We start from the raw sequence: 72,089 nt of genomic DNA on the forward strand, positions 1-72,089 counted from the left end.
ACTTAGGTAAGCGGGCAGATTACTCTTCACTTCCAGGTTGATTTCAGGAGGCATCCGAAGGTTACACTTTTTATGTGTGCTTTACATTCTTGCATGTGCCTCATTATCGACAGTGCGATTGAGTGCGCTGCCGAGATAAGTGAAGCCCTCCATTGCAAACACCTTGTAAGCATAGACTGAAACATTGCGCCCTGGTACAGACTGATACATTACTTCATTTTTCGTCATGATGATCATGAGGTACAAGTTGTTGCATGATTGGTGGGCAAGTCTGTGCTACCTGCATTCCCAGCTCTGAACAGGTAACACGCCCACAGACATCTGAAAACACAAAGTGATGAAGAATGTTCTTAGACACTTTGTTCATTGCCTGCAGTAGTCGCAGGATGGTGAGCTTTCATGTTGTGCAATATTTAATTCCAATGTCAGCATCGCCATAATGGAGGGCATTGAAGAGAATGGGGAGAAAAAAGAAAACATGCTGAAGAGAGTCGATTCCAGCACACAGCCCTGTTTAACTCCATTAGTGACCGGAAACGGGTGAGAAGACTCACCGTCATCCAGGGAAGGTGTGAGCATGACGTCGTGGAACGGTTGAACCAGTGTGATGAATTTCTCAGGCAGCAGAATGTTTTCCTGACCTTCTAAAGTCTCTCAAGTCTGACTTGTGTCAGCTAATCATAAGTGGCTTAGAAGCTAAAACCTTGTTCTTGAAATTACTAACCCGAAGATTTTAAGCTGCCTTACTGGAAGTGCCATGTCAGTGATTCTAGGACAATTGATTGAACTGCAGTCTCCACTGGCAGCAGATCCTGGTCGACGTGTTGCACTAAGAAGATCAGAACGATTATGGCAAAGGTTTTCCGAGAGAGGAAGTGGCGATTTCACTATGATTGTTTGATGGTTGGCGGGTTACATTCCATTTGTGCAGCTTGGCAATGAGGTACCTTGTATTATTCTGGAGCATTCCCTTTCCCCCTCATAGGGTGAACGATTTTAATTAGGCTATTAACGAGGCACTGGCATCCAGCCATTTAGACATCATCAGCTTCTTTACATTTAACTATAGACAGAAGATTGAGAGTTTTATTCGTCTACTGTTTGCTGCAAGCTTTATCAAGAGAACGGTTAATGGAAAACGTGTCTCATCATTGATGTCTGGAAGCTCAACGAGAATGTTTTTTTATTGGGTTCTGCCCAACTTTGCACATTGTGCTTTTGTTCTTCCTATGGTTTTCGCCCATAGGCGCAGAGGGCTGCTGACAAATCAACCAAGGCTTGTGACTTCAAGCAGTTTTCGAGAATCATAGGCACTCTTCTATCTTGTGCTATCGGCAAATTAGGCAATTTATTCACTCTTCAGATTGAACCATTTGTCTTATATCTTTCTGAGCTTGCATCCTTCAATCCTGCAGAGGTTTGAGTAGGCTACGTGCTTAGATATAGTGGACATGTGATTGAGCAAATCCCAGTAAAGGTAATGATTCTCTTCCATTTGTTATTGGATCCGCTGACAGTTTTCATTCAACAAATGTTGATTCATATGAACGGTAAAAAAAAAAAAGGTCATGTACAGCGCTGGAGTACCCTGCATTCCTGAGTGTCACCCACTTCTCCTCAATTCAGTGTCACAGTTTCACTGTTCATGTGCGACTCAGAAATGCTCTGGGAGGGATTCCTTCTTGCCTGCCTGTTTCAAAATTCAGACTTTGAGACACTTGTGCACTTTAAGACCTGGCATTGCCAACGTGTGAGCCAAAAATGTGTATCTTTGAAAGGATAAGACAGTGGTCAGCACAGCAACCAACGCCTCACATGGCTTCATTATCCGAACACCATACCTGTCCTGTGCCTGGTGATAACATGGTCGATTAAATGCCAGTGCTCAGAGCCCGGGTGCACCCAAGGCCCCATGTTCCAATTGGAGAGACGGAAAACCGTGTTGGTGATTAAAGTGCCATATTGTTCAGCCATCTGCAGCACGGCAACTTCCAATGGCAAGATTCTTGTGAACCCTTCCAATGATACATAGGAGCAGAAAGACCAGAAGACATGGGAGCAAATATTAGGCCTATGGGCCAATCGAGTCTGCTCCACCATTCAATCATGGCCGATAAGTTTCTCAAACCCATTCTCCCGCCTTCTCCCCGTTCCCTTTGATCCCCTTAGCAATCAGGAAGCCATCTATCTCCGCCTTAAAAACACTCAAATACCTGGCCTCGACAGCCTTCTGTGCTAATGAATACCATAGAGCCCTCAAACGTTGTTCATATGTTGAGCCTTTCATTCCTGGCATCATTCTCGTGAACCTCCTCTGGATACTCTCCAGGGCCAGCACATCCTTCCTGAGTTACGGGGCCCAAAATTGCTCTCAATGTTCTAAATGTGGTCTGACAAGAGCCTTATAGAGCCTCAGCAGTATATCCCTGCTTTTATATTCTAGTCAGCTCGAAATAAATGCCAACATTGCATTTGCCTTCCTACCTACCGACTCAACCTAAAAGTTAACATTAAGAGAATCCTGGGCTACTACTCCCAAATCCCTTTGCACTCCAGATTTCGGAATTCTCTCCCCATTTAGAAAATAGTCCATGCCTCTATTCTTCCTAGAAAAGTGCATGACCTCACACTTCCCCACGTTGTAATCCATCTGGCAATTCATTGCCCATTCTCCTAACCTGTCCAAATCCTTCTGCAGCCTCCCCATCTATTCAATACTACTTATCCCTGCACCTATCTTTGTATCATCTGCAAACTTAACCAGGATGCCCTCAGTTCCTTCATCTAAATCATTAATGGATAAAGTGAAAAGTTGTGGTCCCAACACTGACCCCTGCAGAACTCCACTAGTCACCGGCCGCCATCCTGAGAAGGACACCCTTATCCCCACTCTCTGTCTCCTGCCAGACAGCCAATCTTCTATCCATGCTAATATCTTGCCTCTAACGCCATGAGCTCCTATCACGCTGAGCAGCTTCCTGTGCGGCACCTTGTCAAAGGCCTTCTGGAAGTCGAAGTAGATAACATCCATTGGCTCTCCTTTGTCTAACCTACTCGTTACCTCCTCAAAGAATTCTAACAGATTTGTCAGGCATGACCTCCCCTTAATGAAACCATGCTGAATTTGCCGGATTTTACCATTCACTTCCAAGTATTCTGAAATCTCATCCTTAATAATGGACTCTAAAATCTTTCCAACGACCGACGTCAGACTAAACAGCCTGTAATTTCCCGTCCTTTGCCTCACTCTCTTCTTAAACAGAGGGGTCACATTAGTGATTTTGCAATATTCTGGGACGCTCCCTGATTCCAGTGATTCCTGAAAGGTCACCACTAACTCCTCCACTATCTCTTCAGCTATCTCCTTCAGAACTCTGGGGTGTAATCCATCTGGTCCAGGTCATTTAACCACCTTCAGACCTTACCGATTTCCTAGCACCATCTCCTTGCTAGTGGCCACCATACTCACCTCTGACCCCCGACTCTCTTGAACTTTGGGGATCTCACTCGTGTCTTCAACTGTGAAGACTGGTGCAAAGTACCTGTTCAGTTCCTCGGCCATTTCTTTGTTCCCCAATACTACTTCCCCAGAGTCATTTTCCTGCGGCCCAATATCCACTTTGGCCTCTCTCTTACCCTTTATATATCAAAAAAACTCTGGCAATCTTCTTTTATAGTACTAGTTAGTTTAAACTCATATCTAATCATCTCTCTCCTTATTTCTGTTTTAGTTGTCCTCTGTTGATCTTTTTTAGGCTTCCCAATCCCCTGGTTTCCCACTGCTCTTCACCGCATTGTATGCTTTCTCTTTAGCTTCTATGCTGTCCCTGACTTCCCTTGTAAGCCATGGTCGCTTCGTCCCCCCTTTAGGATGCTTCTTCTTCCTAGGGATATAATTTTTGCTGTGTCTCCCAATTAATCCCGGAAACTCTTGCCATTGCTGTTCCACTGTCTTTCATGCTAGGCTCATCTCCTAGTCAATTCTGGCCAGCTCCTATGGCCGGTGATCTGCAGCAACCCATGTGATGAAGTCACCAAAAATGATGAGCTTGACTGCCATTGGGTAGAAGAAACCCAGGTTAAGCCTGTCATTTTAAAGTGCATGCTTTAACTCTTCAGTGCTGTTCATGGACTGGATATACACTCTGACGAGAGTTGTTGCATGTTTTACTGCAGCGGCAGATCAAGCGCCATCAGACCATCAGTAACACGCTTTGGAAGGCAAGACAACTTATTTTCCTCATTGTTCATGACAACAAGCCCTGTACAATCTTCCCACCATTTTACATTTCCATGGCCATTAACATCATGTGTGGCCTTAGGATTCCTTCTTAGGTCCCTCCTCAGGCAAGCGATGTTCCCTGATTCTTTCGATCTGCATGTGCACCTAACTAGCTAACATGTTAGCAATTAAGCTCTTGTTGCAATGTGATGTTGTTTAACCTGAAAGTGTGCCTGTTGAATTCATCAAGAGATCCGTGTCACAATTTATTGATTTAATAATTAATAACCTATTTCCGTATCAGTGGGACCCACAGTTGCGCCCGTGGCTGAAACAGACAACTGTCAGGGAATTTGGCCCAGCCTCATAGCAGCAAGTGAACAGTTTAACCCTGAGAAGTGCTGCTCCGTCGCTAGGTGCCGGCTGATTTCAACTTCAGCTTCCATCCAGGGACTAAATATATATTTGATTGAACAACCTTACTGCAGGTTCGTGGTTATAGCGCCCACCTCAACGTGAACTGCTGCTTCATCCCGATCCCATTGTCACAAGAGCTTGTTACTGAGAGATGTTGTATTACAAATAATAATAATAAAAATGATCAGCATGGTTAATTGATGAATTGGAATGCAATGAGTGAGAATAGCTGATCGTCAGCCTCCAACTCTCCTCCAGGAATTTGTGGATGCAATGAAAAGAGCGGCTTGAGCGTCTGGAGGCTGCTCGAGAGACAAAGGGTGCTCGGGATGTCTCAGGGCCTTTGCGCGCTCTACGCATTCCCCCCCGCGATGATCCGTCTTCAGGACCGTGGCAATTGAGGATGGCCCAATACGCCGCTCTCTTTGGGCTGGCTTGTAATTTATTGTTCTCACCTTCGGCAAACTCTCAGCTGTTGCATGACGTTGCTGGTTGCTCGCGCCAGTGGAAACAACTTCTCAACTGCTTCGACGGGTTGGCCAAGGATTTCGGTGACTTCGGCTGTTGTCTACCCTGTCATCTGAATACTGAATAACAGGGCAGATAAACACAGTAAATGAATAAATTCGATATGTTGCCTTTAGCAATCAATAGAGCTGCTCGTGAAATGTGCACTAAAGAGAGAGTCCAGAGGGAGCCAGAAAAGGAAAGAAACAAATGGCCTCAGGGATTGCACCCAGATAGCTAAAGACAGACAGGGCATAAGTTGGCGATCAACAAAAATCTCGGAGTGCCAGGAAACGTCAGGAAGTAATATGGAAAGAGAAATTTAGGATGCACAGAAGAGACAGGATGAAGAAAACTAAAATATCAATGAAAGTCACAGAGAGTAAAAGATACAGAGAAAATCCAAAATAAACATGAACTGGGGGGACAGCGAAAAGGAAAGGATTTGTACCCAAGTGCAGACAAGAGGGAGGAAGGCAAGGAGAATGAGGACATACTCAGGTTCGAGTTTGTAGATTCATTAAACACAGAGATAGAATATCAATTAGCATTATATTATAAAGAGTTGGGAAAGTTGAGAAGGGAACAAAGATGAATAAATGAACTGATGACAGAGAAAATGTGAGGTAAACACAACATTTGCTTCACAGGTATGCAAAAGGGGTAAATGTGAAAGGGACTGGAAGGAAACAAAAATTGAACACGGGGAAGGTTGGGTAAAGATGATTAAAAAGGTGGAGTAGTCGTGGAGACAGTAAATTAAATAATAGAAAGGGAATGAAAAGAGGAGGGAACTGATGCAGAGGACGTCACTCAAAGAGAGGTGGAAGCAAAGTGTGCGGCAGAGCAGGAATTTGACACATTAACTTTCACAGAGCAAAAGCCTAGACAAAGGAGGAGATAATTCACTACACAGTGCATTGGTTCGTTTTGTTGCTTAGAGTTATATATTTCCATCAGTTTTACATTGAGTTAAGTAGATAACTCTGAACAGGTTGCCCACACAATTCTCCTCCAACGCATTTTTCATTTCCTCCAGCTGAGTCAAACTGTTCCCCATTTGTGCCATTTCAAAAAGATGTAACCAGAGCACCATTGACAATGGGTTTTAAAACCTGGACCGGCACCGGTAGCTCTGTCTGCCCCCAAAAGTCTGGAGTTGCATCGTTTTCGTCAGCGTTATATAAAGAGGCTGAGGAAGCGAAGTATCCACACGGGGACGGATAACATTACAGAGAAGCAAACATATTAAGAAGACAATATTGTGTTAGAGAGTGAGTTCTGCATGAAGATATCATATAATATGTACCCTTTCATAAACATTAAGAAACTGCTGGGCATTGCAATGCCAACCATCAGACGGGCGTTAAAGATCGATCTGAATTCTAACTGCGCTCTCTGGAGGACGTGCAAGAAAGTCAGTCAGTCTGGGATAAATGATTCTGTGCAACAGTACTGCAGGAAATGGACAAGAGGCTCCTTTCAATCTGTATTAATACTCGTAACATTCAATCTGATGTAAAGTAGCAGCATGTCAGCAATTCTTGTGTGTTGATGGCTACATAGGATGTTGCTGAAGTGTCACTTTCTCTGTTATTACCCTGTATTCTCTATGTGGTTCATGTTAATTAAAACACGAATCGTAATACCAGGATAGCAGTGAATCGCACGAACGCTACAACGTAGCCCAGATTAATAATTACCCTTCGATATTGGAATTGTAAGTATATTGTACATGGAAAATGCCCATTTCCATGCCGTAACTAACTTAGGTCCATTTATATTGACTATATGTCCATATGTCAAGAATTATTTTTCGGAATACACAACGCCATCAGCATTAAGATTCTAAGATTTTCCAACTTAACACTGTATTCCCTCTACAACATTCTGTTTTACAGTAATTTATGACAGTCAACTTTCTTCACACACTAGTTTACATTTCTCTTAGCTCAGCCGAATCAGTGCTGCTATAAACAAGTGGGCGGTCCCCCTGAACGCCGACACTGAAAGGGGTGCGGCGGGGGTGGGAGATAGCGATAATTTGAAGTATTATTCATCATATACGAATCGCAGTTACTGGAAACGCTGAGCGGCAGCAGTGGAATGGACGCTAAGCTTCGGCTTGGATCACGGTTATTCCTTACAGGTGCTGTTGGTGAACTGAGAGTTTGATCAGTAGCTGGGTTGTTCAAGGGCTGTGTGGGAGCTATGGACGGCGGGCAGATCACGGGGTGCGGTTGAAGATATTGCACTGCCTTCACTTTCCTGGGTAAATGCCATCGACAGTGTTCGAGATGTTCGACACCATCCAATGCAATGCAACCTCATTGCTGGCGGATTCCTTAAACATTCACTGTCATTACTACTGACGCACAGTGGCAGCCGCGTGTATCCATAAATGAATGAAACATATGATCATACGGATTTCAAGTCCGTACTCAATGGTAGAAGGATCAAGAACCATTTGTCAGCGAGTTATTGTGACTGACAAAATAATTAATGGTGACATCTGGGAAACTGTGGCTTTTACAACCCGACTGCATAGGCTCTAGGAGACACTGTCTGAGAGCGTGGTGAATTCAATTTCAACCATAGAATTCAAAGTTTAACGACGCACTCCTTTCTCTCCGATGCGTTCCTTAAACCTGTGACATTTACTTTATATTGTGTCCATTAATTTACCCGATAAAAAAAAATAACTATTTCAAGTTTTTCTGAATGAATGCCACTTGACACTTGCATTTCACAAGCCTCGCTGTCACATGCTACTCTGCTTCATCCTGTTTATTACGTTTCTAATTAGGTTGCCTCCGGAAACTTTGAAACTCTGTCCTCTGCCCATTAAAAATTCTATGTCTCAAAAACGCGTGCAGCGTCCCCATCAGCGAGACCTAGAGGGGCAGAATTGGAATCCGTCTTCTCGTTTTTGTTGGGAAAAAGAAAATCCGTTGACTCTTCTCGAAGTTTTCTGTCTGTTAGACAATATCGTATCCACACAGCCATTTTCTCTTTAAACCGACGGACGTCAGTATTGAACATTCTTTTATGTCTCATCATATTGGTCAACCCGTGAAGTCCGTTTGCACTTGAGTAAGCATTATACTCATCCATCTTCTCCATTGCTTCCCCGAATGACTCAATGAGGTTACACAAACAAGATTTGCCATGGACCAAACAGCACTTACTTATATTAATCAGCCCGCAATTTTTAATTATAATCTGCTTGTCGCGGGTTATCATTTTTATATTCTCCCAGTACATTCTAATTCAAAGAAACGATTCAGGGAAGGAAATGGTGCCCCATCCTTTCAGCTCAACTTTATTCATCCAAATATCTGTTGTTTGCAAAACAAGAAAAAACTAAATTATTTTCAGTAAAAGTTTCACATCATCTTTTCAATTATGGCATATTATGAATAAAGAATGACGAGTAAGCAATGATGTCATTGTGCTAAATGTCACTCATTCCCACCATGTATTTTCTACAAACATTTGATGGGTTGTTTTAAAAGAAATTACTCCAAAGAATGCACGTTCTCTCCTGAATGTGCCGAGGTAAAACGCTTTGCAACGTTTGCCTCTGATTAGCATATTTAAATCTTCTGGCATTTATTATCAATGCGTATTTTCCCGCGTTCATCAGGTCTTTTCTGAACTTAGCCTCAGTCAGAGCATAAATTAATGGTGCTTGTGGCGGAACTGAACATGAATCCAGCAATCTTCTAGTAATGGACACTATGATACCGAGAGATTGCTTAATGCAGAGTGATGAAAGATAGAACCTGTAACTCTTTTTAGATGACAAAACCACCGGAAATACTTAAGCGCAACGCGTCGGGTTTCTTATGTTTATCCGTCTCTCGGTTATTGATGTTTTATCTTTCCTTCCGCCTCTAGAGTCTATTGTGTATTCTATTAGAGAAGAGAAAGTGCCGACGCCCGCCATTTTTCCAATTTACGCTGTGGGTGTGACTCACACGTTTGCCCATAAGTCCTGTGTGTGTGGTACCCACAATTGCCCATAAACTTGGGAGCTTTGTTTCCCCTTCCGTCTATAGCTCATCCGTCTGATTCACAGATTTTCCAATGAGCTGTTGAGCATGATTCCGCATTCTTCCCTAAGAGTTAGACGGGCGTTTGATTCGCCAGCTTTGCAATAAGACCTGGTTGTCTAATAACCTTTTCCAATTTTCTCACAATATTTTCCTCTATGAGGTAAACAGGCTAAATTCTCGAAAGCAACAACTTAGCCCCTGGTACTTCGTGTTCTCCATAAAATGGGGGTTTCATAACGAAATGCAACGCTCCACTGGAGGGCAAAATTGTTTTGTACGAGATAAATATAACAACTTAATTCTCTATCACATTGTTTGTAACTTTTTAAATCACTAATTCATCGTTACGTTTGTTAATTCAACTACTTTTACATGTGCAATCCATGGCCCTCCAGTTCATTTACGGGTGTTTCTTTATTTTTATTCATTTTGCCTTCTCCTCTACAAAATCACCTTTTCTTTTCCTACGAACGTTAATCATTACTCACAGATCTGCATTAAATTCCAGTTGCCACTTGTCCAAATGTTACACGAGGCCGTCCGTGTCCCCCTCAAATATTGAAGATGTTCCTCACATTGGACAATACTACCGATATTGCGTCCTCTGCAAAATTCGAAATTTGCATCCCCTACATCCACGTTTAGGCATTAAAATATATTTAGGGAACCGACGCCCTCACACACAAATTAAGGGAACCACACTCTGCATTATCCTGTAATTCCAATAACAGATGTTCACCATTACTCTGTGTATCCCGCAACCAGCAGTCTTCGTATCCATGTGGATACTGTCACTGTTCTTCCAATCAGCTTCACCTTTGCTGGTAAGTCATTGTTATGAGAAGCTTCCTGTGAATTTGATTGTGCAACATCGCGAACCAACATCCAAATTGCAGAACGACAGGTAAAATCTCCGATATGAGGAAAAGGCATTTCGGGATAAAGTCTCACCCAGGCCCATATTTTCAATTGTATTAGCAACAGGTAATTGTTTCAGCAGCAGCACATGAGCATTTCTCATGAAATTTTGCCAGATTGTTAAGGAGCTCATACACATTTCTCTAAAGTTGAAACAATAGTGAATTTAAAGTTAGGTTATGGACATCCCAATGGGGATATCAATTGCTGAATGTCTTCGAGTGAATCTCCAGAACTCCCCGAGCAAAGACCCTTATTTTCAACTGAACCAGCTTTATGCTGGATGTGGAAATAGTGGCACCTCCTCACTCGAGTATTCGGTCTGTAACTGTTGCAGTGATAAAAGGGTTAGGCCATTTAATTGTTGGCGCGTCTGTTGAAACCTGTTCAAGCTCCCTAATGCCGAATGCAAAATGGTGAATGATTGTTGTAAAGTATTTTTTTAAAAATCTTTTGTTTAAAGAATAACACAGCAAGGCCAGACCCCTGTGAATCTGTTTAAGTAAGTACCTGCCAAGGGTTACAAAAGATATCTAATGGCCTATCAATCCATGTTGCGTTCTGCAAACTGAATTGTCATGTGACAACATCAGCTAGGATCACAGCAAACTCTAATCCCAATAACTATTCACATGATTCCCACATCCCACGAATGAATTATAGCAAAAAGGACCATTAACTATATTCACTGGAGCCTGCTTGATCTCAAGGGAAGATCTGGGTGCTGCTGACATCAGATGGTGTATTTATGTACCTCGCCATGAACCCTCATGTCTGCCATCGCTGATAGCTGTGTCCCTCACCTGGGACAGCGAGTTCCGACTTGAAAAATGTTGCGATATAGGAACGGAATGTTATTTTATCACATTCACCTGCGAGCAGATCAGCCTCATCACTGATGGACAATCCGGACTCTGTCATCGTAACCCTTTTAATTGGAGGTGTGTGTGTGTGAGTGTGTTTGTGTGTGTGTGTATGTGTGTGTGTGTGTGTTTGTATGTGTTGGGGTATGCTGGGAGTGCGTTTTGCGGGTTCGAGAAGGAGGGTTAAGAATCTCACTGATCCTTTCCAACAGTGTGAAGAAGGGCTAGAGTGTCCTCTTCAATGTTGAGGAGAGATTTACAACACGTTGAGAGTTGAGCGGAAAATAATTATTGGCACAAAGCACAACAATGAGCATCTTCAATTCAACGCCAGCACAACAGTCCAGCTCTGCAACTGATTTATTAATAAGTTATTTGAACGCTGCATTTTGATGTCAATTCAAAAATTCACTACAGGAAATCCGACTGAATTTTAACATGCCCTGGACAGAGCCTCCGTGTACTCATGGGAATGCAGTGGGTGCGCTGAATGAATTTACTTCAGAAAGCCATCCAAAATAATAGCTTCACATGCCACGTGTAAATAATTTCTGAGACACATCATTCCAAGCTGATTCTTCCATCCACCCAGACATACCCTTTTGTTAATAGGGTAACACCATGAAGTGTTCACTGAAAATAAAGACGGGAATAAAATCGTGTAGCCATCTGTGATATTTGCCATCTGTGATCTGCAGCCATATGTGATAGTTTGGAGATTTCCAATAGACGGCACTGGTCTAAAAGATCACAGTTGGAATAATGTCATTATACAAATTTGATTTATTCCATTGCACTTCAGTTAAGAATTAAAACATCTTATCATTTATATTTGCTCAGACACTCAACACCATTGAGTAACTATGAGCCACAGGTGGGGCAGTTTAGCTGGCAGCCATTGCAGCTATTTAGAAAACTCTTTCATTTGTACAACTCAATGCAGAATGAAGCAAATTTGCCTCTGATGGCCTTAAAATCAATTGAATCCTTAGGGTGAAATGATATTTCCCTGTATTGGCCTCCAGGAGCTTCTATTTTGTCCTGTACTTTATTTGAATTCTGTTGGCCTAACAGTACTTGAAGTGAGGATTTCCCCATTCTAAAAACTCATCATTTAATAAACGACTTCGAAGAGCGCCCTTCACTCTTCTGCAAGATTTGAATATTGAATTAGTAAAAATATATACCTGAATGGGATTCCACATGCTGCAAGGAGCAATGGAATTTGGAAACAAGAGGACTAGGTCATTCGGCCCGTTGAGCCTGCTCCAACATTAAACAAGATAATGGCGGATCATCTACATCAACACCTTTTCACAGTACCATACACAAACCCTTGCATTCTTTAATAACAAGAAATTTATCGATTTCTGTTTTAAACATGCTCAATGACTCGAATATCACAGCCCACTGGCGTAGAGAATTCCAGAGATTCACCATCCTATAAGTGAGGGTATTCCTCCGCACCCCAGTCCAAAATGTTCTACCTCATACTCTGAGGCTGAGCCCTTACTCTCGAACACCTAAACCGGGGTAAGAATATTTACGTGTCTAACCGGCTGAGCAAGGTAAGAATTCTGTATGTTTCAATGAGATAATCTCTCACTCTTCTGCACTCTAGAGAACATAACTCAAACTCTCAAAATCTCCCCATAGGGGATCAACCTGGTGAACTGTCCTTGCAATCCCTCGATGACACGTACATACTTCCTTAGTTAAAGTGGCTAAAACTGTGCAAAATATCCTGCTGCTGTCTCACCAATGTTTAATGCAATTGCAGCAAGCCATAGTTACTTGTGCAATCAAATTCACTTGCAAGAAATGCTAAGACACCATTTAAATTTCTATTTGCTTCCTTCAACTCATAGTTTATTAGTGACTGATGAAGACAAATATGCAGCTCAACTTCCACATCAACACTCACAATTTATTAACTACCCTGCGTTTCTGATTGTCTTACCAAAGTGGATAACTTCACACATTCTTCCCAATTTTACTCTGCCCCATGCCTCCACTATTTTTTTTTTTAAATCAGGTACTAAGCCCTTTGCAATAGGTTCTAACATTCTCCCTGATACTGATGTTAGGCTGACACATCCACAGAAATCTTTCACTCTCCATATTTTCTTTTAAATTGTGGTTACTTTTGCTCGTTTCCAACAGTTCGGGATACATAACATCAAGGGCCATACTTTTTAAATTTTTGAAAAATTGAACAACATTGAATTATTTGGACATTTTCTAGGGAAGGTACCTGTTTAATTTAGTGGTTATAATTTCAGTTTGGACTGTGAGATAACTTCCTGTTCCAATGAGTTACATGTCTTCAGCTAATTCCCCAGCGAGGCAACTGAGAGCTTACTTGAATTTACTTGAATTTTAATATCGGGATTAAGAAAATAACGCGTCCAGATGCTGCGTGCTCCCAGTCAATTTCTGGTATACATATTACTGGGAGCAGCCCCTTGATTTGAAATTGTGCTTTGTAACAGACCGCTCCCCCCACTGGAAATGTGAAATTCAAGGTGAACATTCCGGAAACCCCCAGAGGTTCATTCCCAGCCGTCTAACATCACCCTGCCCCCGTTGGAAATTTGGAATTCAATGTGAAAAATCAGGAAACTCCCAGTGTTCCATCCCCTCCAGTGAAAGACCCATCCCCGCGCTTGAAATGAGAAATTACATGGAATAATTGTGGAAATTCTAATGTTTCGGATGGTCTAATCATTGAACTAATTGAAGAATTTGAGTAAAGGGGTATTTTAACATACTCCACAACTGTTCCCTGAACTTTGTCTGTATCACAGCGTAAATCGCAGTGTTTGTGCAGCAACTCAGCAGCTGCAGCATGAAACCCAAATCCAGAACAAAATAATGTAGATAGAGAGAATTGTAGCCAAGATCGTTCATCCGGGTCCATATAGAATAAACCATTAACGTTGCCCATAACAGTATGAAATTGGCTGAGATCACAAACAGCAAAATGATCGATTTCTTTCGTCTCTCCATCTCTGGGTCTCTGGGACACTTCCCACTGTTCCGAGCTTGGAGTCTCCGGCGGCCCTGGCTGGCCACTAAAATGTTCCTGACCGTCAACATATTGAGCAGAACAATCAGCACAAATGGGACACACGGTGTTAGAATGTGATGGGTGAACTCGATACTTCCCCAGAACGGTGAGAACAGAACTTCTTTTGTGTAACCACAAAACCAGGGGAAGTTTATGAGCCAATACTGACCTGTGAGCATAAAATACCAGGAAATGTTCTTTGAACAGCTCAGCACAGTCACGGCGCCCAGAACCACAGCTGCCGTTTTTTCGCTGCAATATTTTCTTTTCAGCTTTGGGCAACAAATGGCCACAAATCGATCAAAGGTGATAGCAACAGTAAACCAGACAGATCAGTCAGTGGCTGCATAAAGCAGGACGGCGTGGATATAACACACGGGGATTGATTGCAGGAAAACAAAATACTTATCAAACACAATTGGGATATGCCTCAAGGTCAGGTCCAGGATAATGATCAGTAGATCAGCCACTGCCATGGCCACCAGGTAACGGGTAACACAATCGGAGAGACCACAACTCTTTCGCTTGAGTATTATAATCGCCACTAGGTTCACTGCAAAGCAGGGAAATAAACAATGAGAATATACATCACACTGGTATCAAAGTTGCCAACAAGATCGAGGTGTTATTGGGATGTCTTACAGCAACCTCTAATGGATTGAAATCAATGGCCCCGAAAGAAGGAAGAAGAAGGTCTGTGACACTGTGGAAGGGAGGATAGATTGAATAACAGATGAACAGAGGTGTAGGAGCAGGGGAGACAGGCGTGGCGGGGGAGACAGAATTTTGGGGAGAAAAACTCAGGAGTGACAAGGGAGCTGGTGTTGACAGGGAGGAATCAATGGTGATGGTTGTGTAAATGACAGAGAAGAGCTATGTGATGATTTCTCTTTGGTCCCAACCTATCTGCACAACGGAAGATTATGTAATACTGAGACAGAGAGTTTCCACACACCGCTCATGTAATTTCAAGATTTGTCACGTAACATGCTTTCTTGTGAATAATAAAATCAAATGAAATGGTACACATTCATATATTACAAAGTCGGAAATAATAAAAAAACATAACGAACACTTGACATTCAAATTCGCAAACAAACGCATAAGAAAAATTATTTCCAGATATGTAACATGCAGTTAGATTAATACGAGAGTATAACATACACAGGTAGATTATTTACAAAGATTAAGCTGTTGGTTGAAGGCGTTGCAGGGACGACGGGTTCTCTACTCGGTGCTTCAAGATAAATGGTGTTTGGGAAAATCTGCCTTTTATTACACAGTGTGGTTGAACCTCTGGTTTGAATAAATGCAATAACATGTAAAACGCATTAGCCCCTTGTACTGCCCGATTACCTAAAAACGGTTTCCCAAGGAATGTTATTTTGAAGTGTTTCTTTCGTCATCAATAGCCTCCCTCTACTTTTACCATGGTGTCGGATTCCCAATGTCCCACACATTGACATCCACGTTGCGAACAACCTCAGAATACGATGTTATCGGAACTGGAGTCTTTGGAAGAGCATCCAGACAACCTGTCAAAGTCAAAGGCATCCAGGGTATACCTTATCTGCACTCTCCTCCTCCTCCTGTGGTGTTTCTCGGGTTCCTGGTGCCAAACACTATATCCTCATGATGGCGATGATATGAATGGAGCAGCAGAACATGGTTTAATTGACCACCTGCTCCAGCGTGTACCTGAGGGCTCAATCTGCACTGCTCCGGCATCCGAAGCATTGCTTCATCAGACTCACGGCTTGATCCACGATGTTCAGGGCAGCTCCATTGCTCCCACTATTCAGGTGTTGTGTTTACATGATTGGTTGACGTCAGGGGGTATTGGGAGTGTGCTTTTTCTGATACATTTATCTGTGGGGCAGCCTTCATCTCCGAAGAGCCGCATTATGGTTCTCTAAGCAGAGCTGAATGTGTTGGAAATCGCCGACTGCTTCAGAAGGAAGGTATCGTGTCTGCAGCCAGGATATAGGATATTCACCAGCATGACGCACTGTGCATAGCCGCACATCAGCTGCACCTCAATGGACTGAGAAACCTTTCATATCACACAACTCTCCCCCTTCAAATAGAGACACGACAGAGCCACGCACAACACAGGGAATCCGGCTATCCTGTGAAACCATGGCACCACACTTTCTGCTTCTCCCTGTTGAGGGAGCAAACAGTGCAAACGCTTTTCCCAGCATTTATGTTCCCTCTCATCTATTGGATACTTTGTTAGACAAAATACGGCGGGAAAATGAATATGTCACCTGTTCCTGTTTGAATCTTTCCATGATCCTCTGTCCTGAACGGCCATTGACTGCACCTCCTCACCCTGATGTGAGGCCCGAGCTCCTATTGCCAGAGGTGATACATATATGCGGCCACCTCCTCGCTGCATCAGACTAACATCAGCCACTGCGCCTGTGTTAGTTGTTGATTTCTTAATGTTCCTGGAAATCCCGGGCTGCCTAGGGCAGGACACCCCTCCTCCTCCCCCATGTTCACAGATATTTCCCTCTATGTGGCATCTGTTACATTTGCTGGTCATTGTGCAGAACCAGATGCACAGCAACGGCAGCCCCCACGCCTCTTCCAGACAAATCAGTTTTCCTCCCTGAATGTACACAGCCCCTCACAACACAACCCAGGAACCATTCACAGAACCGCAATGAACTTTCCAATGAAATTAAACAGTTAAAACCGATCAGCCTTGCCCGTTTAAATGACACTCCAGAGGGTTTCTAATGATGTTAAACACATATTTAGCTGGGAATGGGTGACACAGGCTTTCAGTGGACAGATAAAAGCTGAGATTGAAAGGGATGTGTCAAACCTGCGGGAAACCCCTGTCAATCATGGAGCACCAGGTCCTGGCAATGGGATTATTTGGAGGAGTGAAGTTATTCATTGATATAATCACAGGATTAGGATTATTTAAATTGAGGATCTTGCAGAACCAAGACCAATGTTGGTCCATGAGCACAGGGATGATGGCGAAATGGGATATTGTCTACGTTACCTTACAGAAGGCCGAGCTTTGGATGGGCAGTGGTTCTTGAAGGTTTGTAAATGGAATTGTGGGGCCAGATTAACATTTGATTAGTCGAGTCTGGCTTTAACAAAGGCACAGCCGAGGGTTACTCTGCTGTTGGGCTGAGGCAGAGGCGATGGTGGTTGATGGAAAGGAGCTTGTAGGAGACACAATATAGAATGGAGAGGATCTGGGCTCAGAAATCAGATCAGTATTAAACAGAGCACGGAGGTGGGAGACAGTTTGGTTCAGGCTTATACAATGGCGCCAGAGGGGAGTGGAGACTCTTGATAGGGAACACACTTTATGATGGTAATAGTTAAAAGTGGTTGTGGTGTTGCAGAAATGTAAAAGACAGTAACGGTAGTGCAGTTAAATGTGGTTTAGGAATTGGATTGCTGAATGGAGCGTCTTACCTGGGACACCAACAATGGATAGGATGGGATAGTAACCCACTTGAATCACCGCAAGAACACCATGGATCCAATCAGCTAACGATAGCCAATCTTGAGAAAGATAGTAAAGTCCTGAGGATAAACTCCTTTCCATTGTCGTCACATCCCAATATATTGTCCTCAGAATCTGATCCATTGTTGTAACATTACAATCTATTGTTCTTAGATTCTGGTCCATTGTTGTAACATTACAATCTATTGTTCTCAGATTCTGATCTCTGCTCTCGCTCTCTCAGGGGCTGTTACTCCTTCTGACCGCTGGATGAGATTCTCCCGCTAACGCTACGGGATAACACATTGTAATGAGGCCCGTATTAATAGAAGAGGGGTATCCTCCAGTGACACAATTAGCATCCTTAGAGACTGACATTAATTACAGACTGAACAAATTGATTCAGTCTACTCCTTTCAATCCAAAAGTTATTATACCACTATAAGTTACAAAATTTACCTGGTCTGGATGGGGAATATGCGGGTTGCTGAAAGAAGGAACAATGCGATTAGTGGCCGGACTGACAACTATATGTAAATCCACCTTAGGGTGGTATCTGAGGGTTGGAAGGTTGTAAGTGATCCAAGCTGTTTATAATAGCAGAGAGGGAGAAACCCTGGAACCACAATTCAGAATGGAGCTCTCCTTGATGAGCTATATTAAAAACTGTTCATTTTTAATGCGTGAAGGTTGCTTAGTCAAACAGATTCACAGGAGCCTGCTTTGCCTTTGTAACACAAAAATAATTGACAATAATCATGACCATATTACACTGGACAACAAAAGTCTTGGGAAGGTTTCAACATAGAAACACCGGAAGAATTGTTTCAAACTCTCGCTATCCCTTCTATCCTAGCAATCCATTTACAGGTCCAGGGCGGGCCCCAGCGAACAGGTACCAGGACTTTTGGGCAAGGATAAAGCTGGTTCCTTGGTCAATAAGTTAATTTTCCAGTGGGCAACTCAACATTCACTAGAAAGCCTTTCATAATTGGACCACTCTGAACAAAGGGCACACAATGAGGACCGGGCCCACTCTGAAGAGAGGGCCCACACTGATCACATGTCCCATCCTGAAGACAAGACCTTCTCTGAACACATGGCCCCATCTGAACACAGGGCCAACCCTCACTCCAGGGCCCACCCTGAACACTGTCAAAACACTGAAAACAAAGCCCACTATGATCACAGTGCCACAGTTCCACATTCCCTGCTCCCAGGGTCAAAGCCTCTTCTCAAACCCCATTTCACTGTCTTGTGATTAAAGTGATACAACCCCACCCTCTGCTGGCAGCGCATTGCTACTACAGGCGCCGCTCTTAGCCAGCCTCAGATCAGTTCAGCTGCTGCATTGGCTGCATCTGGGAACAGATGGATGAAGAGTGAATATTGCACAATACTGTAAAGGATACAAGTTTGCAGCAGGCTGCACAGTTCACTCGGGTGGTGCATTTGGTCGTTTACCACCTGACCCTGTCCATGAACTCTCTCCTCATTCCCTGGTCCAGCTGGGGGTCTATGATGGTTTTTTAGGATCAGAACAGTTTAAAAGAGAGGATTGAGAAGTAGAAAATCGGGCAAATAAAGGAGTTGTTCAATAAAAAAGATGCGGCGGACATAAGCAATATAAGCTTATATAATATAAGCCACTCCTGGCCTGGGGATGGGATGCAGACCCCCATGCTGCTCTGTCCTGGTCTGGTTATAAGATCCGTTCCCCGTGCCTCTCTCTCCTGATCAGAGGATAATATCTGGGCACCTCTGCCTCTCTACCCTGGTCTGGGGATAAGATCCAGAACCCCTGACTCTTTACCCTGCTCTGGGTGTAAGATGCGGGCCCCAATGTCTCTCTACCCTGTACCAGGGATAAGATCCAGGGCCCCCATGCCTCTCTACCCTGATCTGGGGATAATATCCGGGCCCCCCGGCCTCTCTATCCTGGTCCAGGAATAAGATCCTCGTCCCCATGCCACTCTATCCTGATCTGGTGTAAGATCCGGCCCCTATGCATCTCTACTTATGGGAAGGCTGTGGCATAGTGCTAATGTCAGTAAACGAGGGACCCAGTGAGTCAGGCTCATGTCCTGTGGACACAGGCTCAAGTCCAAACACTGCAGCTGTGAAATTAAATGCACTGAGTCAATCTGGAATATAAAGCTAGTCTCAGTAACTGGGCAACAGTGAACCCATCGAGCATTGTCTGAACAACTGATGTGGTTATCATTTGGGAAGGAAATCTGCCCTCCTTCCCTGGACTGCCCTACATGTGACTCCAGACCCACAACAATGTTGTCGAGTCTGAAATGTCAGAACAATCTGCCCAGTTGTATCAAACCGATATCTAAAAAAGGAAAATTAATTTGATTGTTCTCTCTCTATCCCCATTGATCTCACTGATGATCTCTGCCTCTCTCCACTTGCTGTGTCTACACACACACTTTCCTCTCTTTGTCTACTTTAATCAGGAAGTTTCCCTGAACATTACCTTTTAAATCGGTGCCATCCTTCCTGAATATGGTTATCACACTTCACCTGGTCGGAACACTCACTCCATTTACAATCGATGCCCCTCGAGGCCTGGTCCAGGACGGTGTGATCTACACACGGGTCAGTGAGTCCCGAGCCTGCGACTGAGACACAAGAGATGTTTCACGTTAATATAAAATATAGTTGAAGTTACACAGCGAATTCACTGTAACCCTCAAAGCCGCAATAAGCTCAGTTTCTCTGCCCCCCACCTGTATCCAAGCCGCTTGAAAATGTCGCAACTTAAATCTGAAATCTTTCCTCCTTCACTCAACCAGGTTCCCATCTGTCTCCCAGCTCAACCTCCCCCTCTAACTCACTGCTCCCAGACAGTATTCCCCATTCTAGATTAACCATTCGTACACTGTTAACAGAAAACTGCAATAAACTCAGCGTCGCCTTATCCTAACAGAAACGCTGCACATAATGAGTGAGAGATATTCTGAGCTACCTCTGTCCCCAGGTGAACATTGAGTACAGATGGTGAGAGACACTTGATGGTGAATCAGAGATATCCTGAGCTATCACAAACCCCAGGTGAGCACTGAGTACAGTTGGTGAGGTGCACTCGATAATCAGGGAGAGACATCCTAGGCTATCTCAGTCCCCAGCTGTACACTGAGTGTAGATGGTGAGGGGCACCCGATTGTCAGTGAGGGATATCCTGGGATATATCAGTCCCCAGCTGTACACTGAGTGTAGATGGTGAGGGACACCCGATTGTCAGTGAGAGATATCCTGGGATATATCAATCCCCAGCTGTACACTAAGTGTAGATGGTGAGGGACACCCGATTGTCAGTGAGAGATATCCTGGGATATATCAGTCCCCAGCTGTACATTGAGTGTTGATGGTGAGGGACACCCGATTGTCAGTGAGGGATATCCTGGGATATATCAGTCTCCAGCTGTACACTGAGTGTAGATGGTGAGGGACACCCGATTGTCAGTGAGGGATGTCCTGGGATATATCAGTCCCCAGCTGTACACTGAGTGTAGATGGTGAGAGACACCCGATTGTCAGTGAGAGACATCCTGGGATATATCAGTCCCCAGCTGTACACTGAGTGTAGATGGTGAGGGACACTCGATTGTCAGTGAGAGATATCCTGGGATATATCAGTCCCCAGCTGTACACTGAGTGTAGATGGTGAGGGACACCCGATTGTCAGTGAGGGATATCCTGGGATATATCAGTCCCCAGCTGTACACTAAGTGTAGATGGTGAGGGACACCTGATTGTCAGTGAGGGATATCCTGGGATATATCAGTCCCCAGCTGTACACTGAGTGTAGATGGTGAGGGACACTCGATTGTCAGTGAGGGATATCCTGGGATATCTCAGTCCTCAGCTGTACACTGAGTGTAGATGGTGAGGGACACTCGATTGTCAGTGAGAGATATCCTGGGATATCTCAGTCCTCAGCTGTACACTGAGTGTAGATGGTGAGGGACACTCGATTGTCAGTGAGGGATGTCCTGGGATATATCAGTCCCCAGCTGTACACTGAGTGTAGATGGTGAGAGACACCCGATTGTCAGTGAGAGACATCCTGGGATATATCAGTCCCCAGCTGTACACTGAGTGTAGATGATCTGAACTATTTGAAGTTCTGACTCAGTCACAGAATCGCAGAAATTTTGACTCTGTGGGATGAAAATTATCAGAATAACTTTGCAACATACAGGTAACCTGTAGTGACAGGAGGATACTTGTCTGTTCAAAAGGGATTCGATAAGATGCCTCACAAAGCTTGTTACTCAGGACAAGAGCTCATACATTCCCCTAATCTCCCCAACCAGTTCCTCTCAGGATTTGACAATTTGATCAAGTCACCCCTGATGCTACTAAATTTCAGGGAATACAACCCGAGTTTGTGCAATCTCACTTTGCAATTTAACCCTTGGAATCCAGGTCTCATTCTGGCAAAGCTGTGGTGCACTCGAACTGTCTAAACTGTCCCTGGAGTGTCGGATTAACCCGGGTCACTCACATACACCCAGGTCAGGTTCAAGACTCACCTGTCTCACTCGCTGAGACGCTCCTGTATCACTGGCCTTAATGTAGTCAGATGCCGCGTTGGGAGCAGGACAGGTAGACGGGATTAGGATGACTGCTCATGTGGAGGGTAAACACGAGGAATCTATCAGAGAATCAGAACAGACCCGGGAGAATCAAACAAGGAAACTGATGTTCAATTTATTAGGCCTGATTTGTGGATTGTTTTTGTTTTGGGCGAGAATGTTGCCAACAAACACTCCCAGAAAGGATGCAGCAGGGGCTAGATTCAGAGTAAAGCTCCCTCGATACTGTCCCCATCAAACACTCCCAGGACAGGTACAGCACGGGGTTAGATACAGAGTAAAGCTCCCTCGATACTGTCCCCATCAAGCACATCCAAGACAGGTAAGCACAGGGTTAGATACAAAGTAAAGCTCCCTCGATACTGTCCATATCAAACACTCCCAGGAAAGGTACAGCACGGGGTTAGTTACGGATAAAGCTCCCTCGATACTGTCCCCATCAAGCACTCCCAGGACAGGTACAGCACGGGGTTAGATACAGAGTAAAGCTCCCTCGATACTGTCTCCATGAAGCACATCCAAGACAGGTAAGCACGGGGTTAGATACAAAGTAAAGCTCCCTCGATACTGTCCATATCAAACACTCCCAGGAAAGGAACAGCACGGGGTTAGATATAGTGTAAAGATCCCTCGATACTGTACCCATGAAACACTCCCAGGACAGGTACAGCTCGGGGTAGATATAGAGTATAGCTCCCTCTATACTCTCCCCATCAACCACTCCCAGGACAGGTACAACACGGGGTTAGACACAGAGTAAAGCTCCCTCTGCACTGTCCCAATCAAACACTCCTGGACAGGAACAGGACAGGGTTAGATACAGAGTAAACCTCCCTCTATACTCTCCCCATCAAACACTCCCAGGACTGGTACAGCATGGGCTTAAATACAGAGTAAAGCTCCCCCTACACTGTGGACATCATACACTCCCAGGGCAGGTAGAGCACGGGGTTAGATACAGAATAAAATTCCCTATACACTGTCTACATCAAACACTCCCAGGGCTGGTACAGCTCAGGGTTAGATACAGAAAAAAGCTCCCTCTATACTGTCCCAAACAAACACTACCAGTACAGGTACAGCACGGGGTTAGATACAGAGTAAATCTCCCCCTACACTGTGACCATCATACACTCCCAGGGCAGGTACAGCACGGGGTAAGATACAGTTTAAAGCTCCCTCTACACTTTCCCCATGAAGAACTCCCAGGGCAGGTATAGGACAGGGTTATATACAGAATAAAGCTCCCTCTAAACTGTCCCCATCAAACCCTCCCAGGACAGGTACAGCACGGGATTAGATACAGAGTAAAGCTCCCTCTGCACCGTCCCCATCAAACACTCCCAGGGAAGGTACAGCACGGGGTTAGATAGAGAGTAAAGCTCCCTCTACACTGTCTCCCTCAAACACTACCAGGACAGGTACAGCACGGTGTTAGATACAGAGTAAATCTCCCTCTATACTGTCACCATCAAACACTCCCAGGACTGGTACAGCACAGGGTTAGATACAGAGAAAAGCTCCCCCTACACTGTGCCCATCAAACACTCCCAGGGCAGGTACAGAACGGTGTTAGATACAGAGTAAATCTCCATCTAACCTGTCCCCATCAAACACACCCAGGACTGGAACAGCACGGGGTTAGATACAGAGTAAACTCCCTCTAACCTGTCCCCATCAAACACTCCCAGGACAGGAACAGGGCAGGGTTAGATACAGAGTAAAGCTCCCTCTACACTGTCCCCATTAAACACTCCCAGGACAGGACCAGGACAGTCTTAGATACAGTGTAAAGCTCCCTCTATACTGTCCCCATCAAAAACTCCCAGGACAGGAACAGGACATGTTGTACAGGAACATAATGTTGATGTGGTGAAAATCTTTTTAAATCAGTGAGTGGTGATGACCTGGAACCCATGCAAAATGCGGTGTCTGGGGGATGAGTGTCTGATCAGTGTCTCCATAGTTGTGTCTCTGTCACGTTGAAAGTACCAACGTCACATTCCTGAGGAGTCAACTCTGTCAGAAATGTCCCAGTGCTGTGGGCACATAATATGGCCTCTGTGAACAAACCTAAAAGGCTGACTGCTGTTTGTGTCATTTATATAGATTCTGAGAGAGAGGAAGAGAGAGAGAGAGAGAGAGACCGAGCGAGTGAGAAGAAGACAGAGACACAGATCGAGAGGGAGACCGAGAGACAGAGATTGAAGGAAGGATATTTATCATAGTACATTGGAAGAGGAAGATTCCATTTCTCCCCAAACCCTGTTTCTGACATTCAATGAGATCCTGACTGATCTCTGATCGACCTCCATATCTCTTTACACCTTTGCCTAACAAAAATCTATCAGCCTCAGATTGCAACATGAACAAGAGACTTTGGATCAATTGCCGTTTGCAGAAGATTGTTTCAAACTAAAGCTCTGACTACACTGTTCATCAAACACTACCAACCCAAATACAGTATGGGGTTCGATACAGAGTCAAATTACCTCTGCTCTGTACAAGAAATTTTTTATTGTAGATTTTTATTTTTAATTTTAGGATAACAGGACTGAAATTGTACGGCATCCCAGTGTGAGATTTAATCTCCTGTTTATTTCAATCTTTAGCTCAGGAATTCACGTTAAAACATGCAGAGAATTGAAACCTTCCTCATACAGTTGCCTGTTTGTTCCAGTGTTGGTATATTCCCTCTTTCTCTTGCGTTTTCACTTGTCTGAAGAAATTGAATTGTTGACATTGGATAATCATCCTTTTCCCATGAAAATGTAAACTCCTGGGGAACTGCAACAGACGCAATCAAATGCAGTGAACAAAATCCTGCACCTTTATTCATCAATCCCATTTCCTATCTCTGTAGAAACTCTCTTCCACTGACAGATTCTGAGATCCATACTCAATTTCAAAAACCACCACAGAAAAGTGGCTGCTTATTTTAAACAGTGAATCTGAACTATTTGAAGTTCTGACTCAGACACAGAATCTCTGAAATTTTGACTCTGTGGGATGAAAATTATCAGAATAACTTTGCAACATACAGGTAACATCAATATAATTTGACCATTTGATCAAGTCACCCCTGATGCTACTAAATATCAGGGAATACAACCCGAGTTTGTGCAATCTCACTTTGCAATTTAACCCTTGGATTCCAGGTCTCATTCTGGCAAAGCTGTGATGCACTCGAACTGTCTAAACTGTCCCTGGAGTGTCGGATTAACCCAGGTCACTCACATATACCCAGGTCAGGTTCAAGACTCACCTGTCTCACTCGTTGAGACGCTGCTGTATCACTGGCCTTATTGTAGTTGGATGCCGCGTTGGGAGCAGGACAGGTAGACGGGATTAGGAAGACTGCTCATGTGGAGGGTAAACACGAGGAATCTATCAGAGAATCAGAACAGACCAGGGAGAATCAAACAAGGAAACTGATGTTCAATTTATTAGGCCTGATTTGTGGATTGTTTTTGTTTTGGGCGAGATTGTTGCCAACAAACACTCCCAGAAAGGATGCAGCAGGGGCTAGATACAGAGTAAAGTTCCCTCGATACTGTCCCATCAAACACTCCCAGGACTGGTACAGCACGGGGTTAGATACAGAGTAAAGCTCCCTCGATACTGTGCCCATCTAACACTCCAAGAGCAACTACTGCACGGGGGAAGATACAGAGTAAAGCTCCCTCTACATTGTCCCAATCAAACAGTCCCTGGACAGGTACAGCACGGGGTTAGATACAGAGTAAAGCTCCCTCTATACTGTCCCCAACAAAGACTCCCAGGACTGGTACAGCACGGGGTTGGATACAGAGTAAAGCTCTACCTACACTGTGCCCATTATACACTCATAGGGCAGGTACAGGACAGGGTTATATACAGAGTAAAGCTCCCTCTACACCGTCCCCATCAAACACTCCCAGGGCAGGTACATTACGGGGTTAGATACAGAGTAAAGCTCGCTCTACACTGTCCCCATCAAACACTCCCAGGGCACATACAGCACGGGGTTAGATACAGAGTAAAGCTCGCTCTACACTGTCCCCATCAAACACTCCCAGGACCCCTACAGCACAGGGTTAGATACAGTGTAAACCTCCCTCTATACTCTCCCCATCAAACACTCCCAGGTCTGGAACAGCAAGGGGTTAGATACAGAGTAAAGCTCCCACCACACTATCGCCATCAAACACTCCCAGGACTGGTACAGCACGGGGTTAGATACAGAGTAAAGCTCCCTCTATACTGTCCCCATCAAACACTCCCAGGACTGGTACAGCACGGGGTTAGAAACAGAGTAAAGCTACCCCTACACTGTGCCCATCGTACACTCACAGGGCAGGTACAGCACGGACTTAGATACAGTCTAAATTTCCCTCTAAGCTGTCCCCATCAAACACTCCCAGGATTGGTGCAGCACGGGGTTAGATACAGAGTAAAGCTCAGTCTTCACTGTCCCCATCAAGCACACACAGGGCAGATACAGTAGAGGGTTTAATACAGAGTAAAGCTTCCTCTACACTGTCCCCATCAAACTCTCCCAGGACAGGTACAGCACGGGGTTAGGTACAGAGTTAAACTTCCTCGATACTGTCCCCATCAAACACTCCCAGGACAGGTACAGCACGGGGTTAGATGCAGAGAAAATTTCCCTTGATAATGTATCCATCTAAAATTCCCAGTACAGGTACACCACAGGGTTAGATACAGAGTAAAGCTCCCTCGATACTGAACCCATCAAACACTCCCAGGACAGGTACAGCAGGGGGTTAGATACAGACTAAAGCTCCCTCGATACTGTCCCCATCAAACACTCCCAGGACAGGTACAGCACGGGGATAGATGAAGAGATAAGTTCCCTCGATAATGTATCCATCTAAAATTCCCAGTACAGGTACAGCACGGGGTTAGATACAGAGTAAAGCTCCCTCTACATTGTCCCAATCAAACAGTCCCTGGACAGGTACAGCACGGGGTTAGATACAGAGTAAAGCTCCCTCTATACTCTCCCCAACAAAGACTCCCAGGACTGGTACAGCACGGGGTTGGATACAGAGTAAAGCTCTACCTACACTGTGCCCGTTATACACTCACAGGGCAGGTACAGGACAGGGTTATATACAGAGTAAAGCTCCCTCTACACCGTCCCCATCAAACACTCCCAGGGCAGGTACATTACGGGGTTAGATACAGAGTAAAGCTCGCTCTACACTGTCCCCATCAAACACTCCCAGGGCACATACAGCACGGGGTTAGATACAGAGTAAAGCTCGCTCTACACTGTCCCCATCAAACACTCCCAGGGCAGGTACAGCACGAGGTTAGATACAAAGTAAAGCTCCCTCTGCACTGTGCCCATCAAACACTCCCAGGATAAGTAAAGCACGGGGTTAGATACAGAGTAAAGCTACCACTACACTTTCCCCATCAAACACTCCCAGGACAGGAACAGGACAGGGTTAGATACAGAGTAAAGCTCCCTCTATACTGTCCCCATCAAACACTCCAACGACGGGAAAAAGACAGGGTCAGATACAGAGTAAAGCTACCACTACACTTTCCCCATCAAACACTCCCAGGACAGGAACTGGACAGGGTTAGATACAGAGTAAACGGCCCTCTACACTGTCCCCATCAAGCACTCCCAGGACAGGTACAGCACTGGGTTAGATACAGAGTAAATCTCCCTCTACACCTTCCCCATCAAACAGTCCCAGGGCAGGTACAGCACGGATTTAGATAAAGAATAAATGTCCCTCTGCACTGTCCCCATCAAACACTCCCAGGGCAAGTACAGCACGGGGTTAGATGCAGAGTAAATCTTTCTCTAAACTGTCCCCTTCAAACACTCCCAGGACAGGTACAGCACGGGGTTAAATACAGAGTAAATCTCCCCCTACACTGTGGCCATCATACACTCCCAGGGCAGGAACAGGACGGGGGTATTTACAGCGTAAAGCTCCCTCTAAACTGTCCCCATAAAACATTCCCAGGACAAATCCAGCACGTGGTTAGAAACAGAGTAAAGCTCCCTCTGCACAGTCCCCATCAAACACTCCCTGGACAGGAACAGGACAGGGTTAGATACCGAGTAAAGCTACCTCTATACTTTCCCTTTCAAACACTCCGAGTGCAGGTAAAGCACTGGGTTAGATACAGAGTAAAGCTCCCTCTACACCGTCCATATCAAACACTCCCAGGGCAGGTACATTACGGGGTTCGATACAGAGTAAAGCTCCCTCTGCACTGTGCCCATCAAATACTCCCAGGATAAGTAAAGCACTGGGTTAGATACAGAGTAAAGCTACCACTACACTTTCCCCATCAAACACTACCAGGGCAGGTAAAGCACTGGGTTAGATACAGAGTAAAGCTCTCTCGTTACTGTCTCCATCAAACACTCCCAGTACAGGTACAGCACGGGGTTAGATACAGAGAAAGGCTCCCTCGATACTGACCCATCAAACACTCCCAGGGCAGGTACAGCACCGGGTAAGATACAGAGTAAAGCTCCCTCTACATTGTCCCCATCAAACACTCCAAGGGCAGGTACAGCACGGGGTTAAATACAGAGTAAAGCTCCCTCTACACTTTCCCCATCAAACACTTCCAGAACAGGTAAAACACTGGGTTAGATACAGAGAAAAGCTCACTCTACAGTGTCCCCATTAAACACTCCCAGGACAGGTACAGCACGGCGTTAGATACAGAGTAAAGCTCCATCTACACTGTCCCCATCAAACACTCCCAGGACAGGAACTGGACAGGGTTAGATACAGAGTAAACGGCCCTCTACACTGTCCCCGTCAAGCACTCCCAGGGCAGGTACAGGACAGGGTTATATACAGACTAAAGATCCCTCTAAACAGCCGCCATCAAACACTCCCTGGACAGGTACAGCACTGGGTTAGATACAGATTAAAGCTCCCTCTACACCGACCCCATCAAATAGTCCCAGGGCAGGTACAGCACGGATTTAGATAAAGAATAAATGTCCCTCTGCACTGTCCCCATCAAACACTCCCAGGGCAAGTACAGCATGGGGTTAGATACAGAGTAAAGCTTCCTCTATACTGTCCCCATCAAAAACTCCCAGGACAGGTACAGCATGGGGTTAGATAGAGAGTTAAGCTTCCTCAACACTGTCCCCTACAAACACTCACGGGACATGTACAGCACGGGGTTAAAACAGAGAAAAACTACCTCTACAAAGACCCCATCAAACACTCCCAGGGCAGTTACATTACGGGGTTAGATACAGAGTAAAGCTTCCTCTACACTGTCCTCTTCAAACAATCCCAGGACAGGTACAGCATGGAGTTAGATAGAGAGTAAATCGCCCTCTACTCCGTCCTCATCAAGCACTCCCAGGACAGGTACAGCACAGGGATAGATAACGAGTAAAGCTCCGTCTACACTGTCCCCATCAAACACTCCCAGTACTGGTAGAGCACGGGGTTAGATACAGAGTACAGCTCCCTCTGCACTGTCCACATCAAACACTCCCTGGACAGGAACAGGACAGGGTTAGATACAGAGTAAATCTCCCTCTATACTCTCCCCATCAAAAACACCCAGGACTGGTACAGCACGGGGTTAAATACAGAGTAAATCTCCCCCTACACTGTGGCCATCATACACTCCCAGGGCAGGAACAGCACGGGGTTATATACAGCGTAAAGCTCCCTCTAAACTGTCCCCATCAAACATTCCCAGGACAGGTACAGCACGGGGTTAGAAACAGAGTAAAGTTTCCTCTGCACTGTCCTAATCAAACACTTCCTGGAGAGGAACAGGACAGGGTTAGATACAGAGTAAAGCTCCCTCTATACTGTCCCCATCAAACACTCCCAGGAAAGGAACAGGATAGGGTTAGATACAGAGTAAACCTCCCTCTATACACTCCCCATTAAACACTCCCAGGACTGGTACAGCACAGGATTAGATGCAGAGTAATCCTCCGTCTAGACTCTCCCCATCAAACACTCCCAGGACTGTTACAGCATGGGGTTAGATACAGAGTAAAGCTCCGCCTACATTGTGGCCATCATACACTCGCAGGGAAGGTACAGCATGTGGTTAGATACTGAGTAAAGCTCCCTCTACACTGTCTCCATCAAACACTCCCAGGGCTGGTACAGCACAGGGTTAGATAGAGACTAATGCTCCATCTACACCGTCCCCATCAAGCACTCACAGGGCAGGTACAGGACAGGGTTAGATACAGAGTAAATCTCCCTCCACACCGCCCCCCCCTGAAACACTCCCAGGGCAGGTACAGCACGGGGTTAGATACAGAGTTAAGCACCCTCTAAACGGTCCCCATCAAACACTCCCAGGACAAGTACAGCACGGGGATAGATACAGAGTAAATCTCTCTCTACACCGTCCCCATCAAACACTCCCAGGACAGGTACAGCCGAGGGTTAGATACAGAGTAAAGCTCCCCCTGCACTGTCCGCATCAAACACTCCCTGGACAGGAAAAGCACAGGGTTAGATATAGAGTAAACCTCCCTCTATTCTCTCGCCATCAAACACACCCAGGACTGGTACAGCTCAGGGTTAGATACAGAGTAAAGCTCCCTCTATACTGTCCCCAAGAAACTCTCCCAGGGCAGGTACAGTACGTGGTTAGATACCGAGTAAAGCTTCCTCTTCACTGTCCCCATCAAACACTCCCAGGACAGGTACGCAACGGGATTAGATACAGAGTAAATCTCCCTCTACATTGTCCCCAGCAAACACTCCCAGGACAGCTACAGCACGCGATTAGAAACAGAATAAAGCTCCCTCTGCACAGTCCCCATCAAACACTCCCTGGACAGGAACAGGACAGGGTTAGATACAGAGTAAAGCTCCCTCTATACTGTCCCCATCAAACACTCCCAGGACAGGAACAGGACAGAGTTAGCTACAGAGTAAAGCCACCTCTACACTTTCCCCATCAAACACTCCCAGGACAGGAACAGGACAGGGTTAGATACAGAGTAAACCTCCCTCTATACTCTCCCCACCAAACACTCCCAGGACTGCTACAGCACAGGGTTAGATACAGATTAAACCTCCCTCTATACTCACACCATCAAACAATCCCAGGACTGGTACAGCACGGGGATAGATACAGAGTAAAGCTCCACCTACACTGTGGCCAACATACACTCGCAGGGCAGGTACAGCACGGGGTTAGATATAGAGTAAAGCTCCCTCTACACTGTCTCCATCAAACACTCCCAGGACTGGTACAGCACGACGTTAGATACAGAGTAAATCTCCCTCTAACCTGTCCCCATCAAACACTCCCAGGATTGGTACAGCACAGGGATAAATAAAGAGTAAAGCTCCCTCTACACTGTCCCCATCAAGCACTCACAGGGCAGGTACAGGACAGGGTTAGATACAGAGTAAATCTCCCTCTAGACCGTCCCCATCAATCACTCCCTGGACAGGTAGAGCACGGGGTTATATACAGAGTAAAGCTCCCTCTAAACGCTCCCCATCAAACACTCCCAGGACACTTACAGCTCGTGGTTAGATAAAGAGTAAATCTCCCTCGACACCGTCCCCATCAAACACTCGCAGGGCAGGTACAGTACGGGGTTAGGTACAGAGTAAAGCTTCCTCAAAACTGTCCCCATCAAACTCTCCCAGGACAGGTACAGCACGGCGATAGATACAGAGTAAATCTCCCTCTACACCGTCCCCATCAAACACTCCCAGGAGATGTACAGCACAGGGTTAGACAGAGTAAAGCTCCCTCTATACTGTCCCCATCAAACACTCACAGGACTGGTACAGGAAGTGGTTAGATACAGAGTAAATCTCCCTCTACACTGTCCCCATCAAGCACTCACAGGGCAGGTACAGCACGGGGTTAGATACAGAGTAAATCTCACTCTACACTGTCCCCATCAAGCACTCACAGGGCAGGTACAGCACGGGGTTAGATACAGAGTAAAGCTCCCTCTATTCTGGCCCCATCAAACACTCCCTGGACTGGTACAACACAGCGTTATTTCCAGAGTAAAGCTCCCTCTAAACTGTCCCGATCAAACACTCCCAGGTCAGGTACAGCACGGGATGAGATACAGATTAAAGGTCCATCTACACCGTCCCCATCAAACACTCCCAGGGCAGGTACAGTACGGGGAAAGATACAGAGTAAAGCTTCCTCTACACTGTCCTCATCAAACACTCCCAGGACAGGTACAGCACGGGGTTAGATACGGATAAATCTCCCTCTACAACGTCCCCATCAGACACTCCCAGGGCAGGTACAGTACGGGGTTAGGTACAGAGTAAAGCTTCCTCTACACTGTCCCCATCAAACACTCCCAGGACAGGTACAGCAAGAGGTTAGGTACAGAGTAAATCTCCCTGGGAAAGAGTGTTGGGGTGAGAGGGAGTGAGAGTTGGAGTGAGAGGGAGAGTGGGTTGGGGTGATAGGGTGAGTGGGTTGGGGTGAGAGGGAGAGTGGGTTGGGGTGAGAGGGAGAGTGGGTTGGGGTGAGAGGGAGAGTGGGTTGGGGTGAGAGGGAGAGTGGGTTGGGGTGAGAGGGAGAGTGGGTTGGGGTGAGAGGGAGAGTGGGTCGGGGTGAGAGGGAGAGTGGGTTGGGGTGAGAGGGAGAGAGGGTTGGGGTGAGAGGGAGAGTGAGAGTGGTGAAGACCCCCGACCCCTTCAGAACCTCAGAAAGACTGAGCGCTTTGCAGTGAATGAATGAATGTTTAAAATGCTCTCATTGTTAGTGAGTCACTTGCTTCACTGTCCCTGGATTCATTTTCGCAATTCGGCCATTTCTGAAAGATGTGACTGGGAGCTGGGCAGAGTCTACACATTGGAGACCCCCAGATCCTGTGTCTATTCACACCCCCTCCTCTTGTTTTGCTACCTCAGCCCCTCTGTTTCAACCCTCTTTCCAGACATTATGGCAAACTTGTGGCATTTTAAACTATTATCTTAAATTGTTAATAAATACTGAGAAACAGACACAGACACGGGCTTTGCAGCAGCAGAAAGAATGTGAATCATTCCATCCCGGGGGTTTTTACTTCCAGATTCAGTTTTAGAAAATTCAGAATTCAAATTCACAGCAGCAAAGTGTGGGAGTGAACGTCCGGATCCTTCAATATTCCAGGGAATACCCGTGGAATTTATGTCTCCATACCTGTGTCTCTGATTCGTGTAAAATATTAATGTTACATGAGTCAACTCTGTCCTAAATGTCCCATTGCTGTGGGGACATAAAATGGCCACTGTGAACAAACCTAAAATGGCTGCCTGGTGTTTGTAGACTAGATTCTCAGAGGAAGAGAGGCAGGGAGAGAGGGAAAGAGAGCTGGGTAAGCGAGTGAGATAGAGAGAGGAGATCAAGCGATAAAAAAGGGATGAGTTGAGAGAGAGAGATGAAGAGAGGGGAGCGAGTGTAGGGTAAAGATATGGGGTGAGAGAGAGAAACAGAGAAATGTATAGTGTGGCAGAGAGATGGGGTGGGAGAGGGAGAGAAGGAACGAGACAGGATGAGAGAATGAGAAAGTGTAGTGCGAAACTGAAAATATTCAAAAATGTGTTAACATTATTGAGTGTAAAGGACAATATCCTGTGAGACATCCCTTCTCCATCTTAAAATTGGCGGGAAAGCCTTTAACCAACTTCAAAATGGGGGGAGACCCCTTCCCCAACTTGTGATGAGGAAGTGCTGGAATCTAATCGAGGGGTTCGGGGTGGTTTATATATAGAATAACAGATACCATGGATTGAGTTAAAGACTGGAATCTAATCGAGGGGTTCGGGGTGGTTTATATAGAGAATAACAGATACTCGGGAGTGAGTTTACGGACTGGAATCTAATCGAGGGGTTCGGGGAGGTTTATATACAGAATAACAGATACCCGGGAGTGAGTTACAGGCTGGAATCTAATCGAGAGATTCGGGGTGGATTATATATAGAATAACAGATACCCGGGAGTGATTTACAGACTGGAATCCAATCGAGGGGTTCAGGGGGGTTATATTTAGAATAACAGATACCTGGGAGTGAGTTACAGACTGGAATCAAATCGAGGGGTTTGAGGGATTTATATATAGAATAACAGATACCCGAGAGTGAGTTACAGACTGGAATCTAATCGAGGGCTTTGGGGAATTTAGGTATAGAATAACAGATACCCGGGAGTGAGTTACAGACTGGAAACAAATCGATGGGTTCGGGGTGTTTATATATAAATCATATGAATATAATATATATAGATTAACAGAAGACCGGGAATGAGTAACAGACTGAAATCTAGTCGAGCGGATTGGGACATTTATATACAGAATAACAGTTAGACGGAAATGAGTTACAGACTGGAATCAAATCGAGTGGTTTGGGGTGGTCTTTATATAGAATAACAGATTCCTGGGAGTGAGTTACATGCTGGAATCTTATCGAGGAGTTCGGGGTGGTTTATATATAGAATAACAGATACCCGAGATTGAGTTACAGACTGGAATCTAACGGAGGGGTTTGGGGTGGTTTATATATAGAATAACAGACACCTGGCAGTGAGTTTCAGATAGGAAACTAATGGAGGGGTTTGGGGTGGTTTATATATAGATTAACAGATGCCCGGGAGTGAGTTACGGGCTGAAATTTAATCGAGGGGTTCGGGGTGGTTTATATATAAATCATGTAGATATAATAAATATCGAATAAAAGATATCCGGGAGTGAGTTAAAGAACGGAATCTCATCGAGGGGAATGAGGGGTTTATATATAGAATAATAGATAACGGGAGAGAGTTACAGACTGGAATCTAATTGAAGGGTGCAGTGGTTTTATATACAGAATAATAGATACCCGGGAGTGAGTTACAGAGTGGAATCTAATCGAGGGTTTCAGGGGGTTTATATATAGAATAATCGATACCCGGGAGTGAGTTACAGACAGGAATCTAATCGAGTGCTTTCGGGGGTTTATATATAGAATCATAGATAACCGGGATTGAGTTACAGGCTGGAATTTAATTAAGGGGTGCAGGGGGTTTATATATAGAAAAATCGATACCCGGGATTGAGTTACAGACTCGAATCTAATCGAAGGGATCAGGGGTTTTATATATAGAATCATAGATACCCGGGAGTGAGTTACAGACTGGAATCTAATCGAGGGGTTCAGGGGGTTTATATATAGAATCATAGATACCCGGGATTGAGTTACAGACTGCAATCTAATCGAGGGGTTCGGGGAGTTTATATATAGAATAATCGATAACCGGGATTGAGTTACAGACTGGAATCTAATCGATGGGTTCAGGGGGTTTATATATAGAATAATAAATACCTGGGATTGAGTTACAGACTGCAATCTAATCGAGGGGTTCAGTGGGTTTATATAGAGAATAAAAGATACCCGGAATTGAGTTACAGACTGGAATGAAGAACAGTGGAAAATATCATTTTTCTTGTGATGTGCTGAAGTGCAGGTTACAGAGGCTGATTCATGGAATGGGTAGTGTGAGTTTTTAATCAGCTTTATCCCAAATATCAAATTTAATTTCTCATTGGAACTGTTTGATGTTTTATTAGTCTTGACACAAATGGATAGGGACCCTTTGTACCCTCACTGTTTGCAGCTTTTCACCATTTATAATGTAACCTGTTCCATCCTTTTTAAAGTGGGCAGCCACACATTTGCCTATAATGAAATTCTTCTTTCACTATTTCACTCATTCACTTAAGGTGTACATATCTCTTTGGAATTTGAAGTGCAGGTTACAGATTGGATTGGAACTTTCTGCTTTAAGAATCATTAACCAAGTTTCACAGAGTTAAACATCAAAGCTGACATTCTGAAACAGGAGAGGGCCCCACAACTTCAATTCTGTGATTCTCTAGCACCTCATGATCTGTATCTTACAATATGTCTGCCCCCTTCATCTCTCTGAAGACTTGGGAAATGTTTCAGACATTGGGGAACCATTTCTGTCAATCGGGATATTTCCTTTGAAGCATTTCATTGTCTTGGGACATTTACAGTAAACGGCTCCTTCAAAGGACATCATTAAAATTCACTCTTTAATCATCCAAATCCTTTTGCCCATTCAGACTGCCTGGCCCTACATCCTATTGTTTCAAAGCTAACTTACACTTCACAATGTAGGAATGTGTGAATGCAAACACTTTCTTCACACATTGCCACAATACTAAGGCTCACACTATTCAGGGTGAAATTTTCAAGACAACATTCATCAACTGACAGATTTCCAGCTCCAGCTAATTGTAGATTTTTATTTTTAATTTTGGGATAACAGGACTCAAATTGTACGGCATCCCAGTGTGAGATTTAAACTCCTGTTTATTTCAATCTTTAGCTCAGGAATTCACATTAAAACATGCAGAGCATTGAAACCTTCCTCATACAGTTGCCTGTCTGTTCCAGTGTTGATATATTCCCTCTTTCTCTTGCGTTTTCACTTGTCTGAAGAAATTGAATTGTTGACATTGGATAATCATCCCTTTCCCATGAAAATGTAAACTCCTGGGAAACTGCAACAGACACAATCTTATGCAGTGATCAAAATCCTGCACCTTTATTCATCAATCCCATTTCCTATCTCTGTAGAAACTCCCTTCCACTGACAGATTCTGAGATCCATACTCAATCTCAAAAACCACCACAGAAAAGTGACTGCTTATTTTAAACAGTGAATCTGAACTATTTGAAGTTCTGACTCAATCACAGAATCGCAGAAATTTTGACTCTGTGGGATGAAAATTATCAGAATAACTTTGCAACATACAGGTAACCTGTAGTGACAGGAGGATACTTGTCTGTTCAAAAGGGATTCGATAAGATGCCTCACAAAGCTTGTTACTCAGGACAAGACCTTATACATTCCCCTAATCTCCCCTCACAGTTCCTCTCAGGATTTGACCATTTGATCAAGTCACCCCTGATGCTACTAAATTTCAGGGAATACAACCCGACTTTGTGCAATCTCACTTTGCAATTTAACCCTTGGAATCCAGGTCTCATTCTGGCAAAGCTGTGATGCACTCGAACTGTCTAAACTGTCCCTGGAGTGTCGGATTAACCCGGGTCACTCACATACACCCAGGTCAGGCTCAAGACTCACCTGTCTTACTCGCTGAGACGCTCCTGTATCACTGGCCTTATTGTAGTCGGATGCCGCGTTGGGAGCAGGACAGGTAAACGGGATTAGGATGACTGCTCGTGTGGAGGGTAAACACGAGGAATCTATCAGAGAATCAGAACAGACCAGGGAGAATCAAACAAGGAAACTGATGTTCAATTTATTAGGCCTGATTTGTGGATTGTTTTTGTTTTGGGCGAGAATGTTGCCAACAAACACTCCCAGAGATGATGCAGCAGGGGCTAGATACAGAGTAAAGCTCCCTCGATACTGTCCCCATCAAACACTCCCAAGAGGGGAACAGGACAGGTTCATATACAGAGTAATGCTCCCTCTACACTTTCCCCATCAAACACTCCCAGGGAGGAAAAGCATTGGGTTAGATAGAGAGTAAAGCTCCCTCTACACTGTCTCCATCAAACACTCCCAGGTCTGGTACAGCACAGGGTTAGATACAGTGTAAACCTCCCTCTATACTCTCCCCATCAAACACTCCCAGGACTGGTACAGCACGGGGTTAGATACAGAGTAAAGCTGCCCCTACACTGTGGCCATCATACACTCCCAAGGCAGGTACAGCACGGGGTTAGATACCGAGTAAAGCGCCCTCTAATCTGTCCCCATCAAACACTCCCAGGACAGGTACAGCACAGGGTTAGATACAGAGTAAAGCTCCCTCTACACTGTCCCCATCAAACACTCCCAGGACCCCTACAGCACAGGGTTAGATACAGTGTAAACCTCCCTCTATACTCTCCCCATCAAACACTCCCAGGTCTGGAACAGCAAGGGGTTAGATACAGAGTAAAGCTCCCTCCACACTATCGCCATCAAACACTCCCAGGACTGTGATTACTGCCAGTGTTTTGGGGGTTTGTGTGAGATCAGGGTTTGGAACTGGAGTAACACAACCAACAGGGGAAAGTAATAAAGATTTATTATTATGCCAAAAATAAAGACAGGCCCTTGTTGAAACCATGTCTGTCCTGGGGTTAACCCTCAGTGGAGAGGAGCAGCAAGGGGTCCTGTCCTGTTATTAACATTCAATGGACAGTAGCAGCAAGGGGTCCTGTCTGGAAAGAGAGAGGGAGAGAGAAAGCTGGAGTGACAGAGACAGGGAAATTCCACCCCCTCCCCCAGAAACGTCGTGTGTTCCCTGTTGCAGTTCAGGAAAAGCTGCAGGCTGTTTCTGCACAGGGGGATCCCACAGGCAGGAATGTAATGCTATCCGGATGGGAACAGGGAGACACATTTCCTTCCCCAGCCTCATGCCTGCTGTAAACCTCCCTCTTCCCCCTCTCCCCTCCCCGGGCACCATGTGTGCTCTGAGTCCGGACACATCCCCAGAAAGGCCTAAACTCCTTCTCTTCAAACCGGGAACAAGCTGCTGCTTCCTGGGGGAGACTTTTTGAAATCTCCGTCCCAGCATCGATTTTTACAAACCAGGCGTCCCCAGGAGGGTGTAACTGAGGCTTTTCTGCAGAGACTGGGATCTGGGCACTGATACCACACTGGATACCTTCCCCTAACCACCCCCCCAGACCCTGTGTCTCTTCCTCACCCCCAAACCCCTGCCTCTGTGTCACTGTCTATTCCTGTTTCCCTCAATCGCCCCCCTCTCTCTCTGTTGTAACATAGGGACACATCCTAGAGAGACTGAATTCAAATGACTGTTCCACCTCCCAATTCATCGCCCTGCCTAAAACACCAGCATTATTCAGGAATTAGCACAAACTTTTACACACTCTCACAGTTAGGACTTGGTAAAGGGATCCTGAGGGACTGGAAATCAGTCCAATCAGCACATTTTTAATCAATTAACTGGTTGTGGCACAGTATGAAACACTGCAGGGAATTTGGGCACAGCAAGATCCCACAGTGTGCAGCCAGCTCTGCTCAGCACTTTTTAAATGGGGCAATATTTACACAGAGAGAGAGAGGCAGCAAGTTGGAGAAGGACTAAGACAGTGAAGACCCCCGACCCCTTCAGAACCTCAGAAAGACTGAGCGCTTTGCAGTGAATGAATGAATGTTTAAAATGCTCTCATTGTTAGTGAGTCACTTGCTTCACTGTCCCTGGATTCATTTTCGCAATTCGGCCTTTTCTAAAAGATGTGACTGGGAGCTGGGCAGAGTCTACACATTAGAGACCCCCAGATCCTGTGTCTATTCACACCCCCTCCTCTTGTTTTGCTACCTCAGCCCCTCTGTTTCAACCCTCTTTCCAGACATTATGGCAAACTTGTGGCATTCTAAACTATTATCTTAAATTGTTAATAAATACTGAGAAACAGACACAGACACGGGCTTTGCAGCAGCAGAAAGAATGTGAATCATTCCATCCCGGGGCTTTTTACTTCCAGATTCAGTTTTAGAAAATTCAGAATTCAAATTCACAACAGCAAAGTGTGGGAGTGAACGCCCGGATCCTTCAATATTCCAGGGAATACACGTGGAATTTATGTCTCCATACCTGTGTCTCTGTCACGTTTAAAATACTAATGTTACATGACTCAACTCTGTCCTAAACGTCCCATTGCTGTGGGGACATAAAATGGCCACTGTGAACAAACCTAAAATGGCTGCCTGGTGTTTGTAGACTAGATTCTCAGAGGAAGAGAGACAGGGTAAGAAGACACAGATCGAGTGAATGAGAAATAGAGACTCTCAGACCAAGTGGGTGACTGAGAGCCAGACAGTGAATAAAGGATATTGGTCATAGCACATGGAAAGAGCAAGAGGCGATTTAACCCTCCAGCCCTGTTCTGACATTCAATGAGATCCTGGCTGATCTGTGATTGAACCCCTTGGTCTCATATCTCTGCAGCGTGTTAGCTAACAGAAATCTATCAGCCTCAGTTTTAAACATGGAATAGTGGCTCAGCATCAATTTCCGTTCATGTGAGAGAGATCCAAACTAATACCACGCTTGGTGTTTTAAAGTGTTTCTTAGTTTCCCTCCTGCAATTCTAAAATTCTAAACATAGTTGAAAAACCATGGCCCCAAGGCCCAGACTCCCCAAACCGACAGAAATAGTTAGTCTTTTTCGAACATCTACTTGCATTATTATCCTGAAATATTTCATCAAATCACCCCCTCACCTAAATTCCAGTGTAAAGCTTCATCCACACTGTTCAACAAACACACCCAAACCAAATACACTATGGGTTTCGATAGAGAGTTAAATTCCCTCTGCTCTGTCCCATCCAACAGGCCCAGGGAAGGTTCAACACCGGGTTAGATACCAAGTAAAGACAGGGCCTATTGTGTTATAAACAGAGAAATGGTCGTGTGTCGTCCAAACAGAGGCCGGGTGAAGTGTAGCATTCAGAGAGACACGGCCACGTGTTATATCAACTTAGAGAATGTCTAGTGCAGTATTAACTGAGGCAGGGTCTAGTGTAATTGAAACAGAGGCCTGGTCTAGTGCAATCAGAACGGAAACAGGTTGTTGCTCAGAATCCAATGAAGACAAGGACAAGGCCAATTGTGTGAGGCATTTCTCATCATCTCTGATCTTATGAGGAAAGGATTCTGATTTTCTTATGAGGAAAGGTTGTACAGGCTGGGCCTGTATCCATTGGAGTTTAGAATTTGGAGTGGTGATCTTAGTGAAAGATGTAAGTTACTGAGGTGACTTGACAGGGTGGATGTGGAGAAGATGTTTCCCCTTGTGGGAGAGTTTGGAACTAGGGGCGAAGTTTAAAACTATTTTCAAACAATTTAAAAAATGGATGCTAAGCTCCAATTCACACTCAGTGATGCAGTCTATAAAAAAAGGGAATTATTTAAAAAGATCTGAAAATGTCTACGAAACACAGCACACCCCAAATGAAGCTGATTCCAACATCAAACACAGAAGGGGTGTAAATCTCAATTCCATCCCACGTAATCACACTGCCCCGGGAATCATATCCTTCCTATAGTGTGGCTCCCAGGACTGTACACAATACTCCATCTGAGGTCTAACTAGCGTCTTATATAAATTCAGCATAACCTCCCTGCTCTTGTACTCTAAGCCCCTATTAGTAAAGTCCAGGATACAATCTGCTTTATGAACCACTCGCTCAACCTGTCCTGCCACCTTCAATGATCTATGCACATCTCCACCCAGGTCTTTCTGCTCCTGCACCCCATTCAAAATTACACCCCTAATTTTGTTTTTCATGTCCATGTTTCTCCTACCAAAATGCATCACATCAAACGTCTCCACATTGAATATCATTGGCCACCTATCTGCCCACTCTCCCAACTTGTCAATGTCCTTTTGATGCTCTACACTGTCCCCCTCTCTGTTTATCATTCTCCCAAGTTTTGTGCCATCCACAAACTCTCAAATGGTCCCCTGCACACCAATATCTCAATCATTTATATACAGCAGGGAAATCCAGGGTTCCAATACTGACCCCAGTGAAACTCTACTACAATCCTACATCCAGCCGGAAAAATATCCGTGAACTCTCTGTTTCCTATCCATCAGCCAATTCTGTATCCACATTTCGCTGGTCTGAATCATCTGCCTTTTCACGGGACCCTGAAAAAAATTTCTATTCTGCTTTATATCCAATTTTGGCTCAAAAGAAGTGGGAGAGGGAGAGAGGGAGAGAGAGAGAGGGCGAGATAGATGGGATGAAAGAGGTACAGAGGTAGAAAGAGAGACAAGGCGAGAGGGAGAGAGATGGGGGCGACAGAGAGAGGAGCAGAGCAACGGAGGAAAGGAGTGAGAGAGAGGGAGAGATGGCCGGAATGAGAGATAGAGAGACAGAGCGGCGGAGAGACAGGGTGAGAGAGAAAGAGAGCTGGGGCGAGTGAGTGAGATAGAGAGAAGAGATAAAATGAAAGGAAAAGGGATGAGGTGAAAGAGAGAGAGGTGAAGAGAGGGGAGCGAGTTTAGGGTAAAGTGATGGGGTGAGAGAGAGAAACAGAGGAATGTGGTAGAGTGGCAGAGAGATGGGGTGGAAGAGGGAGAGAATGAAAATGATGGTGAGAGAAAGAGAAAGTGTAGGGGGAAACTGAAAATGTTCCGAAATTAATAAACATTTTTGAGTATAAAGAACAATATCCTGTGACATATCCCTTCTCTATCTTTAAATTGGAGGGATATCCTTTCACCATCTTTAAAATGGGGGGAGACCCCTTCCTCAACTTGTGATGTGGAAGTGCTGGAATCTAATCGTGGGGTTTGTGGGGTTTACATATAGAATAATAGATACCAAGGATTCAGTTACAGACTGGAATCTAATCGAGGTGTTCAGGGGGTTTATATATATTATAATAATTACCCGGGAGTAAGTTACAGGCGGGAATCTAATCGAGGTGTCAGGGGGTTTATATATAGAATAATAGATACCAAGGATTGACTTACAGACTGGAATCTAATCGAGGGGTTCAGGGGGTTTATATATTAAATAATAGATACCCGGGAGAGAGTTACAGACTGGAATCTAATCGAGGGGTTCGGGGGGTTTATATATAGAATAATGGATACCAAGGATTGAGTTACAGACTGGAATCTTATCAAGGTGTTCAGGGGGTTTATATACAGAATAATAGATACCCGGGTGTGAGTTACGGACTGGAATCTAATCGAGGGGTTCAGGGGGTTTATATATAGAATAACAGATACTCGGGAGTGAGTTACAGACTGGAATCTAATCGAGGGGTTCAGGGGGTTTATGTATAGAATAATAGATTCCCGGGAGTGAGTTACAGACTGGAATCACGAACTGTTGAAAATATCATTTTTCTTGTGATGTGCTGAAGTGCAGGTTACAGAGGCTGATTCATGGAATGGGTAGTGTGAGTTTTTAACCAGCTTTATTCCAAATATCAAATTTAATTTCTCATTGGAACTGTTTGATGTTTTCTTGGTCTTGAGACAAATGGTTAAGGACTCTTTGGACCCTCACTGTTTGCAGCTTTTCACCATTTATAATGTAATCTGTTCCATCCTTTTTAAAGTGGGCAGCCACACATTTGCCTATAATGAAATCCATCTTTCACTATTTCACTCATTCACTTAAGGTGTACATATCTCTTTGGAATTTGAAGTGCAGGTTACAGATTGGATTGGATCTTTCTGCTTTCTGAATCATTAGCCAAGTATCACAGAGTTAAACATCAAAACTGACATTCTGAAACAGGAGAGGGCCCCACAACTTCAATTCTGTGATTCTCTGGCATCTCATTATCTGTATCTTACAATATGTCTGCCCCCTTCATGTCTCTGAAGACTTGGGAAAGTGTTTCAGACATTGGGGAACCATTTCTCTCCCTCGGGACATTTCCTCTGAAGCATTTCATTGTCTCGGGACATTTACAGTAAATGGCTCCTTCAAAGGACATCATTAAAATTCACTCTTTAATCATCCAAAACCTTTTGTCCATTCAGACTCCCTGGCCCTACATCCTATTGTTTCAAAGCTAACTAACATTTCACAATGTAGGAATGTATGAATGCAAAGACTTTCTTCACACGTTTCCACAATACTAAGGCTCACACTATTCAGGGTGAAATTTTCAAGACAACATTCATCAACTGACAGATTTCCAGCTCCAAATAGAAGCTTCAAGATACAGAAAGTGACACAGAAATGAAACATCCGATTTATCTGAATCTGCATCCGTTATTGGACAGCGCGGGGTTAGATAGGAATTAAAGTTGTTATTAAATTGTACCCATCAAACACTGCCAGAACAGGTACAGCACGGGGTTCCATACAGAGTAAAGCTCCCTCAACAATTGAGTTATGAGATTAAAAAGCGTCATTCACCTTTGAATTTGAGTTCAATTTAAAAAGTGTTCAAATTAAAAGTTCATCAGCTGGAGAAAAGGGTAAAGCTCCAAATATTTTTCAACATGCCTGGCTATAAAAAACATGATTCATTTACATTAGTATCTTGAAGCATTTGATCAAATCACCCCTTAACCTCAATTCCAGTGTTTCAGAGTGAAGCTTTGACTACACTGTTCATCAAACACTCCCAACCCAAGTACAGTATGGGGTCCATACAGAGTCAAATACAAAAAATTGGTTCGATGGTGACAGGGGGAGAGACAGGGTGAAGGTTTTGAGAAAGGGATGAAGGGGGGGGGGATGTGGTGAAAATCTTTTTAAATCAGCGAGTGGTGATGACCTGGAACCCGTGCAAAATGCGGTGTCTGGGGGATGAGTGTCTGATCAGTGTCTCCATAGTTGTGTCTCTGTCACGTTGAAAGTACCAACGTCACATTCCTGAGGAGTCAACTCTGTCAGAAATGTCCCAGTGCTGTGGGGACATAATATGGCCTCTGTGAACAAACCTAAAAGGCTGACTGCTGTTTGTGTCATTTATATAGATTCTGAGAGAGAGGAAGAGAGAGAGAGAGAGACAGACCGAGCGAGTGAGAAGAAGACAGAGACACAGATGGAGAGGAGACCGAGAGACAGAGATTGAAGGAAGGATATTTATCATAGTACATTGGAAGAGGAAGATTCCATTTCTCCCCACACCCTGTTTCTGACATTCAATGAGATCCTGACTGATCTCTGATCGACCTCCATATTTCTTTACACCTTTGCCTAACAAAAATCTATCATCCTCAGATTGAAACATTAACAAGAGACTTTGTGTCAATTGACGTTTGCAGAAACCTGTTTCAAATTAAAGCTTTGGCTACACTGTCATCAAACACTCCCAACCCAAATACAGTATGCGGTTCGATACAGGGTCAAATTCTCTTTGCTTTGTACAAGAAATTTTTAATTGTAGATTTTTATTTTTAATTTTAGGCTAACAGGACTGAAATTGTACGGCTTCCCAGTGTGAGATTTAAACTCCTGTTTATTTCAATCTTTAGCTCAGGAATTCACATTAAAACATGCAGAGAATTGAAACCTTCCTCATACAGTTGCCTGTTTGTTCCAGTGTTGGTATATTCCCGCTTTCTCCTGCGTTTTCACTTGTCAGAAGAAATTGAATTGTTGACATTGGATAATCATCCCTTTCCCAAAAAAATATAAACTCCTGGGAAACTGCAACAGACACAATCTTATGCAGTGATCAAAATCCTGCACCTTTATTCATCAATCCCATTTCCTATCTCTGTAGAAACTCCCTTCCACTGACAGATTCTGAGATCCATACTCAATCTCAAAAACCACCACAGAAAAGTGACTGCTTATTTTAAACAGTGAATCTGAACTATTTGAAGTTCCGACTCAGACACAGAATCGCAGAAATTTTTACTCTGTGGGATGAAAATTATCAGAATAACTTTGCAACATACAGGTAACATAAATAGGATTTGACCATTTGATCAAGTCAACCCTGATGCTACTAGATTTCAGGGAATACAACCCGAATTTGTGCAATCTCACTTTGCAATTTAACCCTTGGAATCCAGGTCTCATTCTGGCAAAGCTGTGATGCACTCGAACTGTCTAAACTGTCCCTGGAGTGTCGGATTAACCCGGGTCACTCACATACACCCAGGTCAGGCTCAAGACTCACCTGTCTCACTCGCTGAGACGCTCCTGTATCACTGGCCTTATTGTAGTCGGATGCCGCATTGGGAGCAGGACAGGTAAACGGGATTAGGATGACTGGTCATGTGGAGGGTAAACATAAGCAATCTATCAGAGAATCAGAACAGACCAGGGAGAATCAAACAAGGAAACTGATGTTCAATTTATTAGGCCTGATTTGTGGATTGTTTTTGTTTTGGGCGACAATGTTGCCAACAAACACTCCCAGAAAGGATGCAGCAGGGGCTAGATACAGAGTAAAGCTCCCTCGATACTGTCCCCATCAAACACTCCCTGGACAGGAACAGAACAGGGTTAGATACAGAGAAAAGCGCCCTCGATACTGTCCCCATCAAACACTCCCAGGACAGGTACAGCACGGGGTTAGATACTGAGTAAAGCTCCATCTGCACTGTCCCCATCAAACACTCCCAGGGCAGGTACAGCACGGGGTTAGATACAGAGTAATGCTCCCTCTACACTGTCTCCATCAAACACTCCCAGGACTGGTACAGCACAGGGTTAGATACAGAGTAAACCTCCCTATACACTCTCCCCATCAAACACTCTCAGGACTGGTACAGCACGGGGTTAGATACAGAGTAAATCTCCCTCTACACTGTGCCCATCAAACACTCCCAGGACTGGTACAGCACGAGGTTAGATACAGAGTAAAGCTCCCTCTACACTGTCCCCATCAAGCACTAACAGGGCAGTGACAGGACAGGGTTAGATACAGAGTAAATCTCCCTCTATACTGTCCCCATCAAACACTCCCAGGACTGGTACAGCACGGGGTTAGATACAGAGTAAAGCTCCCCCTACACTGTGCCAATCATACACTCACAGGGCAGGTACAGCAAGAAATTAGATACAGACAAAAGCTCCCTCTAACCTGTCCCATCAATCACTCCCAGGACTGGTACAGCACGGGGTTAGATACAGAGTAAAGCTCCCTCTAAACTGTCCCCATCAATCACTCCCAGGACAGGTACATTACGGGGTTAGATACAGACTAAAGCTTCCTATACACTGTCCCAATCAAACACTCGCAGGACATGTACATCACAGTGTTAGATACAGAGTAAATCTCCCTCTACACCGTCCCCATCCACCAATCCCTGGGCAGGTACAGCACGGGTTTAGATACAGAGTAAAGCTTCCTCTACACTGTCCCCATCAAACACTCCCAGGACAGGTACAGCACGGGGTTAGATACAGAGTAAAGCTGCCCCTACACTGTGCACATCGTACACTCCCAGGGCAGGTACAGCACGGGGTTAGATACAGTCTAAATTTCCCTCTAAGCTGTCCCCATCAAACACTCTCAGGACAGGTGCAGCACAGGGTTAGATACAGAGTAAAGCTCCCTCGATACTGTACCCATCAAACACTCCCAGGACTAGTACAGCCCGGGGTTAGAAACAGAGAAAAACTCCCCCTACACTGTGCCCATCATACACTCCCATGGCAGTTACAGCACAGGGTTAGATACAAAGTAAATCTCCCTCTAACCTGTCCCCATCAAACACTCCCAGGACTGGTACTGCCCGGGGTAAGATTCAGAAAAAAGCTCTGTCTACACTGTCCCCATGAAGCACTCCCAGGGCAGGTACAGGACAGGTTTATATACTGACTAAAGCTCCCTCTAAACTGTCCCCATCAAAACCTCACAGGACAGGTACAGCACGGGGTTAGATACAGAGTAAAGCTCCCTTTACACCGTCCCCATCAAACACTCCCAGTGCAGGTACATTAGGGGGTTAGATACAGTGTAAAACTTCCTCTACACTGTCCCCACCAAACACTCCCAGGACAGGTACGGCACGGTGTTAGATACAGAGTAAATCTCCCACTATACCGTCCCCATCAAACACACCCAGGCCTGGTACAGCTCGGGTTTATATACAGAATAAAGATCCCACTGCACTGTCATCATCAAACACTCCCAGGGCAACTACAGCACTGGGTTAGATACAGAGTAAAGCTACATCTATAATGTCCCCATCAAACACTCCCAGGACAGGTACAGCACAGGGTTAGGTACACAGAAAAGCTCCCTCTGCACTGTTCCCATCAAACATTCCCTGGACAGGAACAGAACAGGGTTAGATACAGAGTAAGGCTCCCTCTATACTGTCCCCATCAAACACTCCCAGGGCAGGAACAGCATTGGGTTTACATACAGAAAAAAGCTCCCTCTACACTGTCTCCATCAAACACTCCCAGGACAGGAACAGGACAGGGTTAGATACAGAGTAAAGCTCCCTCTATACTGTCCCCATCAAACACTCCCAGGACAGGAACAGGACAGGGTTAGATACAGAGTAAAGCTACCTCTACACTTTCCCCATCAAACACTCCCAGGACTGCTACAGCACAGGGTTAGATACAGAGTAATGCTCCCTATACACCGTCCCCATCAAACACTCCCAGGGCAGGTACAGCACGGGGCTAGATACAGATTAAAGCTCCCTCGATACTGTCATCATCAAACAATCCCAGGACAGGTACAGCACGGGATTAGATACAGAGTGAAGCTCCCTCTACACTGTCCCCATCAAACACTCCCAGGGCAGGGACATCACGGGATTATATACTGAATAAAGCTCCCTCTGCACTGTCCCCATCAAACACTCCCAGGACACGTACAGCACGGGGTTAGATACAGAGTAAAGCTCCCTCTATACTGTCCCCATCAAACACTCCCAGGACAGGTACAGCAAAGGGTTAGATACAGATTAAAGCTTCCTCTACACTGTCCCCATGAAACACTCCCAGGATAGGTAAAGCACGGGGTTAGATACAGAATAAAGCTCCCTCTACACTGTCCCCATCAAACCCTCCATGGACAGGTACAGCAATGGGATAGATTCAGAGTAAAGCTCCCTCTACACTGTCCCCATCAAACACTCCCAGGACACGAACAGGACATGGTTAGATAAGGAGTAAAGCTCCCTTGAATCTGTCCCCATCAAACACTTGCAGGACCGGTACAGCATGGGTTTAAATAAAGAATAAAGCTCCCTCTACACTGTGACCATCAAACACTCCCAGGGCAAGTACAGCACGGGGTTAGATACAGAGTAAAGCTCCCTCTATACTGTCCCCATCAAACACTGCAAAGACAGGTACAGCACTGGGTTAGATTCAGACTAAATCTCCCTCTACGCCGTCCCCATCAAACACTCCCAGGGCAGGTAAAGCACAGGGTTAGATACAGAGTAATGCTTCCTCTACACTGTTCCTATCAAACACTCCCAGGACTTTTACAGCACTGGGTTAGATACAGAGTATAGCTCCCTCTACACTGTCCCCATCAAACACTCCCAGGACAGGTACAGTGAAGACCCCCGACCCCTTCAGAACCTCAGAAAGACTGAGCGCTTTGCAGTGAATGAATGAATGTTTAAAATGCTCTCATTGTTAGTGAGTCACTTGCTTCACTGTCCCTGGATTCATTTTCGCAATTCGGCCATTTCGAAAAGATGTGACTGGGAGCTGGGCAGAGTCTACACATTGGAGACCCCCAGATCCTGTGTCTATTCACACCCCCTCCTCTTGTTTTGCTACCTCAGCCCCTCTGTTTCGACCCTCTTTCCAGACATTATGGCAAACTTGTGGCATTCTATCCTATTATCTTAAATTGTTAATAAATACTGAGAAACAGACACAGACACTGGCTTTGCAGCAGCAGAAAGAATGTGAATCATTCCATCCCGGGGGTTTTTACTTCCAGATTCAGTTTTAGAAAATTCAGAATTCAAATTCACAACAGCAAAGTGTGGGAGTGAACGCCCGGATCCTTCAATATTCCAGGGAATACACGTGGAATTTATGTCTCCATACCTGTGTCTCTGTCACGTTTCAAATATTAATGTTACATGAGTCAACTCTGTCCTAAGTGTCCCATTGCTGTGGGGACATATAATGGCCACTGTGAACAAACCTAAAATGGCTGCCTGGTGTTTGTAGACTAGATTCTCAGAGGAAGAGAGGTAGGGAGAGAAGGATAGAGAGCTGGGTAAGCGAGTGAGATAGAGAGAGGAGATCAAGCGATAAAGAAGGGATGAGTTGAGAGAGAGAGATGAAGAGAGCGGAGCGAGTGTAGGGTAAAGATATGGGGTGAGATAGAGAAACAGAGAAATGTATAGAGTGGCAGAGAGATGGGGTGGGAGAGGGAGAGAAGGAATGAGACAGGGTGAGAGAAAGAGAAAGTGTAGGGGGAAAATTAAAATGTTCAAAAATGTGTTAACATTAGTGAGTGTAAAGAACAATATCCTGTGAGATATCCCTTCTCCATCTTTAAATTAGAGGGAGAGCCTTTAACCAACTTTAAAATGGGGGGAGACCCCTTCCTCAACTTGTAATGTGGAAGTGCTGGAATCTAATCGAGGCGTTTGTGTTGTTTATATATAGAATAATAGATACAAAGGATTGAGTTACAGACTGGAATCTAATCGAGGGGTTCGGGGTGGTTTATTTATAGAATAAGAAATACCCGGGAGTGATTTACAGACTGGAATATAATCGAGGGGTTCGGGGTGGTTTATATACAGAATAACAAATACCCGGGAGTGAGTTATACACTGGAATCTAATTGAGGGGTTCAGGGGGTTTATATGTAGAATAATTGATTTGCGGGATTGAGTTACAGACTGGAATCTAATCGCGGGGTCGAGGGGGTTTATGTGTAGAATAATTGATTCCCGGGATTGAGTTACAGAGTGGAATCTAATCGAGGGGTTCAGGGGGTTTATATATAGAATAACAGACACCCGGGAGTGAGTTACAGACTGGAATCCAATCGAGGGGTTTATGGGGTTTATATATAAAATAATAGATTCTCGGGCTTGAATTATAGACTGGAATCTAATTGAGGAATTCAGGGGGTTTATATGTAGAATAATTGATTCGCGGGATTGAGTTACAGACTGGAATCTAATCCAGGGGTTCAGGGGGTTTATATGTAGAATAATTGATTCCCGGCATTGAGTTACAGACTGGAATCTAATCGAGGGGTTCAGAGGGGTTATATGTAGAATAATTGATTCCCGGGAGTGAGTTACAGACTGGAATCAAGAACAGTTGAAAATATCATTTTTCTTGTGATGTGCTGAAGTGCAGGTTACAGAGGCTGATTCATGGAATGGGTAGTGTGAGTTTTTAACCAGCTTTATCCCAAATATCAAATATAATTTCTCATTGGAACTGTTTGATGTTTTCTTAGTCTTGACACAAATGGATAGGGACTCTTTGGACCCTCACTGTTTGCAGCTTTTTACCATTTATAATGTAACCTGTTCCATCCTTTTTAAAGTGAGGAGCCACACATTTGCCTATAATGAAATCCATCTTTCACTATTTCACCCATTCACTTAAGGTGTACATATCTCTTTGGAATTTGAAGTGCAGGTTACAGATTGGATTGGAACTTTCTGCTTTAAGAATCATTAGCCAAGTTTCACAGAGTTAAACATCAAAACTGACATTCTGAAACAGGAGAGGGCCCCACAACTTCAATTCTGTGATTCTCTGGTATCTCATGATCTGTATCTTACAATATCCCTGCCACCTTCATGTCTCTGAAGACTTGGGAAAGTGTTTCAGACATTGGGGAACCACTTCTGTCAACCAGGATATTTCCTTTGAAGCATTTCATTGTCTCGGGACATTTACAGTAAACGGCTTCTTCAAAGGACATCATTAAAATTCACTCTTTAATCAACCAAAACCTTTTGTCCATTCAGACTCCCTGGCCCTGCATCCTATTGTTTCAAAGCTAACTTACATTTCACAATGTAGGAATGTGTGAATGCAAACACTTTCTTCACACGTTTCCACAATACTAAGGCTCACACTATTCAGGGTGAAATTTTCAAGACAACATTCATCAGCTGACAGATTTCCAGCTCCAAATAGAAGCTTCAAGATACAGAAAGTGGCACAGAAATGAAACATCCAATTTATCTGAATCTGCATCCGTTATTGGACAGCGCGGGGCTAGATTAGAATTAAAGTTGTTCTTAAATTGTCCCCATCAAACGCTCCCAGAACAGGTACAGCATGGGGTTCCATACAGAGTAAAGCTCCCTCAACAATTGAGTTATGAGATTAAAAAGCGTCATTCACCTTTGAATTTGAGTTCAATTTTAAAAGTGTTCAAATTAAAAGTTCATCAGCTGGAGAAAAGGGTAAAGCTCCAAATATTTTTCAACTTGCCTGGCTATAAAATACATTATTCATTTACATTAGTATCTTGAAGCATCTTAAATCACCCCTTAACCTCAATTCCAGTGTTTCAGAGTGAAGCTTTGACTACACTGTTCATCAAACACTCCCAACCCAAGTACAGTATGGGGTCCATACAGAGTCAAATTCAAAAAATTGGTTCGATGGTGACAGGGGGAGAGACAGGGTGAAGGTTTTGAGAAAGGGATGAAGGGGGGGGGGGGATGTGGTGAAAATCTTTTTAAATCAGCGAGTGGTGATGACCTGGAACCCGTGCAAAATGCGGTGTCTGGGGGATGAGTGTCTGATCAGTGTCTCCATAGTTGTGTCTCTGTCACGTTGAAAGTACCAACGTCACATTCCTGAGGAGTCAACTCTGTCAGAAATGTCCCAGTGCTGTGGGCACATAATATGGCCTCTGTGAACAAACCTAAAAGGCTGACTGGTGTTTGTGTCATTTATATAGATTCTGAGAGAGGAAGAGAGAGAGAGAGAGAGAGCGAGCGAGTGAGAAGAAGGCAGAGACACAGATCGAGAGGGAGACCGAGAGACAGAGATTGAAGGAAGGATATTTATCATAGTACATTGGAAGAGGAAGATTCCATTTCTCCCCACACCCTGTTTCTGACATTCAATGAGATCCTGACTGATCTCTGATCGACCTCCATATCTCTTTACACCTTTGCCTAACAAAAATCTATCATCCTCAGATTGAAACATTAACAAGAGACTTTGTGTCAATTGACGTTTGCAGAAACTTGTTTCAAATATAAAGCTTTGGCTACACTGTCATCAAACACTCCCAACCCAAATACATTATGGGGTTCGATACAGGGTCAAATACTCTTTGTACAAGAAATTGTTAATTGTAGATATTTATTTTTAATTTTAGGCTAACAGGACTGAAATTGTACGGCTTCCCAGTGTGAGATTTAAACTCCTGTTTATTTCAATCTTTAGCTCAGGAATTCACATTAAAACATGCAGAGAATTGAAACCTTCCTCATACAGTTGCCTGTTTGTTCCAGTGTTGGTATATTCCCTCTTTCTCTTGCGTTTTCACTTGTCTGAAGAAATTGAATTGTTGACATTGGATAATCGTCCCTTTCCCATGAAAATGTAACCTCCTGGGAAACTGCAACAGACACAATCTAATGCAGTGAACAAAATCCTGCACCTTTATTCATCAATCCCATTTCCTATCTCTGTAGAAACTCCCTTCCACTGACAGATTATGAGATCCATACTTAATCTCAAAAACCACCACAGAAAAGTGACTGCTTATTTTAAACAGTGAATCTGAACTATTTGAAGTTCTGACTCAGACACAGAATCGCAGAAATTTTGACTCAGTGGGATGAAAATTATTAGAATAACTTTGCAACATACAGGTAACATCAATAGGATTGACCATTTGATCAAGTCACCCCTGATGCTACTAGATTTCAGGGAATACAACCCGAGTTTGTGCAATCTCACTTTGCAATTTAACCCTTGGAATCCAGGTCTCATTCTGGCAAAGCTGTGATGCACTCGAACTGTCTAAACTGTCCCTGGAGTGTCGGATTAACCCGGGTCACTCACATACACCCAGGTCAGGTTCAAGACTCACCTGTCTCACTCGCTGAGAGGCTCCTGTATCACTGGCCTTATTGTAGTCGGATGCCGCGTTGGGAGCAGGACAGGTAGACGGGATTAGGAAGACTGCTCATGTGGAGGGTAAACACGAGGAATCTATCAGAGAATCAGAACAGACCAGGGAGAATCAAACAAGGAAACTGATGTTCAATTTATTAGGCCTGATTTGTGGATTGTTTTTGTTTTGGGCGACAATGTTGCCAACAAACACTCCCAGAGATGATGCAGCAGGGGCTAGATACAGAGTAAAGCTCCCTCGATACTGTCCCAATCAAACACTCCCTGGACAGGAACAGAACAGGGTTAGATACAGAGTAAAGCTCCCTCGATACTGTCCCCATCAAACACTCCCAGGGCAGGTACAGCACGGGGTTAGATACAGAGTAAAGCTACCTCTACACTTTCCCCATCAAACACTCCCAGGCAATACACCACGGGGTTAGATACAGAGTAAAGCTCCCTCTATACTGTCCCCATCAAACACTCCCAGGACAGGTACAGCACGGGGTTAGATACAGAGTAAAGCTCCATCTGCACTGTCCCCATCAAACACTCCGAGGTCAGGTACAGCACGGGGTTAGATACAGAGTAAACCTCCCTATACACTCTCCCCATCAAACACTGTCATGACTGGTACAGCACGGGGTTAGATACAGAGTAAATCTCCCTCTACACTGTGCCCATCATACACTCCCAGGACTGGTACAGCACGAGGTTAGATACAGAGTAAAGCTCCCTCTACACTGTCCCCATCAAGCACTAACAGGGCAGTGACAGGACAGTGTTAGATACAGAGTAAATCTCCCTCTATACTGTCCCCATCAAACACTGCCAGGACTGGTACAGCACGGGGTCAGATACAGAGTAAAGCTCCCCCTACACAGTGCCAATCATAAACTCACAGGGCAGGTACAGCAAGGGATTAGATACAGACTAAAGCACCCTCTAACCTGTCCCATCAATCACTCCCAGGACTGGTACAGCACGGGGTTAGATACAGAGTAAAGCTTCCTATACAATGTCCCCATCAAACACTCGCAGGACATGTACAGCAAAGTGTTAGATACAGAGAAAAACTCCCTCTACACCCTACCCATCAAACACTCCCAGGGCAGGTACAGCACGGGTTTAGATACAGAGTAAAGCTTCCTCTACACTGTCCCCATCAAACACTCCCAGGACAGGTACAGCACGGGGTTAGATACAGAGTCAAGCTCCCTCTACACTGTGCCAATCAAACACTCCCAGGGCAGGTACAGCACGGGTTCAGATACAGAATAAAGGTCCCTCTGCACTGTCTCCATCAAACACTCCCAGGGCAAAATCCACGGGGTTAGATACAGAGTAAAGCTCCCTCTAAACTGTACCCATCAAACACTCCTAGGACAGGTACAGCACAGGGTTAGATACACAGTAAAGTTCCCTCTACACTATCCCCATCAAACACTCCCAGGACAGGTACAGCACGGAGTTAGATACAGAGTAAAGCTCCCTCTACACTGTCCCCATTAACCACTCCCAGGACAGGACCAGGACAGTCTTAGATACAGAGTAAAGCTCCCTCTATACTGTCCCCATCAAAAACTACCAGACAGGAACAGGACAGGGTTAGATACTGAATAAAGCTACCTCTTCACTTTCCCCATCAAACACTCCCAGGGCAGGTAAAGCACTGGGTTAGATACAGAGTAAAGCTCCCACGATACTGACCCATCAAACACTCCCAGGATAGGTACAGCACGGGGTTAGATACAGAGTAAAGCACCCTCGATACTGTCCCCATCAAACTCCATCAAACACTCCCAGGACAGGTACAGCACGGTGTTAGATACAAAGTACAGCCTCCTCTACACTGTCCACATCAAACACTCCCAGGACAGGTACAGCACGGGGCTAGATAAAGAGTTAAGCTACCTCGATTCTGTCCCCATCAAACACTCCCAGGACAGGTACAGCACGGGGTTAGATACAGAGTAAAGCTCCCTCTACACTGTGCCCATCAAACACTCCCAGGGCAGGTACAGCACGGGGTTAGATACAGAATAAAGCTCCCTCTACACTGTCCCCATCAAACACTCCCAGGACAGGTACAGCATGGGATAATATGCAGAGTAAATCTCCCTCTAAACTGTCCCCATCAGCACTCCCAGGAGAGACACAGCACGAGGTTAGATACAGAGTAAAGCTCCCTCTACACCGTCGCCATCAAAAACTCCCAGGGCAGGAACAGTACGGGTTTAAATACAGAGTAAAGCTCCCTCGAAACTGTCCCCATCAAACACTCCCTGGACAGGAACTGGACAGGGTTAGAAACAGATTAAAGCTCCCTCTATACTGTCCCTATCAAACACTCCCAGGACTGGAACAGATCAGGGTTAGATACAGAGTAAAGCTCCCTCTACACTGTGGCCATCATACACTCCCAGGGCATGAACAGCACGGGGTTAGATACAGAGTAAAGCTCCCTCTACACTGTCTCCATCAAACACACCCAGGACTGGTACAGCTCAAGGTTAGATAAGAGTAAATCTACCTCTATACTGTCCCCATCAAACACTCCCAGGACTGGTACAGCACGGGGTTAGATACAGAGTAAAGCTCCCCCTACACTGTGTCCATCATACACTCCCAGAGCAGGTACAGCACGGTGTTAGATACTGAGTAAATCTCCCTCTACACCGTCCCCATCAAACACCCCCAGGGCAGGTACAGAACGGGGTTAGGTACAGAGTAAATCTCCCTCTATACTGTCCCCATCAAACACTACCAGGACAGGGAGTGGTGATAGGGAGAGTGGGTTGGTGTGAGAGGGTTGGGCTGAGAGGGAGAGTGGGGTGGGATGAGAGGGAGAGTGGGTTGGGGTGAGAGGGAGAGTGGGTTGGGGTGAGAGGGAGAGTGGGTTGGGGTGAGAGGGAGAGTGGGTTGGGGTGAGAGGGAGAGTGGGTTGGGGTGAGAGGGAGAGTGGGTTGGGATGAGAGGGAGAGTGGGTTGGGGTGAGAGGGAGAGTGGGTTGGGGAATGCGATTACTGCCAGTGTTTTGGGGGTTTTTGTGAGATCAGGGTTTGGAACTGGAGTAACACAACCAACAGGGGAAAGAAATATAGATTTATTATTAAATCAAAAGTAATGATAGGCCCTTGTTGAAACCATGCCTGTCCTGGGGTTAACCCTCAGTGGAGAGGAGCTGCAAGGGGTCCTGTCCTGTTATTAACCCTCAGTGGACATGATCAGCAAGGGGTCCTGTCTGTAAAGAGAGAGGGAGAGAGAAAGCTGGAGTGACAGAGACAGGGAAATTCCACCCCCTCCCCCAGAAACGTCGTGTGTTCCCTGCTGCAGTTCAGGAAAAGCTGCAGGCCGTTTCTGCACAGGGGGATCCCACAGGCAGCAATGTAATGCTATCCGGATGGGAACAGGGAGACACATTTCCTTCCCCAGCCTCATGCCTGCTGTAACCCTCCCTCTTCCCCCTCTCTCACCACCCCGGGCACCATGTGTGCTCTGAGTCCGGACACATCCCCAGAAAGGCCTAAACTCCTTCTCTTCAAACCGGGAACAAGCTGCTGCTTCCTGGGGGAGACTTTTTGAAATCTCCGTCCCAGCATCGATTTTTACAAACCAGGCATCCCCGGGAGGGTGTGACTGAGGCTTTTCTGCAGAGACTGGGATCTGGGCACTGATACCACACTGGAAACCCTCCCCTAACCCCACCCAGACCCTGTGTCTCTTCCTCACCCCCAACCCCCTGCCTCTGTTTCACTGTCTTTTCCTGTTTCCCTCAATCTCCCCCCTCTCTCTCTGTTGTAACGTAGGGACACATCCTAGAGAGACTGAATTCAAATGACTGTTCCACCTCCCAATTCATCGCCCTGCCTAAAACACCAGCATTATTCAGGAATTAGCACAAACTTTTACACACTCTTACAGTTAGGACTTGGTAAAGGGCTCCTGAGGGACAGGAAATCAGTCCAATCAGCACATTTTTAATCAATTAACTGGTTGTGGCACAGTATGAAACACTGCAGGGAATTTGTGCACAGCAAGATCCCACAGGGTGCAGCCACCTCTGTTCAGCACCTTTTAAAATGGGGCAATATTTACACAGAGAGAGAGAGGCAGCAAGTTGGAGAGGGACTTAGACAGTGAAGACCCCCGACCCCTTCAGAACCTCAGAAAGACTGAGCGCTTTGCAGTGAATGAATGAATGTTTAAAATGCTCTCATTGTTAGTGAGTCACTTGCTTCACTGTCCCTGGATTCATTTTCGCAATTCGGCCATTTCGAAAAGATGTGACTGGGAGCTGGGCAGAGTCTACACATTGGAGACCCCCAGATCCTGTGTCTATTCACACCCCCTCCTCTTGTTTTGCTACCTCAGCCCCTCTGTTTCGACCCTCTTTCCAGACATTATGGCAAACTTGTGGCATTCTATCCTATTATCTTAAATTGTTAATAAATACTGAGAAACAGACACAGACACGGGCATTGCAGCAGCAGAAAGAATGTGAATCATTCTATCCCGGGGGTTTTTACTTCCAGATTCAGTTTTAGAAAATTCAGAATTCAAATTCACAGCAGCAAAGTGTGGGAGTGAACGATCGGATCCTTCAATATTCCAGGGAATACACGTGGAATTTATGTCTCCATACCTGTGTCTCTGTCACGTTTAAAATATTAATGTTACATGAGTCAACTCTGTCCTAAATGTCCCATTGCTGTGGGGACATAAAATGGCCACTGTGAACAAACCTGAAATGGCTGCCTGGTGTTTGTAGACTAGATTCTCAGAGGAAGAGAGGTAGGGAGAGAGGGATAGAGAGCTGGGTAAGCGAGTGAGATAGAGAGAGGAGATCAAGCGATAAAAAAGGGATGAGTTGAGAGAGAGAGATGAAGAGAGGGGAGCGAGTGTAGGGTAAAGATATGGGGTGAGAGAGAGAAACAGAGAAATGTATAGAGTGGCAGAGAGATGGGGTGGGAGAGGGAGAGAAGGAACGAGACAGGGTGACAGAATGAGAAAGTGTAGTGCGAAACTGAAAATATTCAAAAATGTGTTAACATTATTGAGTGTAAAGGACAATATCCTGTGAGACATCCCTTCTCCATCTTAAAATTGGCGGGAGAGCCTTTAACCAACATTAAAATGGGGGGAGACCCCTTCCTCAACTTGTGATGTGGAAGTGCTGGAATCTAATCGAGGGGTTCGGGGTGGTTTATATATAGAATAACAGATACCCGGGAGTGCGTTGCAGACTGGAATCTAATCGTGGGGTTTGTGGGGTTTATATATAGAATAATTGATACCATGGATTGAGTTAAAGACTGGAATCTAATCCAGGGGTTCAGGGTGGTTTATATAGAGAATAAAAGATACTCGGGAGTGAGTTTACGGACTGGAATCTAATCGAGGTGTTTGGGGTGGTTTATATACAGAATAACAGATACCCGGGAGTAGGTTACAGACTGGAATCTAATCGAGAGATTCGGGGTGGATTATATATAGAATAACAGATACCCGGGAGTGATTTACAGACTGGAATCTAATCGAGAGATTCGGGGTGGATTATATATAGAATAACAGATACCCGGGAGTGATTTACAGACTGGAATCTCATCGAGGGGTTCAGGGGGGTTATATTTAGAATAACAGATACCTGCGAGTGAGTTACAGACTGTAATCAAATCGAGGGGTTTGAGGGATTTATATATAGAATAACAGATACCCGAGAGTGAGTTACAGACTGGAATCTAATCGAGGGGTTCAGGGGGGTTATATTTAGAATAACAGATACCTGCGAGTGAGTTACAGACTGGAATCAAATCGAGGGGTTTGAGGGATTTATATATAGAATAACAGATACCCGAGAGTGAGTTACAGACTGGAATCTAATCGAGGGCTTTGCGAATTTATGTATAGAATAACTGATACCCGGGAGTGAGTTACAGACTGGAAACAAATCGATGGGTTCGGGGTGTTTATATATAAATCATATGAATATAATATATATAGATTAACAGAAGACCGGGAATGAGTAACAGACTGAAATCTAGTCGAGCGGTTTGGGACATTTATATACAGAATAACAGTTAGACGGAAATGAGTTACAGACTGGAATCAAATCGAGGGGTTTGGGGTGGTCTTTATATAGAATAACATATTCCCGGGAGTGAGTTACAGGCTGGAATCTTATCGAGGAGTTCGGGGTGGTTTATATATAGAATAACAGATACCCGAGATTGAGTTACAGACTGGAATCTAACGGAGGGGTTTGGGTTTGTTTATATATAGAATAACAGACACCTGGCAGTGAGTTACAGGCAGGAATCTAACGGAGGGGTTTGGGGTGGTTTATATATAGAATAACAGATGCCCGGGAGTGAGTTACGGGCTGAAATTTAATCGAGGGGTTGGGGGTGGTTTATATATAAATCATGTCGATATAATATATATCGAATAAAAGATATCCGGGAGTGAGTTAAAGAACGGAATCTCATCGAGGGGAATGAGGGGTTTATATATAGAATAATAGGTAACGGGAGAGAGTTACAGACTGGAATCTAATTGAAGGGTGCAATGGTTTTATATACAGAATAATAGATACCCGGGAGTGAGTTACAGAGTGGAATCTAATCGGGGGTTTACATATAGAATAATCGATACCCGGGAGTGAGTTACAGACAGGAATCTAATCGAGTGCTTCCGGGGGTTTATATATAGAACCATAGATACCCGGGATTGAGTTACAGGCTGGAATTTAATTAAGGGGTGCAGGGGGTTTATATATAGAATAATCGATATCCGGGATTGAGTTACAGACTGGAATCTAATCGAAGGGATCAGGGGGTTTATATATAGAATCATAGATACCCGGGATTGAGTTACAGACTGCAATCTAATCGAGGGGTTCGGGGAGTTTATATATAGAATAATCGATACCCGGGATTGAGTTACAGACTGGAACTAATCGAGGGGTTCAGGGGGTTTATATATAGAATAATAAATACCTGGTATTGAGTTACAGACTGCAATCTAATCGAGGGGTTCAGTGGGTTTATATAGAGAATAATAGATACCCGGGAGTGAGTTACAGACTGAAATCTAATTGAGGGGTGAAGAGGGTTTATCTCGAGTATAATAGATACCCAGGATTGAGTTACAGACTGGAATCAAGAACAGTTGAAAATATCATTTTTCTTGTGATGTGCTGAAGTGCAGGTTACAGAGGCTGATTCATGGAATGGGTAGTGTGAGTTTTTAACCAGCTTTATCCCAAATATCAAATTTAATTTCTCATTGGAACTGTTTGATGTTTTATTAGTCTTGACACAAATGGATAGAGACTCTTTGGACCCTCACCGTTTGCAGCTTTTCACCATTTATAATGTAACCTGTTCCATCCTTTTTAAAGTGGGCAGCCACACATTTGCCTATAATGAAATCCATCTTTCACTATTTCACTCATTCACTTAAGGTGTACATATCTCTTTGGAATTTGAAGTGCAGGTTACAGATTGGATTGGAACTTCCTGCTTTAAGAATCATTAACCAAGTTTCACAGAGTTAAACATCAAAACTGACATTCTGAAACAGGAGAGGGCCCCACAACTTCAATTCTGTGATTCTCTAGCACCTCATGATCTGTATCTTACAATATGTCTGCCCCCTTCATGTCTCTGAAGACTTGGGAAATGTTTCAGACATTGGGGAACCATTTCTGTCAATCGGGATATTTCCTTTGAAGCATTTCATTGTCTTGGGACATTTACAGTAAACGGCTCCTTCAAAGGACATCATTAAAATTCACTCTTTAATCATCCAAATCCTTTTGTCCATTCAGACTCCCTGGCCCTACATCCTATTGTTTCAAAGCTAACTTACATTTCACAATGTAGGAATGTGTGAATGCAAACACTTTCTTCACACGTTGCCACAATACTAAGGCTCACACTATTCAGGGTGAAATTTTCAAGACAACATTCATCAACTGACAGATTTCCAGCTCCAGCTAATTGTAGATTTTTATTTTTCAATTTGGGATAACAGGACTGAAATTGTACGGCATCCCAGTGTGAGATTTGAACTCCTGTTTATTTCAACCTTTAGCTCAGGAATTCACATTAAAACATTCAGAGAATTGAAACCTTCCTCATACAGTTGCCTGTTTGTTCCAGTGTTGGTATATTCCCTCTTTCTCTTGCGTTTTCACTTGTCTGAAGAAATTGAATTGTTGACATTGGATAATCATCTCTTTCCCATGAAAATGTAAACTCCTGGGAAACTGCAACAGACACAATCTTATGCAGTGATCAAAATCCTGCACCTTTATTCATCAATCCCATTTCCTATCTCTGTAGAAACTCCCTTCCACTGACAGATTCTGAGATCCATACTCAATCTCAAAAACCACCACAGAAAAGTGACTGCTTATTTTAAACAGTGAATCTGAATTTGAAGTTCTGACTCAGTCACAGAATCGCAGAAATTTTGACTCTGTGGGATGAAAATTATCAGAATAACTTTGCAACATACAGGTAACCTGTAGTGACAGGAGGATACTTGTCTGTTCAAAAGGGATTCGATAAGATGCCTCACAAAGCTTGTTACTCAGGACAAGAGCTCATACATTCCCCTAATCTCCCCACCCAGTTCCTCTCAGGATTTGACAATTTGATCAAGTCACCCCTGATGCTACTAAATTTCAGGGAATACAACCCGAGTTTGTGCAATCTCACTTTGCAATTTAACCCTTGGAATCCAGGTCTCATTCTGGCAAAGCTGTGATGCACTCAAACTGTCTAAACTGTCCCTGGAGTGTCGGATTAACCCGGGTCACTCACAAATAACCAGGTCAGGTTCAAGACTCAACTGTCTCAGTCGCTGAGACGCTCCTGTATCACTGGCCTTATTGTAGTCGGATGCCGCGTTGGGAGCAGGACAGGTAGACGGGATTAGGATGACTGCTCGTGTGGAGGGTAAACACGAGGAATCTGTCAGAGAATCAGAACAGACCAGAGAGAATCAAACAAAAAAACTGATGTTCAATTTATTAGACCTGATTTGTGGATTGTTTTTGTTTTGGGTGAGAATGTTGCCAACAAACACTCCCAGAAAGGATGAAGCAGGGGCTAGATACAGAGTAAAGCTCCCTCGATACTGTCCACATCAAACACTCCCAGGGCAGGTACAGCACGGGGTTAGATACAGAGTAAAGCTCCCTCGATACTGTCCCCATCAAACACTCCCAGGACGGGAACATGACAGGGTCAGATACAGAGTAAAGCTACCTCGACACTTTCCCCATCAAACACTCCCAGGACAGGTACAGCACGGGGTTATATACGGATAAAGCTCCCTCTATACTGTCCCCATCAAGCACTCCCAAGACAGGTAAGCACAGGGTTAGATTGAGAGTAAAGCTCCCTCGATACTGTCCCCATCAAACACTCCCAGGACAGGCACAGCACAGGGTTTGATACAAGGTGAAGCTCCCTCTGCACTGTTCCCATAAAACACACCCTGGACAGGAACAGAACAGGGTTAGATACAGAGTAAATCTCCCTCTATACTGTCCCCATCAAACACTCCCAGGACAGGAACAGGACAGGGTTAGATACAGTGTAAAGCTCCCTCTACACTGTCTCCATCAAACACGACCAGGTCCGCTACAGCACAGGGTTAGATACAGGGTAAACCTCCCTCTATACTCTCCCCATCAAACTCTCACAGGACTGGTACAGCACGGGGTTAGATACAGAGTAAAGCTCCCTCTAAACTTCCCCATCAAACCCTCCCAGGACAGGTACAGCACGGGGTTAGATACAGAGTAAAGCTCCCTCTACAACATCCCCATCAAACACTCCCAGTGCAGGTACATTACGGGGTTAGATACAGAGTAAAGCTTCCTCTACACAATCCCCATCAAACACTCCCAGGACAGGTACAGCACGGTGTTAGATACAGAGTAAATCTCCCACTACACCGTCCCCATCAAACACTCCCAGGCCAGGTACAGCACGGGTTTAGATACAGAATAAAGGTCCCACTGCACTGTCATCATCAAACACTCCCAGGGCAAGTACAGTACTGGGTTAGATACAGAGTAAAGCTCCCTCTACACCGTCCCCATCAAACACTCCCAGGGCAGGTACAGCACGGGGTTTGATACAGGGTAAAGCTTGCTCTACACTGTCCCCATCATACTCTCCCTGGACAGGTAAAGCAGGGGTTATATACTGAGTAAACTCCCGCTAAACTGTCACCATCATACACTCTCAGGACAGGAACAGCACGGGGTTAGATACAGAGTAAATCTCCCTGGGAGAGAGGGTTGGAGTGAGAGGGAGAGTTGGATGGGGTGAGAGGGAGATTGGGTTGGGGTGATTGGGAGAGTGGGTTGTGGGGAGAGCGAGAGTGGGTTGGGGTGAGAGGGAGAGTGGGTTGGGGTGAGAGGGAGAGTGGGTTGGGGTGAGTGGGAAAGCGGGTTGGTGTGAGAGGGAGAGAGAGTTGGGGTGAGAGGGAGACTGGGTTGGGGTGAGTGGTAGAGCGGGTTGGGGTGAGAGGGAGAGCGGGTTGGGGTGAGAGGGAGAGCGGGTTTTGGTGAGAGGGAGAGCGGGTTGGGGTGTGAGGGAGACTGGGTTGGGGTGAGAGGGAGAGTGGGATGGGATGAGAGGGAGAGTGGGTTGGGGTGAGAGGGAGAGTGGGTTGGAGTGAGAGGGAGAGTGGGTTGGGGTGAGAGGGAGAGTGTGTTGGGGACTGCGATTACTGCCAGTGTTTTGGGGGTTTGTGTGGGATCAGGGTTTGGAACTGGAGTAACACAACCAACAGGGGAAAGAAATATAGATTTATTATTAAGCCAAATATAAAGACAGGCCCTTGTTGAAACCATGTCTGTCCTGGGGTTAACCCTCAGTGGACAGGAGCAGCAAGGGGTCCTGTCCTGTTATTAACATTCAATGGAGAGGATCAGCAAGGGGTCCTGTCTGGAAAGAGAGAGGGAGAGAGAAAGCTGGAGTGACAGAGACAGAGAAATGCCACCCCCTCCCCCAGAAACGTTGTGTGTTCCCTGTTGCAGTTCAGGAAAAGCTGCAGGCCGTTTCTGCACAGGGGGATCCCACAGGCAGCTATGTAATGCTATCCGGATGGGAACAGGGAGACACATTTCCTTCCCCAGCCTCATGCCTGCTGTAACCCTCCCTCTTCCCCCTCTCTCCCCCCCCGGGCACCATGTTTGCTCTGAGTCCGGTCACATCCCCAGAAAGGCCTAAACTCCTTCTCTTCAAACCGGGAACAAGCTGCTGCTTCCTGGGGGAGACTTTTTGAAATCTCCGTCCCAGCATCGATTTTTACAAACCAGGCGTCCCCGGGAGGGTGTGACTGAGGCTTTTCTGCAGAGACTGGGAGCTGGGTACTGACTCCACACTGGAGACCCTCCCCTAACCCCCCCAGACCCTGTGTCTCTTCCTCACACCCAACCCCCTGCCTCTGTGTCACTGTCTATTCCTGTTTCCCTCAATCTCCCCCCTCTCTCGCTGTTGTAACATAGGGACACATCCTAGAGAGACTGAATTCAAATGACTGTTCCACCTCCCAATTCATTGCCCTGCCTAAAACACCAGCATTATTCAGGAATTAGCACAAACCTTTACACACTCTCACAGTTAGGACTTGGTAAAGGGCTCCTGAGGGACAGGAAATGAGTCCAATCAGCTCATTTTTAATCAATTAACTGGTTGTGGCACAGTATGAAACACTGCAGGGAATTTGGGCACAGCAAGATCCCAAATGGTGCAGCCACCTTTGTTCAGCACTTTTTAAATGGGGCAATATTTACACAGAGAGAGAGAGGCAGCAAGTTGGAGAGGGACTAAGACAGACCCCCGACCCCTTCAGAACCTCAGAAAGACTGAGCGCTTTGCAGTGAAAGAATGAATGTTTAAAGTGCTCTCATTGTTAGTGAGTCACTTGCTTCACTGTCCCTTGATTCATTTTCGCAATTCGGCCTTTTCTAAAAGATGTGACTGGGAGCTGGGCAGAGTCTACACATTGGAGACCCCCAGATCCTGTGTCTATTCACACCCCCTCCTCTTGTTTTGCTACCTCAGCCCCTCTGTTTCAACCCTCTTTCCAGACATTATGGCAAACTTGTGGCATTCTAAATTATTATCTTAAATTGTTAATAAATACTGAGAAACAGACACAGACACGGGCTTTGCAGCAGCAGAAAGAATGTGAATCATTCTATCCCGGGGGTTTTTACTTCCAGATTCAGTTTTAGAAAATTCAGAATTCAAATTCACAACAGCAAAGTGTGGGACTGAACGCCCGGATCCTTCAATATTCCAGGGAATACACGTGGAATTTATGTCTCCATACCTGTGTCTCTGTCACGTTTAAAATACTAATGTTACATGAGTTTACTCTGTCCTAAACGTCCCATTGCTGTGGGGACATAAAATGCCACTGTGAACAAACCTGAAATGTCTGCCTGGTGTTTGTAGACTAGATTCTCAGAGGAAGAGAGACAGGGAGAGAAGACACAGATCGAGTGAATGAGAAATAGAGACTCTCAGACCAAGTGGGTGACTGAGAGCCAGACAGTGAATAAAGGATGTTGGTGATAGCACATGGAAAGAGCAAGAGGCCATTTAACCCTCCAACCCTGTTCTGACATTCAATGAGATCCTGGCTGATCTGTGATTGAACCACTTGGTCTCATATCTCTGCAGCGTGTTAGCTAACAGAAATCTATCAGCCTCAGTTTTAAACATGGAATAGTGGCTCAGCATCAATTTCCGTTCAGTTGAGAGAGATCCAAACTAATACCACGCTTGGTGTTTTAAAGTGTTTCTTAGTTTCCCTCCTGCAATTCTAAAATTCTAAACATAGTTGAAAAACCATGGCCCCAAGGCCCAGACTCCCCAAACCGGCGGGAATAGTTAGTCTTTTTCCAACCTCTACTTGCATTATTATCCAGAAATATTTCATCAAATCACCCCCTCACCTAAATTCCAGTGTAAAGCTTCATCCACACTGTTCAACAAACACACCCAAACCAAATACAGTATGGGGTTCGATAGAGAGTTAAATTCCCTCTGCTCTGTCCCATCAAACAGGCCCAGGGAAGGTTCCACACCGGGTTAGATACCAAGTAAAGACAGGGCCTATTGTGTTATAAACAGAGAAATGGTCGTGTGTCGTCCAAACAGAGGCCGGGTGAAGTGTAGCATTCAGAGAGACACGGCCACGTGTTATATCAACTTAGAGAATGTCTAGTGCAGTATTAACTGAGGCAGGGTCTAGTGTAATTGAAACAGAGGCCTGGTCTAGTGCAATCAGAACGGAAACAGGTTGTTGCTCAGAATCCAATGAAGACAAGGACAAGGCCAATTGTGTGAGGCATTTCTCATCATCTCTGACCTTATGAGGAAAGGATTCTGATTTTCTTATGAGGAAAGGTTGGACAGGCTGGGCCTGTATCCATTGGAGTTTAGAATTTGGAGAGGTGATCTTAGTGAAAGATGTAAGTTACTGAGGTGACTTGACAGGGTGGATGTGGAGAAGATGTTTCCCCTTGTGGGAGAGTTTGGAACTAGGGGCGAAGTTTAAAACTATTTTCAAACAATTTAAAAAATGGATGCTAAGCTCCAATTCACACTCAGTGATGCAGTCTATAAAAAAAGGGAATTATTTAAAAAGATCTGAAAATGTCTACGAAACACAGCACACCCCAAATGAAGCTGATTCCAACATCAAACACAGAAGGGGTGTAAATCTCAATTCCATCCCACGTAATCACACTGCCCCGGGAATCATATCCTTCCTATAGTGTTGCTCCCAGGACTGTACACAATACTCCATCTGAGGTCTAACTAGCGTCTTATATAAATTCAGCATAACCTCCCTGCTCTTGTACTCTATGCCCCTATTAGTAAAGTCCAGGATACAATATGCTTTATGAACCACTCGCTCAACCTGTCCTGCAACCTTCAATGATCTATGAACATCTCCACCAGGTTTTTCTGCTCCTGCACCCCCTTCAAAATTTCACCCCTAATTTTATTTTTCCTGTCCATGTTCCTCCTACCAAAATGCATCACATCAAACGTCTCCACATTGAACATCATTGGCCACCTATCTGCCCACTCTCCCAACTTGTAAAAGTCCTTTTGATGCTCTACACTGTCCCCCTCTCTGTTTATCATTCTCCCAAGTTTTGTGCCATCCACAAACTCTGAAATGGTCCCCTGCACACCAATATCTCAATCATTTATATACAGCAGGGAAATCCAGGGTTCCAATACTGACCCCAGTGAAACTCTACTACAATCCTACATCCAGCAGGAGAAATATCCGTGAACTCTCTGTTTCCTATCCATCAGCCAATTCTGTATCCACATTTCGCTGGTCTGAATCATCTGCCTTTTCACGGGACCCTGAAAAAATTTTCTATTCAGCTTTATATCCAATTTTGGCTCAAAAGAAGTGGGAGAGGGAGAGAGGGAGAGAGAGAGAGGGCGAGATAGATGGGATGAAAGAGGTACAGAGGTAGAAAGAGAGACAAGGCGAGAGGGAGAGAGATGGGGGCGACAGAGAGAGGAGCAGAGCAACGGAGGAAAGGAGTGAGAGAGAGGGAGAGATAGCCGGAATGAGAGATAGAGAGACAGAGCAGTGGAGAGACAGGGTGAGAGAGAAAGAGAGCTGGGGCGAGTGAGTGAGATAGAGAGAAGAGATAAAATGAAAGGAAAAGGGATGAGGTGAGAGAGAGAGAGGTGAAGAGAGGGGAGCGAGTTTAGGGTAAAGTGATGGGGTGAGAGAGAGAAACAGAGAAATGTGGTAGAGTGGCAGAGAGATGGGGTGGGAGAGGGAGAGAATGAAAATGAAGGTGAGAGAAAGAGAAAGTGTAGGGGGAAACTGAAAATGTTCAGAAATTAGATAACTTTATTGAGTATAAAGAACAATATCCTGTGACATATCCCTTCTCCATCTTTAAATTGGAGGGAGATGCTTTCTCCATCTTTAAAATGGGGGGAGACCCCTTCCTCAACTTGTGATATGGAAGTGCTGGAATCGAATCGAGGGGTTTGTGGGGTTTATATATAGAATAATAGATACCCGGGAGTGAGGTACAGACTGGAATCTAATCGAGGGGTTTGTGGGGTTTTTATATAGAATAATAGATACCCGGGAGTGAGGTACAGACTGGAATCTAATCGAGGGGTTCAGAGGGTTTATATATAGAATCATAGATACGCGGGAGTGAGTTACAGACTGGAATCTAATCAAGGGGATTGTGGGGTTTATATATAGAATAAGAGATACCCAGGCGTGAGTTACAGACTGGAATCTAATCGAGGTGTTCAGGGGGTTTATATAAAGATTAATCGATACCCGGGATTGAGTTCCAGACTGGAATCTAATCGAGGTGTTCAGGGGGTTTATATAAAGAATAATAGAGACCCGGGAGTGAGTTACGGACTGGAATCTAATCGAGGGGTTCAGGGGGTTTATATATAGAATAATAGATACCCGGGATTGAGTTACAGACTGGAATCACAAACTGTTGAAAACATATTTATTCTTGTGATGTGCTGAAGTGCAGGTTACAGAGGCTGATTCATGGAATGTGTAGTGTGAGTTTTTAACCAGCTTTATCCCAAATATCAAATTTAATTTCTCATTGGAACTGTTTGATGTTTTCTTAGTCTTGACACAAATGGATAGGGACTCTTTGGACCCTCACTGTTTGCAGCTTTTCACCATTTATAATGTAACCTGTTCCATCCTTTTTAAAGTGGGCAGCCACACATTTGTCTATAATGAAATCCATCTTTCACTATTTCACCCATTCACTTAAGGTGTACATATCTCTTTCGAATTTGAAGTGCAGGTTACAGACTGGATTGGAACTTTCTGCTTTAAGAATCATTAGCCAAGTTTCACAGAGTTAAACATCAAAACTGACATTCTGAAACAGGAGAGGGCCCCACAACTTCAATTCTGTGATTCACTGGTATCTCATGATCTGTAACTTACAATAGCTCTGCCCCCTTCATGTCTCTGAGGACTTGGAAAGTTATTCAGACATTGGGGAACCATTTCATTGTCTCGGGACATTTACAGTAAACGGCTCCTTCAAAGGACATCATTAAAATTTACTCTTTAATCATCCAAATCCTGTTGCCCATTCAGACTCCCTGGCCCCACATCCTATTGGTTCAAAGGTAACTTAAATTTCACAATGTAGGAATGTGTGAATGCAAACACTTTCTTCACACGTTTCCACAATAATAAGGCTCACACTATTCAGGGTGAAATTTTCAAGACAACATTCATCAACTGACAGATTTCCAGCTCCAAATGGAAGCTTCAAGATACAGAAAGTGACACAGAAATGAAACATCCGATTTATCTGAATCTGCATCCGTTATTGGACAGCGCGGGGTAAGATAGGAATTAAAGTTGTTGTTAAATTGTCCCCATCAAACGCTCCCAGAACAGGTACAGCATGGGATTCCATACAGAGTAAAGCTCCCACAACAATTCAGTTATGAGATTAAAAAGCGTCATTCACCTTTGAATTTGAGTTCAATTTAAAAAGTGTTCAAATTAAAAGTTCTTCAGCTGGAGAAAAGGGTAAAGCTCCAATTATTGGTGTTTGTGTCATTTATATAGATTGTGAGAGAGGAAGATAGAGAGAGAGAGAGAGAGAGCGAGTGAGAAGAAGACAGAGACACAGATCGAGAGGGAGACCGAGAGACAGAGATTGAAGGAAGGATATTTATCATAGTACATTGGAAGAGGAAGATTCCATTTCTCCCCACACCCTGTTTCTGACATTCAATGAGATCCTGACTGATCTCTGATCGACCTCCATATCTCTTTACACCTTTGCCTAACAAAAATCTATCATCCTCAGATTGAAACATTAACAAGAGACTTTGTGTCAATTGACGTTTGCAGAAACTTGTTTCAAATTAAAGCTTTGGCTACACTGTCATCAAACACTCCCAACCCAAATACATTATGGGGTTCGATACAGGGTCAAATTCTCTTTGTACAAGAAATTTTTAATTGTAGATATTTATTTTTAATTTTAGGCTAACAGGACTGAAATTGTACGGCTTCCCAGTGTGAGATTTAAACTCCTGTTTATTTCAATCTTTAGCTCAGGAATTCACATTAAAACATGCAGAGAATTGAAACCTTCCTCATATGGTTGCCTGTTTGTTCCAGTGTTGGTATATTCCCTCTTTCTCTTGCGTTTTCACTTGTCTGAAGAAATTGAATTGTTGACATTGGATGATCATCCCTTTCCCATGAAAATGTAAACTCCTGGGAAACTGCAACAGACACAATCTAATGCAGTGAACAAAATCCTGCACCTTTATTCATCAATCCCATTTCCTATCTCTGTAGAAACTCCCTTCCACTGACAGATTATGATATCCATACTCAATCTCAAAAACCACCACAGAAAAGTGACTGCTTATTTTAAACAGTGAATCTGAACTATTTGAAGTTCTGACTCAGACACAGAATCGCAGAAATTTTGACTCTGTGGGATGAAAATTATTAGAATAACTTTGCAACATACAGGTAACATCAATAGGATTTGACCATTTGATCAAATCACCCCTGATGCTACTAGATTTCAGGGAATACAACCCGAGTTTGTGCAATCTCACTTTGCAATTTAACCCTTGGAATCCAGGTCTCATTCTGGCAAAGCTGTGATGCACTCGAACTGTCTAAACTGTCCCTGGAGTGTCGGATTAACCCGGGTCACTCACATGCACCCAGGTCAGGTTCAAGACTCACCTGTCTCACTCGCTGAGACGCTCCTGTATCACTGGCCTTATTGTAGTCGGATGCCGCGTTGAGAGCAGGACAGGTAGACGGGATTAGGAAGACTGCTCATGTGGAGGGTAAACACGAGGGATCTATCAGAGAATCAGAACAGACCAGGGAGAATCAAACAAGGAAACTGATGTTCAATTTATTAGGCCTGATTTGTGGATTGTTTTTGTTTTGGGCGACAATGTTGCCAACAAACACTCCCAGAGATGATGCAGCAGGGGCTAGATACAGAGTAAAGCTCCCTCGATACTGTCCCCATCAAACACTCCCTGGACAGGAACAGAACAGGGTTAGATACAGAGTAAAGCTCCCTCGATACTGTCCCCATCAAACACTCCCAGGGCAGGTACAGCACGGGGTTAGATGCAGAGTAAAGCTACCTCTACACTGTCCACATCAAACACTCCCAGGCAATACACCACGGGGTTAGATACAGAGTAAAGCTCCCTCTATACTGTCCCCATCAAACACTCCCTGGACAGGAACTGGACAGGGTTAGAAACAGATTAAAGCTCCCTCTATACTGTCCCTATCAAACACTCCCAGGACTGGAACAGATCAGGGTTAGATACAGAGTAAAGCTCCC

This window comes from Cetorhinus maximus, unplaced genomic scaffold (genome assembly GCF_964194155.1).
Source record: "Cetorhinus maximus unplaced genomic scaffold, sCetMax3.hap1.1 HAP1_SCAFFOLD_94, whole genome shotgun sequence".
Classification (NCBI taxonomy): Eukaryota; Metazoa; Chordata; class Chondrichthyes; order Lamniformes; family Cetorhinidae; genus Cetorhinus; species Cetorhinus maximus.